General features: G+C 37.7%; 5 protein-coding genes across 8 annotated transcripts in view; all 5 read left to right on the forward strand.

Moving 5' to 3' along the window:
• The window catches only part of LOC107784291 (uncharacterized), a 3,981-nt gene extending 3,690 nt beyond the window's left edge, over nucleotides 1–291 (forward strand). For both annotated transcript variants that reach the window (XM_016605397.2, XM_016605398.2), the window contains exon 5: nucleotides 1–291. This exon is cut by the window's left edge and continues 99 nt beyond it. In XM_016605397.2, the coding sequence (XP_016460883.1) occupies nucleotides 1–84 (84 nt within the window). In that variant the 3' untranslated portion in view covers nucleotides 85–291.
• Nucleotides 292–11,804: 11,513 nt separating this feature from the next.
• LOC107784292 (uncharacterized protein YNL011C) lies at nucleotides 11,805–24,474 on the forward strand. Of its 3 annotated transcripts, none has more exons than XM_016605401.2 (14): nucleotides 11,805–12,189; nucleotides 14,250–14,366; nucleotides 14,759–14,891; nucleotides 15,597–15,693; nucleotides 16,684–16,727; nucleotides 16,849–17,005; nucleotides 18,411–18,482; nucleotides 19,338–19,421; nucleotides 20,305–20,406; nucleotides 20,840–20,887; nucleotides 21,069–21,194; nucleotides 22,813–22,959; nucleotides 23,499–23,591; nucleotides 23,813–23,837. In XM_016605401.2, the coding sequence occupies exons 1-12, from the start codon at nucleotides 11,973–11,975 to the stop codon at nucleotides 22,936–22,938; spliced, it is 1,323 nt and encodes a 440-aa protein (XP_016460887.2). In that variant the 5' UTR covers nucleotides 11,805–11,972; the 3' UTR covers nucleotides 22,939–22,959; nucleotides 23,499–23,591; nucleotides 23,813–23,837. The 3 variants fall into 3 exon arrangements, with proteins under 3 accessions (XP_016460887.2, XP_016460886.2, XP_016460885.2); XM_016605399.2 differs by lacking the exon at nucleotides 22,813–22,959 and adding an exon at nucleotides 24,121–24,474 and having other exon boundaries at nucleotides 11,809–12,189; nucleotides 23,813–24,014; XM_016605400.2 differs by lacking the exon at nucleotides 23,813–23,837 and having other exon boundaries at nucleotides 22,813–22,983.
• Nucleotides 24,475–26,189: 1,715 nt separating this feature from the next.
• Nucleotides 26,190–27,571, forward strand: LOC107784289 (senescence-specific cysteine protease SAG39-like). Its single transcript, XM_016605395.2, has 2 exons — nucleotides 26,190–26,708; nucleotides 26,797–27,571. Exons 1-2 carry the CDS (start codon nucleotides 26,276–26,278, stop codon nucleotides 27,384–27,386), a joined length of 1,023 nt encoding a protein of 340 aa, XP_016460881.2. The 5' UTR covers nucleotides 26,190–26,275; the 3' UTR covers nucleotides 27,387–27,571.
• A 5,592-nt stretch (nucleotides 27,572–33,163) lies between these two features.
• On the forward strand, nucleotides 33,164–35,088 carry LOC107784290 (senescence-specific cysteine protease SAG39-like). The gene is made up of 2 exons (XM_075250243.1): nucleotides 33,164–33,714; nucleotides 34,312–35,088. Exons 1-2 carry the CDS (start codon nucleotides 33,267–33,269, stop codon nucleotides 34,878–34,880), a joined length of 1,017 nt encoding a protein of 338 aa, XP_075106344.1. The 5' UTR covers nucleotides 33,164–33,266; the 3' UTR covers nucleotides 34,881–35,088.
• A 36,873-nt stretch (nucleotides 35,089–71,961) lies between these two features.
• Nucleotides 71,962–72,089, forward strand: part of LOC142178095 (uncharacterized) — a 699-nt gene continuing 571 nt past the window's right edge. The window contains exon 1 of the mRNA XM_075247422.1: nucleotides 71,962–72,089. This exon is cut by the window's right edge and continues 47 nt beyond it. Coding sequence (XP_075103523.1) covers nucleotides 71,962–72,089 — 128 coding nt within the window.

Genomic DNA, 72,089 nt, shown 5'->3' on the forward strand with positions numbered 1-72,089 from the left:
GAGAGTAAGCCAAAATATTCTCCAATTCAGAAGCTTGAATTGTCAGAAGAAGTCTTTTGCGACTCAGATTGGGAGATAATCTAGACAATCATCCAGATAAATAAGCTTCAAATGTAACTTCAGTAACAGTTTACAGAGATTTAGTAAATAAGCTCCGAACGAAGCTCTGGTAACTCTTAACCAAGATTAATCTGCCTTTTCTTTTCTTTTCAGATTTCTCATTGACTACAGTTTTGGAGATGGATGCTTTTTTATTTATTTATTTATTAGTAGTAATTTTGGCCTGAGTTATTATATCTGTTAGTTATGGTAAATTTTGAGTCATTGTGATAAGGAATGGAACATACTCTTCATATTTTACGTGAAAAATGTTACTTGATCAATAAATTATTCAATCCAGTGAATTTAATGTTGTACCATATAACTTCATTATTAGACTGTTTTGATATCTACTAGCAGAAGAAAAGTCTTAATCAAACGTGTCACTAAGGTTAAGTATATGAAAAAAAAAATACTACTTTTTAGTGTTTCCGCGAGCATTCTAATTGAAAATAGAACAAAAAAAGAAAGAACGGTTATAAATAGAATTTTATTTAAGGTGAATCTCTATATTTTAGAGAGATTGTATGGATTTTACTTGGTGGCTAAGTCACTTTTTCTCTATAAATAGAGGGGTTCTATTCCATTGTAAATCATCTCAAATCAATAAGAATTTTCTTTTCCTCCTTTTCTCTGTAACACTCTTCTTCTTCTTTTATTGTTTTGTAACACATTATCAGCACGAGACTAACCAATTCAGTAGAAGCCTTGGGATTGAGCATAATGATTGTTAATTGTTCCATGAACTTCCTTCGTGATTAAATTCTGGATTTAAAGTAAGTATTTTACTTTATTTTTCTCTTTTAAATTCTTGACATTCTATAATTTGATTTTAAATACAAGCAAAGACAATAAATTTTGATTGTAACTCTAATGGAGTTTGTAAGAAATTCTAACCACCCAAAGTGGTAAAATTTCTATGTCTTGCCATCATCAAATTCATGTATGGTCGGGGGCAAAGAATTGGAAATCCGTCTCATTGAATTTGCTTCATTCTCATTCCCTTAAGAGAATGAAAGAAGACAAAATTATTACTATGAATGTATCAATGGATATAAACATGGCAATAGATAAAATTATAATCGTCAACATTATGGTGATGAGAACAATAAGGATTCTGAAAACAATCATTCACTTTATGAAAGTAATATTCGTCATTGATTTGACACGAGATTTTATAAAGCACGTATAAATGATTATGGTCCATTGATGATGTGAATTTAACAGCATGTGATTTACGAATACATATTCATTCTTGAAAGAATATGAATGTGCTAGTGATAGTAAATATACCACACTCACCTCTAGAAATAGGTTTGATATGAAATAAGAAATAATTTCATTATTATGGTATGCATGGTCATTGATCACGTACCTATTGTGATTATGCCAAAATATTATGAAAATGTGATTATTACAGGGGAAAAGTAATAGAAGCAACATATCTTGCCTATAATGATTTTGACCAACACCATAATGATATAACTTTCTCCTTGAAAGAGATATTCACCATATGGATGTTGATGAATATGTAGTAGTACAAAATTAATTGAAAACTCTAAAAGAGCCAATTATACTACTTTAGAGAAATAAAATTGATTATCAATAAGGTATGATGTTGTAGTAAGTCTCAAAGAAACTTAAATGGGTTTCTAAAGTATTCGCGAAAACAGTTGGTTATATTGAGACTATAAATAAAGGAAAGATTTAATATCTTCTATTACTACAACTTATAGCGGGATAATATGTATGTGAAAAGTTACCCTCTTTGTTCTCCAATTTGTACTAAACAAATAAAAGAATACCACAATAAAGTGGATGTTTATTGATATAAAAGCCTCATATCATAATAAACTTGGAGTTTATTGATAATTGCACACATCATGGCGTAAATCTGAACTTTATCAATATTGATAATTTATTCAGTTGGCACAATTGGTTTAGCCATGTTAATTTAAGTATGATGTGTAAAAATAAAAGAGAATTCACATGGGTAAATATTAAAGAACTAGAAAGTTCTTTAAGGATTCTCTCTTATGTTGCTTGTTCTTATTAATTAATAGACCAACTAAAATTGGGATTGAATCCCATGAATGCTGGAAATATCTAAAGTGAATATCGGCCCATTCACTGCCATGTATACCACATAAGATGCATCTATTGGATGGTTACATGAGCGATTATTATTAATCGGCAACCTAGTCGGTGTTTGCGAGGTAACCTGCTCAGTAATTTAATTTCGAGCATAATTTCCATATTTTCTAGTCAAGACAGTTTATCTTGATAAGTTGGTTTACATCACAGCTAGTTTAGCAAAATAATTATTGAGTGCCTCCACTTAATAGCTAAACTATTGCTTATGCGAATAAAGTTATCTATATCACTTTGATATACGTTATATACGAAAGTATACTACATTCTCCCCTCACTGGTGGTTGAGGGTCAAGAACCAAATAATTCCATCTAATTATTATTGATGTACGATGTACATTTTGATTAGCACCATAACGCACAAAGATGATTTTCCAAAGTTGAGGAAGCAAGTTAGTTTTTCTAACATGAGGAGGAGACATGATAAACAGTTGAGAAAAAGTTACATGGAATGAATTATTATTTATACATCTAGATCCTCGAATAAAATAATATGAACTTCAAGTTCATAAAAAAATTATTCATTTGCAATATATTGCAAAGCATGCCAGACGCATTTGCTGACCCAAAGAAAGTAACTATATTTCAATGCAAATACTCCTATTAGAATAAGTCCTAGAAGGACAAAGTCTATGGTACACTTAAAGCGTATAGACAAATCGGTTTCAATTAAAATTCTTGATAGAGAAGATGATTAAATGATCATAATAAGGAGGCAAGTGATCTAGAAGATCACATGACATAATACTCCATAAAATCTCAAGAGAGATTCAGGTACCTGAAAATATGAATGAAAAGATCTCTATGTCATGTCTTTATGAAAAAATGTTGGAACCGATATAAAATGTTCGTTGACGACATCTATGATAGCTCTAAATATAGATGAGGATCTTAAGTTTGTCGAATACATACACAAAAATATTGGCCAAATGGAAGAGACAAAATTCGAATATAATTAGTTTCATATGAAAGACATGTAGTTTTGGACATATAATTCAAACACTTGAAAGTATAAAGTTAATGGTATGTGCAATTACCTTTATCTATCTTATATGTCTAGCATAACCTGAAAACTTGATGTAAAATTAAAGTCCATTTATATGACTTATATGACTTAACTTATGACAATCCCTAAAGGATTCAAATGGCTTAAAGCATATAGAATTCTTTGTCCTGAAGTACCATATCCTAAGTGTTATTTGCGCACATATATATCTTGCTATAACTATAAGCATGATAATGTGATAGCGAAGATTTTCAAGGTGCAACATATTCATTGGAGTTAATATGGATATTTTATTCATCAAATCTCGACCGACGTCAACCTTCAAGAAGCTAGCGCACAAGATTGGAATGTGAAGGCTCAAGGATGTGAATTGATGCTCTCATCAGGGGGAGTTAATACGCGTTGTACTCTTTTTCCCTTACAAGGTTTTGTCCCACTGGATTTTCCTTGCAAGGTTTTTAACGAGGCAACCAAAAGGCGTATTGTTAGATATGTGTACTCTTTTTTCTTTACTAGAAACTTTTTTCCACTGAGTTTTATTTTAGTCAAGGTTTTAACGAGGCACATTATCTATTGAATAGACATTCAAGGGGGAGTGTTATAAATAGAATTCTATTAAAAGTGAATGTCTATATTTTAGAGAGATTGTATGGATTTTACTTGGTGGCTAAGTCACTTTTTTCATATAAATAGAGGGATTCTATTCCATTGTAAAACATCACAAATCAATAAGAATTCTTTCTTCCTACTTTTCTCTGTAATACTCTTCTTCTTTTATTGTTTTATAACCAGAACTAAAATCATGAATTTTGGAAGAAGATTGATATCCTTAAATAAGAAAAGATCAGAAAAGATTTAATGGAACCTTGCAATATAAATTCAAGATTATTTTGTGAACTTATTTTACCCTTTTGACTTATGATGAGAGTTTATCTCAGAAAAGGGCAAACAAATTACGTCTAACTCAAATATCTCTTATATTCCATTTTGTGAACACCATATGACTATACAAAAATAAATCATTTCTTTTTTCAATTATTCTGCCTTAAAAATGAATTTTCTATTCAACTTAAGATTACAGATATTCTTTCTCTCTTATCCCAAACAATGTTTATTTTGCCATTTGAATTATCAGTTCCTAGTTCATGTAATTTTTAAAGTTATCCTATCTTCAATTCCAATTATTCTACCTTAAAGATGAGTTAACTAACATTTCTACCACCAAATTCTGTATGGAGGGTAGTATCTTTCAATTTATGATCACATGTGTCAAGTCCAACCTTGAAAATAGAGAATGAGAGTTTCCTTGAAAGGGATTCTTCCACGGTAAAGCAAATGATCTAACCAATTATTCTTCGGGTTGAGAGTTAAAATGGAGTCTTCATGAAGCAAATAATTTAACTAATTATTCCTTAAGTTGAAGGTTCTTTTGTTGTGAAATAAATAATATAATCACTCATTCTTTGTAAAAACCAATATGAAATCATTGGCAAGCCTTTATATAATAGTCATTCTTTATAACAATACTTTATAACAATTAAGTTTTTTTGGAATTATTTTTTCATATCATGTTATAAAATACGTTTATTTTAATTCAAAAGATATGGTAACTAACAAAACTATTACAAAGAGCTTCAACGGTAAAATAAAGGGAAAAAAGCATTATTGCCCCTGTACTTTTGAAATTCATGCACGTTCGCCCCCGTTACACTTTACGTTCAATCTCCACCTTATCGTTAATAAAGTTTATGCAATTACCCCTAGCCCTAATGCCCCGTCCAAGTGGCAGCTGACCCTATCTCTTTTTGCCAAGTCAGCTGCCAACTCAGCTGCTAATTGGGACTTCCACTAATTTATTAGCCCCAAACACAAACGCACTCTCAAATCTTATTGACCCGTAACCCGTAACCGAAAACCCACCAAATAAATAGATTTAACCTATCTGAAAATACCTTATTCACCTCATTTGCTCGAACCTTCTAGTACTTCAAAGAAAAAAGAGAAACCAAACCGGTCAGGATCCTTGCTTCCAGTGGCGATTTCAAGCAAGGTAAGAAATTTTTCTCCAAAATTTTTATTTTTCTATTAGTTTAATCTCTTATCTTGAGTTATCATAAAAAAAATTAGGAAGAAAGTTTTACTGTCTTTTCGAATCCCTTTTAGATTTGTTCTTTGTTGGTTATGGTTTTCACAAACCCTGCTCTTTTTCTATTATTTGAAGTTGATAGGTGTTTGTAGTTGTCATAGGGCTTCTAATTTTTTCTAATTTTGTATTTATAGAAGTTAGGGTTTACTGAATAGTTCTTTGTTGGTTAGGGTTTTCACTTCTCTTATTTTTTACGATAATTTCAAGCTGGTAGTGTGTGTTTTGCTTTTGTATTCACTTGCATGTGATTTTTACAGTAATAAACCCTAATTTTACTCTGTTTGTTTGCATGTGCCTCATCTGGTATTGAATAGCCTTTTGGTGGTTTAGGGTTTCAGTTTTAATATTTTGTGGTCCCAACTTCTTTTGTTTTTTTTGTAGAAAATAAGTGAATCGGAATTTTAATATTGAAGGGAGAGGGGCTGGGATACTTTATTCCATGTAATACTTTAATGTATGGTCCCCCATATCCATGACTGCATATATTAGTTTATTAATGTTGACTGAATTATTCAATTTGTGGCTGATTCTATTTTATTGTCTTTATGCCTTTATTTATATCTTTTTCCCAGTCCTAATTTTAATTGTCTTTATTCAGCAGTTTACTATCAATGGTCCTTCTGGATTTGGTCTTTCATCATGGTGGAAAGTGGGTCAAGAAACCACTCATAGTATACTCAAGAAAATTTCGGCACATTAAGAAAAGTTTTGACTCTGACTTGCTTTCCTATAATGATTTAATGGATGAATATGTTTCTATTTTGGGGTATATAGTAGTCCAACAACTAATAGTTAATGGTCCTTCTGGTTCATATTATGAAATAGAAGGTGATTATGACATTAGGACTTTACTGGACTTTGTGAATGACTAATTTAATGTTATTAACATATTTGTTGTAGAGGAATGTGAGCCAAGTATTAATGTACCTAATATAATCCATCACAATGAGCATGATGAACCTGATGAACTTGAAGTTGCCACTGATTGTGATGAAAGTGATACTTGTGATGAAAGTGAAAATGTTATTTCTTCTGGTTATGAGTGTGATACACTAGAAAAACTTTTTAATCAAAAGAAGAGAGACATTAATGATGAATTAACTGACTATAAAGAGTTGAATATGTCAATGACATTCAAAGATATTGCTGAAGCTAGGAAAGTTATAAATATGTATGCACTTGCAAATGGTTATGGGTTAGAGCAAGTTAAAAGTGACCCAACTAGGTTTAGGTACATTTATGAAGCTGGCTGCCCTTTTGTATGTCATATATCTAGGAATACTTTAGGGGGTGGGGCTGAATTTAGGACTTTACATTCTGAGCACACTTGTGAACCTGCATATGAGAATCATAGGGTTAATTCCAAGACCATTGCGGAATACTTCAAGAGAGGGTTACACAAAAATCCAACCATTAAGGTTAGAGAGATGAGGGCAATCTTGAAAGCTGCATTTAATGTAAATGTTAGTGAGTTAAAGTGTAAGAGGGCAAAAAGATTGATTTTGGAGAATCTGGAAGGTAGTTTTACTGATGAGTATAATAAGTTGGTTGCATATGTTAATGAATTGAAATTTAGTAATCCTGGAAGTGATGTAGTAGTTAACTTATCAAAGGATGCTCTTGCTGAAGGCAGGAGAAGGTTCCTAAGGATGTACATATATTTTCATGCAATGAAGATGGGGTTTAAGAGTGGATTGAGGCCCTTTATAGGGTTGGATGAAACTTTTTTGAAAGGGAAAGTTAAGGGTCAGCTCTTGGTGGCAGTTGGTCAAGACTCTGCAAACCACTTTTATCCATTAGCTTGGGCTATTATGATAAAGAAACAATAGTCACATGGAAGTGGTTTTCAACTCTTCTGCAAATGTCTTTGGATCTTAAGATAGTGAAGGAATCACTTTCATCTCAGATATGCAAAAGGTATAAACACTTTACTTCATTATTTTATTATTTTTCCAATCTGTATATATAGATTCTCATACTTCTTCTTTCCTTTATATGTTGGGGCTGATTGACTCACTCTCAGGAGTGCTTCCTGAGGCACATCACAGATTTTGTGTTAGACACATAGAAGCAAACTGGTGTAAGAAATGAGGATCTAGGGAATACAAAAAATATCTATGGTGGCCAGCTTGGAGTACCTATGAAGAGGATTTCCAAGATCAATTGAAGAGTATGAGCCAAGTGAATGATGATGGTAAATCCGCTGTTAAAGATTTATTAAAGTATCCACCTACCTGCTGGAGTAGGGCCTTCTTTGATACTATATGCAAGAACCAGTCAGTGGATAATAACTTGACCGAGTCCTTCAGTGCATGGATATTGCAAGCTAGACAGAAGCCAATTATAAAGATGTTAGAGGAGATCAGAATCAAAGTTATGAATATGTTGAATGATAATGAAGTTGAAGTGATGGGGTGGGGAAGGTGAGTACAGTCTTAAGACTCTAAATCTGTATAACCAATTCATGAGGATTGCACAAAAGTATCATGTGAATGGCAGTGCTGACCAAGGTTATGAGGTGACAGAAGGTAGTGATAGGCATATTGTCAATCTGGGAGCCAAAAAATACACTTGCAAGACATGAGACCTTTGTGGAATCCCATCTCCTCATGTAGTCTGTGCCCTGCTGTACAAGAAGCAAGATCCTTTGAGTGAGATTCACCGGTTTCTTTCAGAAGAGGCATATCTCCAGACTTATTCTCATAAGTTGCAACCTGTGAGAGGAGAAAAGTTCTGGAAGATAGAGCCCTCCCAGAATAAGGAACCACCTGAATTTGTAAGGCAAGTTGGCAGACCAAAAGTAAAAAGAACAAGAGAGGCAAATGAGTCAACCAACATGCAAGGGCAATGGTCTCAATCCAGAAAAGGAAGAGTCATGACATGTAATAACTGTGGAGAAGCTTTACATAATGCTAGGGGTTGTGCCAAGGTAATCTTATCTCTTGAACAATAAATTTGAACTTCTGATTTTTTCTACCTTGTTCTAACATATAATTGTGTTCTATTTGATAATAGCACTCTAAAGGAAAACAACCAATGGGTGGAAATTCAAGGAGAAAGCAGAAGAAAAAGCAAAGAACTTTGGTTGATGAACCTGATGCTGAACATCCTACATCACCAGCTATTGTAGATATCCCAACTGAAGATGACTTCTATTTATCAGCACCCCAGCCAAGTCAAAATAGTCAGTCCAGCAACTTTGTGTTTATGCCAACCCCTATTGTTCAACAACAGCTTCCAATGATCTAGATTTTAAGATCCCTAGCTTTGAACCTAAGCCTGATATAGTTGTAAGACCAAAGAGCATCTCAGAAGCAAGGACAAGACTCCAGTTGAGGCAACAAAGTGTACCAACTGCAACCAGGCAAATTGGATTTGTTGGTGATTCAAGTGGTGCAAGTCAGCCTTCAAAGCTTACTTTCTCAGCAAAAGGCCTAACATGGCTGAGAAAATCTGCCATCACTGAAAATCAGTTGAACAAACAAAAGTTGAACAAGTTGAAAGCAAGAAAGAGTAGTGGTAAGGAGCAAGGTAGTGGTAAGGAGCAAAAGTGATGGGACTTTGCTTCAAGTATTAAACATTTGTAAATTTTTGGATGTGTTGTAATTACTGCCATGTCAGTAAACTTTATATTTTGGTTGTGTTTGTTTAGTTGTGACAGTTGAATGCCATGATATAACTAGGTGTTAGACATCTTTTTGGGATTGTAATATGGTATCCAATTGTCTTATAAACTCACTTTATGAATGTTGATAGTTGGTGAATGTTATGAATGTTGACAGTTGGTGTTCAGATAATTATTGTCCATTTTGTTCCATTTTCAATTTTAGTTTTCTAGTTATCTAATTAGCAATTTTTACATCTAGATAATATGGTATCCAGTTTTCCAGTTTTCTAGTTGTCCATTGTGTAAGTGTTTCAGTTTCTGTACCAATAATATGGTATCCAGCAATTTTCAATTCTTACATCAAGTTATCTGCAACTTGGATTGCTGTTGTATTTTGTTTTCTTTTGTTTTTCAGTTTTACACTTGGGTGTAGTTATTCAACATGCCAAAATATAATCTTAAAGTTTATGTACACTAGATAATATACTATCATATCTTATAAAGAAAACAAACATGTTTAGGAATTGGAGTATACAATAAGGGAAAAAACTAACCAACAAATACTACTAGAACATCATAATCAAAGAACATACAAATACTAGTACAACATGGCTACACATATAAACTCAATATGAGCAACTTTGAATTTGCAAAATAGTCACTTCATCGTCGAGGCCGCAAAATAACCAATAAACAATCCCCAAAAAATCATAAGCAACATCCTTGTCTTTGCAAGTTTATCATCCAACTTGATGACTTTATCCACTTCATATTGGTGTATAGCCTTCATGGCAATTACTTCTTCATTCAATTTGTCCCTTTGCATCTTAATCTCCTCAATCGACTATGTTACATCTTTAATATTAGTTCAATCACTTCGCAGGACGATTTCATCTTCCTATTCCCAAAACCCACATGAATTAGGCTGTCAAACATAAATCAAAAAGAAGATTTATGTTTCAAAATTGAAGTAAAATTATTAAAAAAAAAGAAGAAGAAGAAGAAGAGAACTGAAAAATATGGTAACCTTAGGCCTCGGACATTTGTAGAATTTTCTTCCAGGGTTATATGGAGTAGACGAAGTGAAGTGTTTGGCTATAATGCCACAACGACACCTAATCTGTGATGAATAGATAGCTTGCGATATATAACAACCAAAGCTATGACGAGAATGAAATAAAGAGAAACTTTTGGGAAGATTTCAGTCGCACCCTAAGTTCTTAGCAATGGAGTTTATTTTGGGGGAGAAGAAGAAGATGCTAGGTATGAGTCAAATTGGTTGGACTGAAATTGAGTTTTCCGGGACTAAATAGTCGTTGGGTTTGAGGCTAATAAATTAGTGAAAGTCCCAATTGGCAGCTAAGTTGGCAGCTGACTTGGAAAAAAGAGATGGGTCAGCTTCCACTTGGACGACGCGTTAGAGTTAAGGTTAATTGCATAAACTTTATTAACGGTAGGGTGGGGATTGAACGTAAAGTGTAACAGAGGACGTTCATGAATTTTAAAAGTACTGGAGCAATAATGATCTTTTTCCCTAGGCAAAATGGCTTCCTGGTCACTTAAACTTATCGGATGTTTTTAAGCCGATACATAAACTTTCTATTTTCCCATTTGAACACTTGAACTCATTTTTTCTGTGACTAATAAACACATTTGATAAGAGATCATGTGTGCGTGCATTAAATATACACATACGTGTCAATCCAGTCAGCAAATGACCAATGGATGTCTTACATGTCAAGGGCGCGAAAACCCTAACCCCGGTCTCCTCTTTCATTCCATAGACCGACCCCCCCTCATTTTAACCTCTCTCTAACAAAACCCTCCCCTGTTCATTTAAGAATTTTGATGATCGGAGAAGGTGAAAAGAATCTGAAAAGTGAGGGGAACATATGTAAGGCCCTTCTCGCCATCGATGAACTCTCCATAAGTTCGGAAAATCTCGTCGAGAATGGCACTGATCTGCTCATCACTGAGTATGACCCTAGGGTTTACAGCAACCACCAAAGCTGCCATTTCCTCGCGGTTAAGACCCTCATCGCCATTTGCATCAAAATTCTAGAAGATTCTTTTCACCTTCCCCGATCGCTATATTCCAGAATCTTTCACATTCTTTTCACCTTCTCCAACATTCAAAAAGGACTTGTTTATGGTGGTGGATATGGCGTGAGGTTAGTCGTGTTGGATGAACTTTCAAAATCGATCATAATCACTTACCCCCTTCCAAAATCAATCATAATCACTTCTCTCATTTTTTTTGTTTTCGTTTATTATTTGTTAATCTTGTTCTGATCGAGCTTCATTTGGTCCAAGTGATATAAAACTTAGCTTCAACTCTATAATGACAAAATATACAACTTTCCACCATTTTCATGGTTTGAAAATATAAAAAAAGAAATTAAAAATGGAGCTTCAAATTTTACAAGAAGGAGGAATGAAGCTTCAAATTTTTAAAAATAGAGGAAAGGTGCATTTTAGAAGGAATGAATAAGAAGATAATTAAATACAACCCATGTTGTACTGTTGGGCGTTGGGAACTTTCACGCTCCTGTGCGTCGTGTTCCTCACGCGGCCTGCTGATTAGGACCAACTAACGCTATATGAGCATGGTCAATGATCAAATATATTTATTAGTTACGAAAAAAATGAGTTTGAGTGTTCAAATAAAAAAGTTAAAAGTTTATGTATAGACTTTTAAAATCCCGTAAAGTTTTAAGTGGCTAGAAAGCCTTTCCTCCTTTTCCGTGCAAGTAAAACAACTAGCCTCTATACAACTTACGTGGCAAAAGAGGAAAAAAGAAAACAAAAGAAGAAAAGAAAGAGAAAAACGAGAGGAGGCAGTAAAGAGAATTGTCTCATTTAAGGAGAGTCCGTCCATTTATGGCCGGTGATGTGCATGTGTGTGAATTGGAGATTGCATTAGCAAAAGCTAAGGAAACTTGGGTTGTTTCGTTTATGGTATTATGACAATTCCCACGAGTATGGCGGACAGTTATTTGGGACCCTTCAACCTCAAGCCCAAGCCCCCTTCTTTATTTAACTTCCCTTTCACATTTTCCCCATTTTCAACATCTCTATCTTTCTCCCTTATGGCTCGTCACTGTCTTTGCTCCTCCTCTAGCCCCACTAGTGTTTCCTCCACTGGGTCCCATCATCAACCTTCACTTCTTGTTTTCTCTGGTACGTTTATTATAATATCCCCCAACTTCCCTTTTTTCTTGTTCCATTTTTGTTGGAAAGATTGTCGATTTACGTGCTTAATTGACTAATGGGTATGTACATGTTGAATCTTGAAAGCACCCAGAAACCAAAAAGTTACTTGTTTCTTGTTACTGTTTTGGGTCCTTGAGCCCGGGGCACCTGGCATAGAGCAGAGTTGTTTAAGCGTTAGATTCAAAGTGAGAATCTTTTATGTTGTTTCTTGCGATTTCAATTTATTTCTCTCATACATTTGGTTACCAGTGCCAAATGTGGGTAGTAGGCAATGTTTATGATTGACATTTGTTTTGAATTTTATCTGGTTAATCTGCAATTCCAACTATAATAATTGGTTCATTCTCAGTTTAGCATTTATTTTCCGCATTATTTCGTTTACAGTTTATTTTTTATTTTGAAAATAATTTTATATTGGAATAGGCAGCATACAATAGAGCATCAATAAGGGTACTTTGGTGGGTGTTGGAGAAGAAACGAATTTATATTAAATATATAAATGCCATAAACGTTATGTATGAAGGATATGTCACTAGTGTGATAATAATTGTAGGAGACACAAAGGAGTCTCCCATAACCGTGGGTTTAAACTTGAGATCGACATTGACCCCGTACTTGTTCACCCTTATGGATGAGCTAACGAACACCGTACAAGATCACGTCCCATGGTATATGATATTGTTGACAATATTATGCTAATTGTCTAATTGATGAAACCAATGAGATTTTCAATGAAAAGTTTGAATTGTGGTGAAACACTCTAGAGAGTAAGGGTTTTAGGATAAGTAGAAGTATATATGCATTAGAAATTTCATCAGCATAAGAAGAGTGAAGTTGAGGTGAAATTATACGGGATTGCGGTGCCTAAACGCAAACAATTAAGCTATCTAAGCTCAATGTAGTAATGGTATAATAGATAAAGATTTTACACATAGTTCAAAATAGGATGGTTCAAATGAAGTGCTACAGAAGCGTTATGTGATAACACGATACATACCAAAGTGAAATGCGAGTTCTAAAAAACAGCTATAAGATCAGCAACATTATGTGAGAGTATATATTGGATCACTAAAGTCCAGCATATTTCACAAGATAAGTGTCATATAGATACGGATAGTAAAATGGATGTGTGATCTTACAATATTAGACAAGATAAAGAATGACCACATTCAACTGAAGGTGCATGTAGGATATATTAAGAATAAAATGAGAGAAGGTCGCTTGAGATATGGTTTGGTCATGTACTGTGTTGACCTCCAGATGCATCGACCTGTAGTTGTAAAACCATGGTGAGTGAAAGTGCTTACAATAAAGTATACCTAAAACACATGTAAGAAATTTTCTCAAAAGACTTACGAGCTCTTGGATTCCGTGCATGCCTAATGAAAAGTAGGGCAAAATGGAAAAAAAATATTTATGTAGGCGATAAAAATATTTTTGGAAACAACCTCTCTATCCTCACAAGGTGGGGGTAAGGTCTGGGTACACGCTACCCTCCCCAGACCACACAATGTGGGATAATACTGGGTATGTTGTTGTTGTTGATATGAATTAATTGGAAATTTGTTTTAGTCATGTAAGATGTTTTTTTTTAAAAGGTAACATATTTGTATTGACTATAAAAGTGGTTACACTAAATCAGTGTAACCATCCGATAATTACAAAGAGAGTACCAGAAGAGAGAACTAATTTTTGTAAGACTCATAATTGGTCTAAAACATCAAAAATACGTTTACTCTCTTCTAATTACTCATGTAAGATGTTTTCTATAGCTATGTATTCTAGGAGTCTTTTAATCCTATCATATATTTATATGCCAGTAGAAAACATAGAGAACTTCTAGTACTTTTTATTTTTATTTTATTTTGTCTAATATTGGTACTGAGATGAGCTTAAATGAAGCGACATGGATAATGAGGATTAATATAGACAACCCAAACTTGCTTGAGATCGAGTCTTAGTTGTTGTTGTATTATATATCAAGATTCTTGATGACTTTGCATTCTGAGAACTTGGTACTGCTACAGGTGGAACTGCATTTAATGGTGTGGTTGAAGAGCTGAAGAAACTAACTACTCGTGTAGCTCATGTGCTCCCTGTTTCTGATGATGGAGGCAGTACTGCTGAAATTGTTCGTGTTCTTGGTATGGTTAAAAGTTCCAATCCTTTCTATTCTTTATCCTTAACCTTTTAGGCCTCTCTATCTGTTTACTAAACTTGTGCGTCTGAAAATTAGTGTTAGCAGTATTTTTAAGACATGACATTCCCATTTGATAAATATTTCGGGCTATGATAGTTTACATTTCAAGAGGTATGATGACGTAATCTTCTACAGAAGAAGCAGCAACACTCTTTCCGACTATATCTAGTAATGTTTTAGGCCTTTCTAAGAAACAAAGAGAAAGTGAAGTTTCTTCAGAAAGACTACAGTTTATGTTAATGAGTTTGTTCCCATGTTAAGTTCTTGCATCATTCTTACGCATGTTTTTCTGGCAAAATGAATGAATGATAAACAAAGTTGACAGTCAATATTTAGGTGGTCCTGCTGTTGGAGATATACGATCAAGATGTTTGAGATTGTCAGACCAAAGTACCTCAGAGGCTCGTGCAGTCCGAATATTGCTTGGTCATCGTTTACCTCTTGATCCACAGAGAGCCAAATCAGAATGGTAGTTACTCTTGGATTCTTCTCCAAGAAATATTTGAAGCAAAAATGCTGCTGTCATTTTCATTGTGGAATTTCTGGCCCTTTTTATCCATGCTAAGTGGGTAAAATGTTATCGACACAGATTTAGATGGTTATATAGACTAACTGCTATGTGATGGTAATGGGTTCCTTGGGCTTATCTTGATTTTTCTTATATCGTGGCTAAACCCAGGTGGAACTATAACTACAAAATTCTTCAAAGAGGTGTGGCAAAGGACAGAGCTTTAGGAAAGAATAAAAATGTTGAATTAATCTCTGTGCAGATCTGGTTATCTGGGCTGTATCTGTTTACCCGAACACTAGCAATGGCTGTAAACTTGGAGGATGTAGAAGAAACCCATAAACTTGTCAGATAAGACTGCATAAAAGTAACCTAGAAGAAATAAAAAATTCATTATATTAAGAATTAATTCTCACATATTTGATTGGAAAAAGTACAAGCTTAAGAAACTACCTAGGTCTACTTGGAAAAGTAGCACTCACATAAAATTGAAGATATATACTAGAATAATGGCATCTTAAAGCAAAAAACAAAAGAAATAAGGAAAGAAAAGAAGGAAATAAACAGAAAAAAAGAAAAGTGATTTTTTTGGAGAACCTTTTCATCTTTTATCCGGTTCTACTGAATTCTGTATACCCATTTGTACTTGTTAATTGATCATGACAGGTACGATATTGTGGAGGGCAGCCATGATCTATGGCAAGGTGTCTCAAAACCATATAGGGAAACTATAAGAGCTTTCTTGGCTTACTTCCAGGATCAGGTTGGCCAATTAGGCACTACTATATTTCCAACTGCTTCAATGCTATCTTATCCTTTCCCTTTAAAAAAGCTAGAGATTATCTTTTTAAGATGCTGAATTGGCTTGAAAATTAACTTGCAGAATTTTGTTGAGGATATCGTCTTCTGTAGATGTTCCCGACTTTGCTCTCAACATTATTATGCTATTTAATTTGTCTTCTTTGTTGATGTGAAATCTTATTTCGGGATTATATACGTTTCTGTATACATGTGATATAATATTTTTTTATCTGTTTAGAGTGGAAGCAGTTACATCTAAGGGCACAAGTTGCCAAATTTGGGTAGAATAAGGAGTTCAAGCCTGTAATGGGATGGATGACTATATCTGACATTAGTGGCAGTTTTAAGCACTGAAATTTAACCCATTTCCCAAACTACCATGCTACAATTCCGTTATACAAAAGCAGTTCCGGTTCTTGTTTATTATTCTATTATCAAGAAAAGGTTCCCAATAGCTTCATTATGCCTAAATAACACCTAGTACTGTTCGTAATCTGAACTTCTTTGTTGTTAGTAGGTTAGATAGACCTTCAGTTTATTTTGCCCCCTTCCGATCAATGATTCATGATAGGGGACTGGGGTGACCCTAATTTAATCAAACTCTGGTTATGGCGTTCACCAACTGACCACTCGGCAATGACGGTTAATTTGCAGCTTGTGTGTATAAATATTCACCTCTTGAGCACTTGTACAGTATCAATCGAATCATTAATTTTCCATCAAATTCTATCGTTGTACCAACATTCCATGGTGTTGAAATCCTATAATATGGTTTAAACTTCAGAAGCTATTTACTGATTGTTGTCATACATAAAGATGGAACTTCCACTGGAAATATAAATACTTTATTCTTACCCCTTAATTGTCTCTTCTTTCTGTCTTCTTAAATGATTGATTATAGAAGTTGTTGGACTTGCTATTGAGAACCAGCTGTTGCTCTTTCTGTTTTCAGATTCTCCGGCGTTCAGATGAGTTATTCTGTTTCAGCAATGGAAGGTATCTTGCTAGTTGTCTGTTTATCTTACTATTTCCTTTAATCATTGTTCTGAGTGGTTTATTTTCATCGATACTTGTAGTAGTGACTGAAGTTGGTAACTAGACCTTATGACACTTGCAGTATAGGGAACTTTTTCTTTGCTGGAGCACGCTTATTCTTCCAGTCTTTAGATGCAGCAATCTTTTTGTTTTCACGGGTTTCAGAAATTCCAGCAGAAAGTTTGGTCCTTCCTGTGATATCTACAAATGAAAGGCTTACCCTGGGATGTGAGTTATTGGTATGATCTCTATGTTCTCTAAAACTAGTATCTAATCGCTCCTTCCTATGCCTTGACTCCTTAATTATTCTGTCTGCTACCTTCAATCCTTCATCACCAGAGCCTTTTGTTTTATTTATTTATTTATTTATTTATTTTTCAGGTTGTATTGTTGGACTTCCTTATTTATTATAGACTAAACATCTATAAAGAGGCACAAGGAATCCAGTTCCACTTAGCATCTAATGCAAATGAATATGAACGTGTGCCTTTGAATTTCATTAAGTCCATTACTTGCATCGATGTCTCTCCTGTGCTGGGAATATCTTGGTCAGTTTGTGAGGAGAGCATCATGCACTTCTTTAAACTATTATTCGTTTTTTTTCTTTCAAATGGATGTTTTATGGTGAAGGGAAAAATAATTTTTGATAGGTGTGGCTAAAGAGATGAAAATGAGTGTTTTGCAAGAAGAAAATCATAAATCCATAAAACTAGGGACTTATCGGGAAAGAAAAGGATAAAGAGATAGATGATATAGCCAGAAAGAGGAATTTTTGTTTGCCTTTTTCTTTTTCAAGTCTATTTTTCAACTGTGTTATGCCCGACTGATATTTTTTCAGGCAATTCATAATATCAGTTTTCTACTTCCAATTGGTCATATTTGCCTGAAAAATCATTTGGGTGTCTATTTCCTTTTTTTTTTTAAACTCTATTCTAGGGTGTGAAGTTAACAAGCAGCTGTAGTCCTTTATGGATATGAATAGTTTAGGGGTGGGGTGTGTGGGTTCATAGGAGGCTAGAAGGCTATTACAAGTACAAAGTTTCACATTGATCCCGTAAATCCAAGGTTTCAATGAAGATATAGGTCAATAGTACCCATTGCTGACTCATTCTTCAACAAATTGCCGCAGGAATAGGCAACAATATGAAAATCGGATCTAATCAGCTCAAGTGTATAGACAAAGTAAAAGATTAACAGGTCCATGTTTGTGCTTGCTAATATTAGGGAACTAAGGAACCTATGTCATCTTCTTTTGGATCTGCTTGATCAATTACATCGCTGCTTATAATCCACACATAAGGTAGTAATCATGAGAAGTATTCATAATTTGACTCAAAAGTCATTTTAAACAATGATGTCAAACAGCAGTTCTAAATACTACCCAAGAATAGCACCTTTTAATTTATCTCAGAAGTGATGAAGTTGAATTTCTTTAAGAATTGAGGATGAGATGATCCTTCTAACAAATAAGACTTTGAACAGAAAGTGACAAATTTAAAATCTGTTTCCTATGCTCACTGCTCGTTAAGCCACTAGTATGAATCTCCTTTGATCAGATGGGGGAGTTTCAAATAATGTAGTTAATGGCTGCTGTCTTGCAACTACAATTTAAAGTTTTCCTTGTTGCACGTAACTGATGTGTAGGATGGAACTGTTATACGCGGACAGAATGAAATATCTCACCCAACCCATGGATCCATGCAACCTATAGACAAGGTATAAACACAATTTTTAATCTTGATTTTTACTGTTCTTTGTTTCTTTTTAAAATTTTCTCAAAACAGATACTTCTTGCAAGGTTTATCATTGTATTTAATACATAAATTATAACCACGATAAATGCCATCTTCCTAAAAGGAGCTGCTATGGTCCCTGCTGAATTGGGATGTTTTTGTCAAACCTTGTTATCATAATTTATTCTCAAATCAGAAACACTTGATATATTTTGATAACCTATCTGGGACTTACTTTTTGATTCATTTGATAGGTGCAATGATAAGAACAATTCATTATCTGTTTGTATGTTGTAGATAATTTTACTGCTTAAAGTATGACATGGCCCTTTTTAAGGAGACTTGTTTACTGGGGTTTAGATACTCTTGAATGATGAACTCCATATCTGTGAGACTGCTAAATAACTTGTATTATACTTTCTTGATCCACTAAAGAAAGAGATTGAAATATGAGATGCTTAGTTTTGGATATGTTTCATAGATATTGGCACTTGGGAGTCTGTATAGAAGGGCCTTCGTGTAGTGATTTCAAAAGGATTTTGTGAATTTGTACTTTGGCCTGGAGCAATTAGTGAGTACCCTGCATATAGCTCCTAGGGACTAGTGGTTCATGTTGAGATATAGTCCAAAGACCTAACATTGTCATGGTCCTTACCTTTGCTAGATATTTCAGTTTTATACCTCTGTTGAATAGTTTAATATGTGCCACACAATATGGAAAGTGTTGGATATACAATAAATCTTGGCTACTTGTTATTTCATTTTTTGCTAAAGTTGTTGCAGTAGGTTGGTCTTGTCCTACTCAAACCAAGTTCACTTTTTGAACCTTGTTGGACAGGAGGCATCTTCAGCCCCAGCACTTCCTTCTAGAATCAAGCGGATATTCTACATGTCCAGTGAAGGAAGCAACTTATTGCATGAGGTAAATATGGTTATTGTTCTTGTCAATGAAAAGAAAGACGACACTTGAACTCTGTACCATAATCTGCTTTGTCGTTTTTTTTTTAAATTTTATAAAAGGATATATACTTTCTGATAGGTTCTTAAAGCTAAACCCTCGTTTTCAAACTGTTGTTGCCCGAGGAAGGAGAAAAAATATATTTTTCAATCATTTGTCTCCAATGGTTGTCCAATCTTAACTTTGGATGTTAGGAACATCATACTATATGCTCTTTGGATTGTGGAAGTTCAATTCCTCATTCACCTTGTTGAAAGCTTTATGTAACCAAAAAAAAGTGTTGCTTTTTCTTTATCTTGCTAAAAATTTGAAAAAAATTGGAACAAAAATCTTGGAAACTTGGAAATGAGATTTACTGCATTCCTAATGTCGTGTACGAGGAATTAATGAATTCTTTTATTATTTTAAAAGGTCAAATGATGAATACAATGAAATAACATAAATTTAAAAATTAATTTTTATTTTTTGATAAAGATGGTAGTTTTTGGTGGTAAATAAAAGGTCTCTGTCGGAGAACTAAAAAATAATTGTAAATTGGGAAATTGAAATAAAAACTTGGAAACTTGGAAGGAGACTTACTGACATTCCTAATATCACCATACAAGGAAATATTTTGTAGCATTTGAAAAGGTCAAATGACGAATACAAAGAAATGATTTTTTCCAAAATAATTGTAATTACAATTTTATCTAACATTGAATGTAATAACAAAGCATAAAAAAAGTCTGTCAACATTTTATGTTGGAGCTTTGTGCTTTTGTAACAGTATTGATTCATGGAAAGCTTGTTTATCTGTTGATGATCTACTGAGTGCTGATATTCATTGGTTCTTTTGCCCTTTGAACAGGTCTTCCCCAATGTAAATCCCACTGCCTTGGAACAGTTGAGAAGTGTCGACTGTATTATATTTGCCATGGGATCCCTCTTTACTTCCATCTGCCCCTCTTTGGTAGAGTACCATGCAACATAAGTTGTTCTTCCACACTACAGTTTGATATGTAGAGCACAGGCATGAAATGCATTGGATGGTGCACTGTTACAACCCAGGATTTGTTTGTTTTCCTTTTTTTGTTTTGTTTTTAGTTAGTCCCCCCCCTCCCCCCCCATATTCAAGGTGATTGTAACTATATTCGTACTGTTCATATATCATTCTTAAAGCATGTGCAAGAATCTGGTTTTATCGAGTCTAATTATGCTTGTACAACAAGAAATAAGTACGTCTAAGATAGACCTAATATTGGAAACTAATTTGTTTCTCAAGTGGAGTTCATCTTCTCAAGCATGACATTGTCATCACTACTATAATAAGCATTCTTCTTCTCCAAATTTTTAAAAAAAGAAGAAAGCAAACAATTTACTTAGTGATTTTGCTCCATTTGAAGGTTTTACTTGGAGTGGGAGAAACCATCTCTTCGCGGACTTGTCCCAAGGTAATTTAGGTGATGCAAATGATAACTGTATTGCTGCTTGCTGAGAGAAACTTTATTTTCTATGTCAATGATTTCCTCATTCGGTAGATGCTTTTCTCTTATCAATGTTATTAATCTATGGTTTTCCTTCCCCAACAATTCATCTTATTCTTGTTCTTTTGCTTCTGCCTCCTAATCCCAGGTACTTCTTTTGAATGGCACTCATGATCGAGAAACTAGTGGCTTTGATGCTTCTTGCTTTGTGACTGCCATTACTGATGCCTTAAATCGAACTTATGGAAATCCTCACAATTGTCTTAAAAATCCTGTAAGTAGCTTATTGTTCAAGTGAATGACTAACTGATATGGATTTTCATTTAATTGTGTTATTTCACTTAGCCCTTTTCTGTGGAACATGCATTTTTTAGTTGAATTCTTTTCACATCATCGCCAAGATGCAACTTTAGGAAAGTGATGTCAAATTTTGGTTTACTCAAAAGGTTCCTGAGTATGGTTGTAGGATCTTGCATGTGGCATTGTTTAATCCATGTCTTCCTTTCTTTTTCTTTCCCAATTCAGAGAGTGTGGTGGGGAGTGGGGACTCTCCAGATATCCCCTTAGTTGTTTCCATGACTCAGAAGATATTCTTTCTTGGAAACCAGTAAGGGGAATATTCTTAGTGTACCTTGTTCAGGTCGTTGATACCAGTGTTGTGAAGAGCGTGAAGCGAGGAAAAGCGACAAGCCCCTTTTCGCTTAAAGCGTGAAGCGAGAAGCGAAGCGCTCGTTTTTTTGAAGTGAAGCGGAATTTTAAAAAAACATATTAAAATAAATACTGAAACGAAAAAATGGCAATAAGTAAGAAAAAAATTGGACAGCATTTCGCTGCAATTTTAATGACTGAAACGAAAATAAGAAGAAAAGGAAGAGAATGAGAAAAAGAACTGAAGTGAAAAAATTTTTTGGCAGCATTTCGCTGCTATTTTAAGACTGGGCTTGAACTTGATGAACTTGAACTTGAAAAGTGCGAAAAATGGGAACCCTAGTCGCTGCTTTGCTCTGCTGCTCGATGATGTTTCGAAAAAAGACACAGTTTTTTTATTTTTAACGTTGCCAGTCACTTAAAATGCTGAAGCGCTCGCTACTGTCGTTTCTCGATTCAGTCGTGCTCCTCGCTTCAGTCGCGCTTCTCGCTTTTTAGCAGAAGCGCATGCTTCAACTCACCTGCTACACTTCACAACATAGAAGCGACCATGTGCCCACCTCGCTTCGCTTCGTGCTTTAAGTGCTGAAGCGAGCGCTTTTCACAACACTGGTTGATACTGATATTCTTCTTTTTAGGTTGCATCTAGTGGTGAGAGACTGAGAGCACAGTAGGGAGGGGTTTATTTTGAATAATCAGAGCCTTAATTTGTAAGGAAAACAAGAAAACTCCCATCTAGTGGTTCTTGGAAAAAAAAATTTAAGTCCAGAAGGCAAAGTATCATTAACCATTCGGTGAATGAATAATGAATTAGATAGTTGAATTTAGTAGTGCTGCTATTTATAAGAACTCTAAGAACGCTAATCTAAAGCACTCTAGGATCTCTTGTTTTTTTCGATTAAAAGAAAATAAGAAATTCCTAAAGCAACTCGGAATGAGTGACTTATGGATCAACAAAATAATAAACAACAACAATAAGAAGTTGCATTCCAATAGACCTCTTTTTACTTGGGAAACTAAGTAAATTTAATGTAGCGTAAGGTTCTTCATAGGCTGTCAACTGAATTCAGAATCTTTTTTTGAATTTTCATCAACCTGCTTCCAGTGAAAAAAAAGACTCACTTTTATTGGAAGTAGGCTTCGTTTTTCTGTCTGTTTCAAATTCTTAGAGAAAGTTCTTCTCAAATCTTCTAAAGTTTCTTAGCCACCAGCTTGACACTTGTTCAACTTTTCATTTGTATCAGACTGCAATTTTAATGCTACTAGGCATTAGCTGCCTTTTTCCTGGTCCTGCTTATGAGACATCGCAAACTTTGGAATTGACTGGAGCATATATCTTCAAACAAAATGATGGAGCTAATGAATCTTAAGATCTGAGAATATTTGCCTAGGTATATACAGTGTAGTTTTCCGAGGTACCCCCTAGTTCCTCCCCTGGGTATCTCCCACACTATTCCTGCTGCATCTCGTAAGTTAATTTTTGAGTCATTTGCTACTCCCTTTATCCCAATTGATTGTACCAGATGCCTTTACGGTTCCTAATATGAGAACTAAAAACATCAGTTGTTTAGCATTAATGGGTGGAACATCTGGGGCACAAGTTTTTCCTAAATTGTTAAGAATAGAAAGAGAGATATTAACTTGAGGAAAATGACCCAAGATACCTGGCATAGATATTTCGTTGTAAAGTGTCCTTGAGAGTATAAATTATTTCATGGCCAAACAATGAAAAAGTGGATATTCCATCTGTTGCAATTCCGTCAAAATCATTTGGTTCTCGCTGTAGATTTAATTTGTTTTTAGTTCATTTGTAAACTAGCTGAATGGCAACACATAACACTAGATATCATGTACTTGCACAAACAATACTCTGAATCTTTGTCATGAAAATCAAAATTCTATTTTTATATGGTTTAATTTTTCTTTTCAGCCAAACAAATATATCAACACCCTTCTGGTGCCAAAAAATGGCCAAATACATGTGGATATAGAACGCCTGGCTTCTCAGGGAATTTTCAATGTGGTATGTTCCTGTTTCATGTTTATTAGAAATGCTACTTGGTTAATCAATAATGTACTTGCATCAGTTTCTTTTGTTCATGCGCTTTCTCATTGTAATTTCAAAAATAAGTTCTCATTTGAAATCTGCAAACAGTCGGCATCATGGAATGTAGTTAGACCCACATAAGTGATTGGTTTGCTGGTGATCCTCTTCATTTTAGGTGACAAATTGAGTTCTTGTAGGTCACTGTGGATTCCATCCATGATCCAAAAGGGGGTGTGCTTTTCGATCCCAAATCATTGATTCAAGCGCTTTCTAATCTGTTGATGGACACGTGAGCCTGAATGCTATTGTGGCTCTTTAAACCTTAATTTATCAGAAACTGAGAAGCTGGTGGCACACTAGTGTTTTGAAGTTTCTCCATTTTTTGCGCAACTTGCAAGGGTATGATTCAGCTCTGCAAGAATAAATTCCCAATATGAAGCCTGGTAATCTTGTTTCATTCATCCATCTATTGATTTTCTGAATAATTTTAATGCTGATATGGCAGGATGTGAAGATAAACAGGCTCTTCCGAGACACTTGGTATAACAATTCAAGCAGTTCTGCGTTTATATCAACGCCCTGAAGTCTGTAGGAGGATGGTAAGGCTTGCATAGTTTCAGAAGCTGTAGAATGTGAAGTAGGAATTTCTTTGATTTTTTCCAGCTCTTAATGGGAATAGATAGCATAGCTCGCAATTGAGCTGAAACACATGTGATGTTCCAAATTTTATATGAATTTGGACTTGCACAGAATGGAATTGGTGCCAACCACAACTAGTTCGGGCTTGAGGCTAGCTGTTGTACATACTGAAATTCTGTGCATATCAAGGGCCTTGTTTAAAATGAAAATGTTCACTCTATATGAGTAGCGTATGATGTATGTCTTTATGTTCGAGTGCTCCTAGTTTCTTCCTCCCCCTTCTCCCTTTGGTACAATTTTGCGCATTTCCATATGGGACCAAGTGAATACTAAATGCATGAGTGATTAATTGACTCCCTACTGGAGAGCTCATATAAGTTGGGTAACTATTTGAGGTGTTACCAAGTTCTAGATGATAAATAATTTTGAAATTTGACTAACTAACCAGATACACAAATAGTTGTCCTCTGTTTTCCAGTGCTACAGATTCTAGGATATGGTACCAAGGTTGTGGATGCCATGTTTCTTTGATTCCAGAATCAACTGTCTCTTCGTCTTTCCTCCAGTTATCATCCCATCCGTAGTTCCTGGATAATATGCCTCTGATGTTTATTCATGTAAAAACTGCAATCTCAGGCTGTAATAGAAGCAACAGGGTCTTTGGTTTTGATAACGGTCTGGTGGAAAACGAATAAGCTAATTTATTGGAGTATTATCACTTTTAGCCCGCGTCAGAAACTATTTATATCTGGTAGCCAAAAAAGTGTATAAAATTTGTATAATTTTTGTATATAACATACAGAATGTATATATATATATATATACAAAAAATATACAAAATTTATACATTTTTCGGCTATTATTTTTACAGCGACTATACAGGTGTCATTTTTCCTAAGTTTGTTTTTACATAACAAAATCTTGAGTTCTTTGCTTCCTAAGACTTTGTGGTGAAAGTTGGGGATATACCAAGTACTACTATTAGGTTGTGTTGTTCGACATTTATATGTTTATGCTTCACTGACTATCAACATCTCAACAATTTGATATTTTTGCACTATTGCTCTTTCTGTATCTTTCATTCTCCAGATATAATGATAAAAAGTTCTGTAACAAAACTAGTTCCCATATTTCTTGAATTGTTTACTCAAGAAAATAACGTAATCTTATAAAACAAAGATGACATGCAATTGGAAATTAGTAAGATAAGGTCTAGCCCGGTTTGTGTTACCTTGGTCCTATGCCTTTGGAAATTATCCGCACAGCTATGAGATTATATGCCCTCGTGAGACTTTGCAGGCAGCTGTACCATGAATCCTCTACGTGAGGCTGCCATAGGCTTTGTGAGGCGCAGATGAGTGATTATATAGCCAAGGCATATGGGTAACAATACCGGTGCTATTGTCCCCCTTATTTGTACTATTCCTAATTGTTGTATTTTCTTTTCTTTTTATTAATAAAAAACTAGCCCTAGACGCTTGCCTAGAGGATTGCGGAAAAAAAAAAAAAAAGATGACATGCCATTCATCAAGATGTTTTCTTTCCTGTTGCGTAAGGGGCAAACTGCTGTTATAGCCTTTCTCTTTGTTTTTTTCTGTTTTTTTCCCCGTTTTTTGGGTTCCTTTTCCTATCACATTTAAGGTCAAAACAGAAGTGAATGTTATTTGCAGATAGGACAGCATAGTGATCAAATTTTCCATCGCTAAATCAGAAAACTTTGCCAATAAATGTTCCAAATTATGGAACGAAAAATTGTCAGATAGTTGCATATGAAAGGTTTATTGTAAGATATCTATTTGAGGACATCAAACAGCGTGTCTGATCCATCATTGTTATCGCAATCAGTCTGTCATACATAACCCGCCGGGCTAAGTCATTCAATTAAAAATGATAAAAATTTGAGTTACCTATATATATAACCATAATGTTAGTACTATAAATAGCGTAGTCACTCTAAGCATTTCATCCACAACATTCAAAAAGAGACATTAGATTCAACAGAAAAATTCAGCTACTGAAAGATGGCTTTGATATGCAATTGGAAGCTTGCTTTTGTAGCTCTACTAGTGTTAGGAATGTGGGCTTCTCAAACCACATCTCGTGACTTGAACGAAGCATCAATGGTCCAGAAACACGAGTACTGGATGGCTCGCTTTGGACGTGTGTACAGAGATGATGCAGAGAAGGCAAAGAGGTTAAAAATATTCAAGAACAACGTTGATTACATTGAGTCAGTCAACAAGGCAGGAATCAGGCCTTATAAGTTGGGCATCAACGAATTTGCAGATTTAACAAATGAGGAATTTAGAGCGACTCACAACGGATACAAAATGTCTTCTCATCAGAAGTCATCAAAAACCATATCATTCAGGTATGAAAATGTGACTGCTCCCGCCACCATAGATTGGAGAACGAAGGGCGCTGTTACTGGAGTTAAGGACCAAGGGCAGTGTGGTAAGTCAAGTAATTTGGTCATGTAAATAATAACATTTTCTTTAATGTATATGCTACAGAAGAAAATCTTATTAAGCTGATAATGTAGGATGTTGTTGGGCATTTTCTGCTGTTGCTGCTACTGAGGGGATCAACAAGATCAAAACAGGTAAGTTAATATCTTTATCTGAGCAAGAACTCGTGGATTGCGATACAAGTTCTGATATGGGATGTGAGGGAGGTCTTATGGATGATGCTTTTACGTTCATCATCAAGAACCATGGACTTACTACCGAATCAAATTATCCATACGAGGGGACCGATGGCACTTGCAAAACTAGAAAGGAATCCAACCATGTTGCCAAGATTACTGGCTATGAAGATGTTCCAGCCAACAGTGAATCTGCTCTGTTGAGTGCAGTTGCTAACCAACCTGTATCCGTTGCCATTGATGCTAGTGGATCAGATTTTCAGTTCTACTCTAGCGGTGTTTTTACTGGAGAATGTGGAACTGAGTTAGATCATGGTGTTACAGCAATCGGATATGGGAAAACTAGTGACGGGACAAAGTATTGGTTAGTGAAGAACTCGTGGGGGACTAGTTGGGGAGAGAACGGTTATATTAGAATGCAAAGAGATATTGATGCTGCAGAAGGAACTTGTGGAATTGCTATGCAAGCTTCTTATCCAACTGCTTAAATAGCTGAGAAGCTTTGGTGCATGGGAATTTGTTGTTATCACCTTGTTCATATTTTATGTGGTGTGTCTACTGTGTATATATGCTACAAACTCCTTGTATGTACATAAGTGTTAAACAAAACTTTCTATGTGAAAAGATTGGTAATGTGAGTGAATGATAAAAAAAATGCTTCCCTTATTAAAGACTTAGATTCCATAAACACGAGATTCCACTATTCAATCTTTGATTCTTAGGTTTCTCTGTCGTAGATTCCACAAGTTCTTTTAACCCGTTTCTATCAAAATAAGTAATTTTTGTATGAACCCAAAAACCAACTAGCAGTAAGTAATGTCGGAGAAACATTAGAGGAGAGAACAATTTGTTTTTGAGAAAACTCTAATTCCCAACTTGTTTGCCTCAAAATGACAAGCACAACGAGGTATATATAATTGTCAAGAGAGACTTCTACACTAACTTGTAGGCTCTAGTTAATTGAATTTTAGAAATGATCTAAATATCTATCATGATAATGCTTAAGTTAATCTAGAAGAATCAAAATCCTGCATTTGCAAGTACTCGTCATAGACAAACACAAAAGAGAAGGTCCAATCCAAATATTAAGCAACTAATTGGATAGCAGTGTCTAATTATTGTGATATAAAATAGCGCATGTATTAGTCACATGCCTAGCTATTAGTTCTGTTATGTGACAGCTGTTAGTGAGCTGTCCAGTAGTTAGTTGGTTAAGTTAAATTAGTTAGCTAGCTAGGTGTATAAATGTACCGACTCTATCTTCAATAGAACAATGAATTCATTTCCTCTTTCAGCCAACTCCCACTCTAAACTTCCGCCATTGTTGCACCTTCAGAATCTCTTTCATTTTAGCATGGTATCAGAGTGGGAGATACTGGAATCTCACACTGTGACACTCTCAAACTGATTGCTGGCCTAAATATATCAATTTCGTTAAATCAATTACTGCTATTGACACGATAATGGGAGAAAATATAATTGACCACACATATCCCCTGTTTATGGGTCCTTCCTTCGAGCCCTGTATCGATTCCGATAAAGCTCATTGGGTCAGAAAACTATAGTTTATGGAGCAGGTCAATGAGGATTGCAATTTTGGGGAAGGGGAAGCTAGGGTTTGTGACCGGCACATGCAAAAAGGAATCCTACAAGACAACTGATTTACAGGAACAATATGAGACCTGATTGTTATTATTTTGTCATGGATCATGAACAATGTATGTGAGTGTAATACCCCAGACTTTAGACATAGTCCCATATCGGCAAAACATAAGATGGATGCCGGGTATATAAGTTAACAAACCTTAGACCCTAGTGACACATTTTAAACCTGCGAGGGCCTAGGACCTGTGCGGACAATATCACTAGTGGCCTAGGCCGTTACAGATTGTATCAGAGCCACTCTTATGTCAATCGATAGTTGGTCAGATTTTGTCCCAAAGAACAAGCAGGGTACAAGGAACTCTGACAACTGGAGAAATTCTGGTAATGGGTATTCAAATCATGGTGGAGGAGGGCCAGATAACTAGAAGAAAGAATCTTTAGAAGTTGTGAACCAAGCAGATGTTGGATCATGCTCTCAAGTAGCTGGACATGAATAGACAACAACTAAGAATAAGGGATACTACTTCACTGATGCACAGTATAATCAAATTCTGAATTTACAAAACAAAGATTCTAGTGAACATCATGCTAATATGGCAGGTAATGTCACTTGCTTAATGTCCGATTCCAACCAGAAAGAAGAGGAATGGATTGTTGACTCAGGAGCAACTCATTATATTGCCTTTAAATTAGAGCTGTTAACTAATACTAGAGCTACAGACAAATCTAACCATGATAGAGTACATTTGTATGTAGGAGGAAGGGTTGATATCACACATACTGGTAGTGCACATTTGTTGGATAAAGAAACAGTGAGAAATGTCCTTTTTGTACCTCATTTTAGGTTTAACCTATTATTAGTCTCAAAGCTAACAAGAGCACTGTCTTGCAATGTCAACTTCTTCCCTGATTTTTGTGTATTTCAGGACCTCTGCAATGGCAGAGTCAATGAGATTATTAAAGAGAGAGGTGGCTTATATGTGCTTAGAGATAGAAGATTAACTAACAAGCGAAGGCTATTTGTGCAATGAGCAGATTGTATGGAGGAACCAGTAGCACATGGCACATGAGACTGAGACACCCTTCACTATCAACTATGAAGAATATAAAGGAGTTACATAGCTATGTTAGTAGTATAGTAGAGAATAATTGCTTTGTTTGCCCCTTAGCAAAACAGACTAGGTTGCAATTCCCACTTAGTAATTCTAGAGCTGATGGATTATTTCATCTTGTACACATGGATCTTTGGGGCCCATATAAAGTTCCTACATTTGATAACAAGTATTACTTCCTAGTCTATGTGGATGATCTTCTTATCACAGGAAGCAGTACAAGCTTGATTAAATATGCCAAGGATATCTTACATCAGAAGTTCAAAGTCAAGGACTTAGGAGAACTTAAGTAATTCCCAATTGAAGTGCTAAGATCCGAGCGTGGCATTTTGTTGAACCAGAGGAAGTATGCGCTCCAACTCATTTAAGAGATGGGGTTAAGTGGGGCTAAGCCTGATTGCACACCCTTGGAGGCCAATGCAAAACTCACTTCACTGGAGTATGATCAGGCAAATGCAATCAAGGATGATCCCCTACTACAGGACATCTGTGCTTATCAAAGGCTGGTTGGCAAGCTATTATATGTCACCATTACAAGACCTGGCATCAATTATGCTGTGCAAACCTTAAGTGACTTCATGCAAAGGCCAAAGAAGTCTCATTGAGATGCTGCAGTAAGAGTTGTAAGGTACTTGAAAGGTGCACCAGGACAAGGAATCTTATTGGCTTCTGATCACAAATGAGAGTTAATATACTGGCGGTGTGATTCAGACTAGGAAGCATGCCCCAACACAAGGAGGTCAGTTACTAGTTATGCGATAAAGTTTAGGAGTTCTTTGGTGTCTTGAAAATCAAAGAAACAATAAACTATGTCGAGGAGCTCAGCTGAAGCAGAGTACAGAAGCATGGCTGCTGCAACTGCTGAGATTATATGGTTACTTGGTTTGTTTAAAGAGTTGGGTGTGAAGATTACACAACCAGTGACAATCCTTAGTGACAGTAAATTTTCTATTCAGATTGCAGCAAATCCCAATGTACATGAACAAACAAAACACATAAAAATCAACTGCCATTTCATTAGTGACAAGATCAAAGAAGGGGTAGTTCAAGCAATTCATGTGAATACAAAGGAGCAATAGACTAATTTGCTGACCAAAGTCTTAGGAACTGCTCAACATGTGCATTTACTCGACAAGCTTGGAGTGCTTAACATTTTACACCCTCCAGCTTGAGGGGGCATATTGTGATATAGTAAAATAGCACATGTATTAGTCACGTGTTAGTTCTGTTATGTGACAATTGTTAGTGAGCTGTCCAACAGTTGGTTAGTTAAGTTAAATTAGTTAGTTATCTAGGTGTATAAATGTACCGAATGTATCTTTAATAGAATAGTGAGTTCATTTCCTCTTTCAACTAACTCTCTCTCTAAACTTCCGCCATTGTTGCACCTTCAGAATCTCTTGCATTTAGCACTAATACATACATAATCTCGTTCTAGTTTTAAATTTATCCAACTTTCAAAGATAAAATTTATAGCTTTTCTTTAATACTTTAGTAAACGTCTTATTTAGCATCGAATTAATTGTACAATATAATATGAATGTTTTTTTTATGTGGTTTTGATTGATCAGCATCAATGTGTAGCTTATAAATATAGATATGGTCCCAAGACTAATGCTGAGTCTTAACAAAAAAATACAACTACTTGAATTAATTTGACATGATAGAAAAATCGAAAGGAATGCCGACTAGTATTACAATTTACGCAAGAAAACGAGCTATATGCCTAAGAATCAAAGGTTGAATATTCGGCAAGCTATATATCATAATATCCGCAATCCATGTCTAGTAACTGGCAAGAAGTAAGAGTATATTTCAGCAAGAAATTAAATTGATTGATGAGTGTTTAGACGGTTAATTAGTTCTTTCACTCAACAGTGGCCATATGTTTCTATATTATGAGATGATGATATATGTGTCTTAAAACATCCCTACCTAGTTTGTCACTATTTACTGATGAAATTTTGTAAAGACTAAGTATGAACACCATTAGGCAGTTCTAATCAAGAATATACCATGTGCTAATTCGTGGTAGGTTCTGAACTCTCAAGAGTGGAAATCCAATATTGAATAGTGGTGTTTCATTTTAGTCGTGTCACGATCTCTTCTAACTTATTTTCCTGAAATACATTTATGTGTCAATGTACTTGAAAATATTTTGAAAGAAATAAGACTCCTTCCAACCAATAGATACTATAGTTTATCTAATTTGAAAAAGACAAAGGGGGAAGGAAAAAATAATCTCATCTTGCACCGGCTTAACAGGCGGAGGAAATTTGCGGAGACTCCATTTGCACAAAATTTACTAACACTAGAAAGTGGGGAGTAATTTCTCTTTTTTAGAACAAAACCACCAAAAGTTCAAAAGCATAAAGGCTTATACTATGTAGAGAGTAAAAATGAGTCTTTGAGAATACGAATAAACTTAGCTTGCCGTGGGCCAGTCAGCATAGACTTGAAGTTGACAGAACCTCAGAACAACAACATTTGCGTCCAATTACCTAGGAAGACCAATGTACTACTCTAATAGAGTGCCGTTGGGCAAACGACGAAGACTTCAGATTGATTTGCCATCAACGAAAGGACTGGCGCTAGGAAAATGCAAGTAAAACATTTAATTAGCATTAGTACCTTTTCTGGGCATCCTCATAAATAATTACCTGGTTATGAAAATTATTTTGATCAGTATGGCTGTGGAAATTTCCCTTGAGCTGGGAAATTATGTACTCTATTCGTTGGGGTCGAAATAACAGTGCATCGTGCAAAAGTTATCAAACAAACTTTGGCGACGATAAATCATTAGACAAAGAGATATAAAAAGATATAAGTTTGGTCAATTGACCTACGTTAATCTACTAATATAAAGAAAAAATTTACCGAGCGAATAAATTCTCCCCCAATCAAGACTCTCTAAAAAACTATATTGTAGATGCTAGCATTGTTTTTGTTGTTTCAAGGAGAGATTCTCAATTTATAAAAGTGCAAAGTTCTCCTTGAAAAAAAATTCTAGTATCAAATGTTGAATAGATTTATATTTTTAAGTAAAAATAAAATTAATTACTGTAAATAATTTTCCGTCCTTCAAGAAATGATAAAACTCAAACGCTGTAAGAAAATCAGCGCAAAACCAAACACTATTTGTCCCATTTTGTGACACAGTTACTATTTGAAAAATCAAATGAGTTTTTCTTTGACCATAAATTTTCATATGCCTTTAAATAACTTGCACCATTATGTCAAGACTCAAGAGTATGGGATCCCAACTTTTGCTATACTGATTGTGCAATTAGTTCATTAGTTTCTCGATACTATAATCGAAATTTCCTGAAAAAGCATAAGATCAGTGCAATCCAGAAATGAATAATCCGAAAAAGGAATTACTCGGCAGATACATAACTTCAGATTTTCCATCAATAAATCCAAATGGTCAAGTCAAAACTACTTTTCCAAGACGGAATTATTTTAATTTCCAGTTGTTAACTAAAAGGAGGTTATATTACTGGCAGTCTAGAATAGTTATTGTGATATAATTTCTCATCTACGCCTCTATATATACGCTATGCTACCAAAGACATTTAATGCAATCCTTAAACAACTTACAACAATATTCTTTGTGATCAAACCATATTTCTCCCTCTCTTATACTTAACCATGGCTATGAAAATCAATTTGATCAGTGTTGTAATATTGTTCTTTGTAGTTGGCATGTACAAGTCTCATGCAACGGCTCGCAACCTGCAGCCAGAATTATCTGTGTCAGAGAGACACGAGCTGTGGATGGCACGTCATGGACGAGTTTACAAGGATGAAGCAGAAAAAGGAAAACGACTCATGATATTTAAAGAAAACATGCAATTCATTGAGTCAATCAATAGGGCAGGGAATCTGTCTTATAAGTTGGGCATCAATGAATTTGCCGATATTACTTCAGATGAGTTTTTTGCCAGGTACACTGGATTAAACATGCCTTCACACCTCCCATCTTCTCCGGTATCGTCGATGGAATTCAAGATTAATGATCTAACTGATGACATGCCGTCGAACTTGGATTGGAGAGAGAAAGGAGCTGTCACTGAAGTGAAGTACCAAGGTCTTTGTGGTAAGATAAAACATCACATGATTTTAACGCACCATGTCCTTAGTGACGGATTTACACTAGATAGAAATTACTACGTACATCTAACTTGTATTATATATGTGTGCATGAGTGCGGGAAAAAGAAAAAAACCTACTCCCTCCGTTTCATATTAGATGAGGTACTTTCCTTTTTAGTCTGTTTCAAAACAAATGACACATTTCTAAATTTGGAAATAATTTAACTTTAAACTCTTCATTTTATCCATTTACCCTTAATGAGAAGCTTTTATAGCCACACAAATATATGTCATGGCCCCACAAACCTTTTACCCCTTAAGCTTTTAATACCACAAGTTTCAAAAGTCTTCTTCTTTTTTCTTAAACTTTGTGCCGAGTCAAACTACCTCAGCTAATATAAAACGGAGGGAGTACTACTATACTACATATATGAAAGATCAGAACCCATCGACTCTAAATTCTGGATTCTTACTGCATGTCCTTGCAACTAGTTATTTATTACCCTTTCCTTTATAAGTATTTCTTTTTTTAATAAAATGTTGATGCACCTTTCTATGTCTTGATATTATGCTAATACGTACTACTAATTTTCTACGTATAGGATGTTGCTGGGCATTCTCTGCAGTTGGAGCACTAGAGGGAGCATACCAAATTGCAACAGGCCAAAAGGTGGAACTTTCTGAGCAAGAACTTCTCGATTGCACCACCAATAACAATGGCTGCAAAGGAGGATTTATGACCAATGCATTTGAATTCATCATTGAAAATGGTGGAATTTCCACTGAATCAGACTACCCTTATGAAACGCAACAAGACACATGCAGAAGCCAAGAGCTCACACCAGCAGTTAAAATAAGTAGCTATCAAGTTGTGCCTGAAAGTGAAACAGCATTATTGCAAGCCGTAACTCAACAACCAGTGTCAATTGGAATTTCTGCTAGCCAAGAGTTCCAATTCTACCAAGGAGGAACTTATCATGGAAGTTGTGCATATCAAATTAACCATGCTGTTACAGCCATAGGATATGGAACTGATGAACAAGGTCAAAATTATTGGTTATTCAAGAATTCATGGGGAACATCTTGGGGTGAGAATGGATTCATGAAAATTATAAGAGGTACTGGAGGTCATTGTGACATCACCAAGTTGTCTTCTTATCCAGTCATTTAATTTATCCTACGGAAGTATTCCATATTTTAGTATGTTGTGGTAAGAATTAAAAGAAAATATTGGTCGTGCATGCATGCAAAAGTGATTTGCATGCAGTATCTGGGTCTTTTGTATTGGAACTTTCATTTATGGAAATATACAAGTGTATTGATTATATCATATAAAGCACAAAATGTAATATTGTGGGGTTAGTTGTTGTTGACTAATAAATTACTCCCTCAGTAATTTATGTGAACCTGTTTGACTGAGTACGGAGTTTAAGAAAAAATGAAGATTTTTGGAATTTGCGATCCCAAACAAGTCAAAAAGGGGTCCAGAATATTTGTGTGACTACAAAAGCTTTTCATTAAGGGTAGAATTATAAGTTTAAGCTAAATTATTACCAAATTTAGAAAGAGGTCATTCTTTTTGGAACAGACCAAAAAGAAAATAGGTTTACATGAACTGGAGTACTATTTTAATTTTCTTAGTTGAAGCTGGAAGTTTAGAATTTTACGCAAGTATTATGTAGTCACTTATCCAAATTTAGTAAGCAATTGACCAGAACTTCTCTATACATGAGTACTTACCATTCAATTTTGTCTTTTTAAAAAAAAATTTCCTTCTCTGTCAATCAGAAACAATAGCTACTCCAAGTAGAGGGGAAAGAGGTGTGATCACACTTAGGATTAAAGATTCACTCAGATTAAAAAACATGCTATCTCAAAGGAGAATTTAGTACAAGTCTTCAAAAGTTTTACAATCAGTAATCTGTCGAAGAAAGTAAATGAATATTCAAGAATTTTTGACACCTCAATTTTCTTAAAGCTTGATATTATTGGCCATCCTCCAATATTTATATTGGTATACAGGTAAAATCAAGGATACAGTTATCCTCAATTTCCCGTGGTGAAACGAGGAACGACGTTCCTTGTTACTGGCTCGGATAAGCCCGAAGATAACCGCAGATCAGAACCAAGAACGGAAAAATGGTATAACGGTTATCGAGCACCGCGAAATCCGGAGGGAATCAAGCTCGAGTGAGATGAAGAATCGAGGGTAAAGGAAAGGCGATTGAAGGAGACAAACGAGAAGCCGAAATATCCGCCATTAACTGGATATTGCAGCGCGGATCACGCCCAATATTGGTTGCTGATTTTATTTTTGTGGGAAAGAAGGAAGGAAAAGATTTTAGCTTCAATTAAACTTATACTAGGGTTAAATCTCCTCTCTATATAATGAGGAGGAGCCCTTCATTTTTCGGACTGACTTTTTAACGCATAACAAGGCAATTAATTTTACTTTAGCTCTCAGCAATCGTTTTAAGCGTTCTTCAGTTATTTACTCATTTATTCGGATTTGCGCTCTATCTCGAGGGCTCAATCGAGACCAATCGTTGGCATTTAAGTTAAACGCAAGGCTTAACTACTGCGTCACTTTGGTTTGATCATTCCAACTTATTTCAATTCAACTATTTACTGTTCATGATCATTTGTGTTAAATTAAACCACATATTTTTTAAACCGAGTACAAATTTAATTGTTATCCATTTTAAAAGGTAAACAGTTTGGCGTCCACCGTGGAGCTAAGGATAATAGTGGTGATTTAATACGAATCTTGATAACACGCTATTTTACACTTGTTCTTTGAAGTTTGATTCCAGGATTATCCAATATGCCAGACTCTCAAACTGCTCACTTAAGTGTTGACGCCGAATCAGGTCATCACGGTGAAAATAACAATGGGGTGTCGAGCAATAACATATCCCTTGTCAACCCTAATGGCGTACTAATCGCTGATCTGGTCGATGCCAACTCACAGGTTGCCGTCAACACTAACCTACCGACATCCTAATAACAACATTCACGACACACCTCGGTCATCAATTCGTGAAGCACCTGAAGGGGAAGGCAATGGAGTTAGCCTACGTTTGATTTTTGAGATGGTTCAAGCCCAACAAGTTGCCATAGCACATATGCAGAATCAAAATCACGCACACAACACGGTTGAAACCAAACGGGTTGAAGAAAATACCGGGAGGGAAGAACGGGTTGTCACTGAGCCCAACCGGTCCAGATCCGGGGAAACTTCCGAGATGATAAAAATGCTCGAGGCATTGACAAAATGAGTAGAATCCGGCGAAAAGAGGATAGATGCAAACGAGATATGTCCTGGAACAGTTGGTTCATTGGTTATTTTTCCCTTTGAACAGGTATTCCCCACTATAAATCCCACTGTCTTGGAATAATTGAGAAGTGTCGACTGTATTATATTTGCCATGAGATCCCTCTTTACTTCCATCTGCCCCTCTTTGTTAGAGTACCATGCAACATAAGTTGTTCTTCCACACTACAGTTTGATATGTAGAGCACATGAATGCAATGCATTGCTACAACCCAGGATTTGTTGTTTTCTACAAAAAAAATATTATTTCTTATTGTAACTAAATTCATACTGTTCATCTCTCATTCTTAAAGTATGTGCAAGTGTCTGGTTATATTGAGTATAGTTCTGCTTGTACAACAAGAAATAAGTAGGTCTAAGATAGACCTAATGATGTTTTATACTTCAATACCACATAAGATGGGGTGATTTGTGTGATGTCCAATTTTTCGCTTAAACTTATTATGGAAGGATCATGTTCTTCTATGTGTTCCTTATACTACTGTTGCGGAATAATAAATGGAGAAAGTAAAGAACACAAGTATTTTTACGTGAAAAACACCCGGCTCAAAAGGTGAAAAAACTACGACCTACTACTCAGTAGGATTTTCCCAACACTTCAGAAATCACTGAGCCAAAACAACATTTACAAAACTCTTTGTAAACCTAAGGATTACCTCTAATCCAGTTGTAGCACACAACCTCCAACTTTTGCGACAAGTTCAAGTTAACTCTAACTTGAATACTCTGAGTACATATTACAATTGCCTCTAGATAAAGCTGAAAAGTACAATATGAAAATACCTACTACAATTGAACTAGAATAAAATATAGACACTTGAAACTGGTTCTTCTATCTGGTTCACGTAGCTTCAGGTTTGCACACTTGAATCACACACGAACTACTTGCAAAATTGCCTTGCTATTTTGCTCTCAATTCACGTTTAACTTCCGTGTTTTGTGCAACACTTGTAAAAGAGAACAACACTGATATTTATAGAGTTAGTAAATAAAGATTAACTAGAATTCTGATGCTACTCTTCCTTGGTGGAAGAGTTCTAGTTGATTTCAACTTCTAACTCCTTCCCTATCTTGGATAGTGTTCTCTTTGATTAAGGAGTCCTACTCCTTATTAATTATGCAACCTTTTCGATCAGGAGATATCAAATACATCAATTTAAGCTTATCTCCTTCACGTGCATCCCACATGCTTGAATCTTCCCGTTTCTATCCAAATAAGGGATGGACCTGGTTCATGCCCGAGTTCCTTTGTAGTCTTCAGAACTAACCTTTACTTGGGCTAACAAATTTCCACTTTTTGATGATGACAAACTCTGTGCTTTTCATAAGCTTAGGCCCTATTTTAACTCACCTTAACATCAACACAATGTTAGAAATATTTTTCCTTTTTATCACTTATCATCAAGGACCAGGTACATTAGGTTATAAACATCACTATTCAGAGAATAAAGCATAACTTCTTTTCCCCCTTTTGGCATCAGCAAAAAGTTGCATAAAAATGTGAGATAACCAGATTTTAAAGCTTACTCATGACCACTGGGGTTACTTCAAATGCAAACATGGATGAATCATCATAGATAAAGATAAGAATTTCAACCATCAAAGAAATATAAACAAACAGTTAGAGCAAACTATGAGGTAGGGGTTGAGTTATTTGCTTGGAGAAGTTTCAGCATGTCTTGAAGAATTCCATCATTCTTCTCCTTTTCCCTTGCAAGTTCAGGTTTGAGAACATCTCTCTCATATTCTAACTCAACCAATTGTGTCTTCAGCCTTGCTATCCCAGCATCCTTTGCCTCACTCTCATGTACCAAGACTCTGACTTTGCTATTGATTGGTGTCTTTTTAGATAAACCAGGTTCATTAGGAGTGACATTAACTTCATAATCGCAAGCCAATAGAGTATTAACCCCAAAATGATTCTTGCTTGTACTAACCTCCAAATTCTTCATAGGTACCTTGAAATATGCAAGCACAGTTGTGAGAATGAAGCCATAGGGAATGTATGAGTTTTGGTGCCATTGATAACCCTATCAGTAGGTCCGCAAGGGTTTCCTGTTCAGATGGAACAGGTTCATCTATATTTTTCCCAAGTTGAACCAACCCCCCAGCAGCTTTGCCAGACCCACTTCCCCTATTTTGCTCTCACTCTCTTCTATTTCAGTAAATTCCTCTCCCCAAACAACCATTGCACTAGTTTCTTTTGTAAGACCAATAGGAGTGGGTGAAGAATGTTCCCTCACAGAACTCCTAGCGCCCTTGCTCTCTTTTTCTTTTCCTTTTTTATTTTTACCACCAACCTATCCAGATTTTGTAGTCTCAACACCTGCGATAGATCCTACCAGTACAAATCTATTCTCCAAATTTGCAGCAACTTCAGAAATTATCTCAGGAGTAACTTTAGAATCAGAAGATACCTGTTCAGTTTTGGAAGAACTACTTTCTTCCCCCTTAGTAGCAGACTTAAATGAATCTTCAAATTTCTGGGATTCTTTTTCCCTACCTCCTTTCAATTGCTTGTTTATTTCTTGATCTGCTATGCTTCAACGACAATCTTACGAGCCATCATTTTTACTCTACTTTTCTTAGAGATTGGTGTGGTTGAAGGAGAGGTAGAAGGTGTGGAAGTAGTTTCCTGTGGTGGTGATGAAGGATTTTCAGAGGTATTCGACATATCTGGGCTGGGTATTGTAACGACCCGACCGATTGTTTCATGTGTTACCGCACGTTTCCTCAATTTCTACTTCTTATTATCTTGTTAAGTTGTATTATGTGTTATCGGGTTGATTGATTCGGGTTCAGAGAGGTTTTGCTAAGGTTTTAGACACTTAGTCTCTTTTGAGTAAGCTTAAGTTGGAAAAGTCAACCGGATATTGACTTATGTGAAAAAGGGTGTATACGGTGAAATCAGAGGAGTCTATTTCTCGCCACTAAGGTGCATTCGAGGGGTCATATCAGTATCTCAAGGCCGCAAGACTACGATCGAGCTCCCTCCGCCGAGGTTCGCCCGCGACCCAACAAAGGTCCCGAGGATGGGGAATTCCCGAGGCATGCAGCTAGCATCAGTAGGGTCTAGCATAGTGCCTAGCCATCCCATCCCCGTATCTTTGCATTTAATGCACTCTGTACTATATTGTATTCCCTCTCCTATATAAAGGGAATCCATGCCACTTTGTAAAGGACTAATGTTGCTCCATCTATTTCTCCACAAGATCAATAATCTCTCTCTCTCTCTCTCTCTCTCCTCTCTAACTTACTCGTTCCTACTAACTCGAGGTCACTCTTAGCATTTATTGCTGTCATAGTTGTTCTTCATTCATTGCATGGTACTGGCCATAAAGATCCTTGTTTGATCATATCTCAACTGTTATCCCATCCTCGACTACCCCCGATAGCTCGAGCTCGAGCCAGATATCGACCTCGAGGTTCTTCATCGACCAGTCCGAGGCTCGGGCTGCAAGAATCTTAGTCTGATTATTGCCCCATTTTAGCTTGTATTTCTTCATTAAATTTCGTACTCTTAGAATCAACTGCTCTAACAACTAGCATAAAAATAGATCACGTATTTTTAGAATCCCATTTACAAATTCAATTATTGTTACCATTTTCATGGTCAACAGTTTGGCGCCCGCCGTGGGGCTAAAAATAATAATGATTATTTTCTTGCTGGTTTCATTCCACAAATGCAAGTTATCTTTTACACTTTTTCTTGTCCAAGATCTTTTGATTTCAGGTCAAAATGTTTGGCTCGGTAAACAGTGTCGAGAACAACAACCTCGAAAACCACGGAGAAAACGGCATGGCTGTTCCGGCTGCCGGGATGCAGCCACAGAATCCCGATAACACGCCCGGATCGATTCTGGCGGACGCGGACTCACATGACGCACAACAGGTCGATGAAACCTCACACACCGACCGAAGCATACAATATGGCGACCAACTGGAAGCCCAAAAAATCCCTTCTCGGGAAGCATAGGAAGTTAGTCTTCACGATATTTTTGAAATATTGCAGGCACAACAGTTGGATATCGCTAAGTTACAAAGCCATGCAAAGACTCCCAGCATAGTAGCGCCCGAAACTACTCCCCCAGCCGAACGGGTACCAGAGAGGTCAAGCAACGATGGATCAATAGTCGATCCCACCATCGTGAAAATGTTAGAGGATCTCACCAAAAGGATCGAGTTAGGTGAGAAAATGATAGCAGCCAATGATAAAAAGGTCGAAACTTATAACTTTAGAGTTTACCAAATCCCGGGTGCACCCCCGGTCCTGAAAGGTGTAGATTCGAAGAAGTTCGAGCAACGGCCGTTCCTAGAAGAAGAGGCTCCAAAACCCATTCCAAAGAAGTTCAAAATGCCAGAACTCCAAAAATACAACGGGACCTCGGATCCTAATGAACACATCTCTGCCTATACGTGCACGGTGAAGGGCAACGACATAAAAAATGATGAGATCGAGTCAGTCCTACTGAAGAAGTTTGGAGAAATGCTCTCGAAAGGGGCCATTATGTGGTACCACAACCTAGCTCCCTACTCTATAGATTCATTGGCCATGCTAGCAGACTCCTTCGTAAGGGCGCACGCTGGTGACATCAAGGTAGCAACAAGGCAGTCCGACGTATTCATGATTAAGAAGAGGGAGAACGAAATGCTGCGAGAATTCGTGTCTCGTTTTTAGACAGAACGAATGGAGCTACCCACAATCTCCGATGACTGGGCAGTGCAGGCCTTCACTCAAGGTCTAAATGAACGAAGCTCAGTGGCATCAAGGTAGCTAAAGGAAAATTTGATCGAGCATCTCGCCGTAACCTGGTCGGACATTCACAACTAATACCAGTCAAATATCAGGGTCGAGGAACACCAGTTGGGAGCCCCTTCGGGCTCGGTATACCCGAGCAGGCTCTTGGTGAAGGAGATAAGATCGAATAAAGAGAGGTACCAGCCATACCCAGATAATAGGAGAAATGCTCCAAAGCGCAATCTGCCCCATTACAACCGATTGGTAAACCAAGGACAGAACCCTAGGGGACCCCTCAACAGAGGTGGCTTCGACGGGTATGTAGGACCAACAGGGGCGCCCCGCCTATCAAAGTACAACTTCAACATCGATGTGTCGGACATCATGTTCGCCATTAGCAAAATCAGGGACGCTAGATGGCCCAGACCAGTACACTCGGATCCTTCCCAAAAGAACTACAATTTGATGTGCGAGTTTCAGAACTCGCATGGCATCGAACCGAGGATTGTAGGCAACTCCGAGAGGAAGTGGCCCAACTGCTCGATAACGGGCACCTTTGGGAATTTCTCAGCAGCCGGGCTAAAAGTCAATCCCGAGAAAAAAGAAACGTTCAAAAGGAACAAAACAGACGATCCCCAACACGTCATCCACATGATTTTTTAATGGTCGCCCCAGACGCATTCAAATAGAGGACCACCTATCAACCACCAAACAAGCAACAAAACTCAAAAGCACAATCGCCACCAAGGTATAATCACCCCTCCCTCTTTCTATCTTCTATTTCATGATAACTCTTGCGAAGGACAGCGACCAAGGTCATCGGGACACCACTCCGGCTCGAAGACCTTGAGGTTTCAAAATGTTCTTTGCACTCTTTTCCTTTGATCAATTTTTTTTATCCCGAAACGGGGTTTTACCGGCATGGGTTTTTAACGAGGAAATGTCCAAGCACTTCCCAAGAAGGATTCAATAAGCCTACGGGACTTTCTTTGCAACCAGCCCCGCTCCAAGAAATGACGAATGATACTACAATAGGAAATGATATGCCGGACTAAACAGTCCAAGGAGCCGCGCCTGCGCGGGCCGAGATCACAACAACGAAATAGCATGTATTCACGCCAAACAATAAAGAAAATCTTTCAGCATCTCGTACTCCAAAGAAGTAAAATTCAGCATGCTCACGGCAGGGGTCCCTCCACCAAATGCATCCCGAAATACTCAGAGACTTAGCATCAACAATTTGGCACCCACATGACCCAACTTCAGAATTCCGGGCTCATAAAGCCCCAACAAGGTAACTCCGAGCTCACGAATAACGGCCTTCAAGTCTAAGAAAACTCGATGACTCGGAGACTGTCACCAATCGTCGTACACTGGAAAACCCAAGGCCGTAAGACCCCGAGCGGGCAGACTCGGCACAACCCGAAAGGGCATACCCTCAGTGTAGATACCTAAACTATCACTCGGGATCAAAAATGGCTCCGGCCAAACACATATGACTACGGCCAAAATGGCTGCTCCAGCCAAATTAACGCGACTCAGGGACACCCGACTGTCGCTAACAAAATTGCAGACCATTACTTCGAATATACTTCAAAAAGAATCGGTTAAAACAGGTTTCCCTCAATAGGAAAACAAGCTTCGACCATGTCAGCTCCAAATCACAAGGCTTCGAGCTACTCAGCCTATGAGCTAGGAACCTTCCGAGGTGCTCGAACATCACCGATAATGACTTGAAATTGAGGTTCTTCCCGAACCGACAACGGGTCAGGCAAAATAATTTCAAAAAGACCTTAACGAGAGGAAAACAAAGCCTACAAAATGCCCACGGGCAAAAGCGTAAGAGCAATTTTTGCCAGCCAAACGAGCCTCCGGGCCGCACACTAAAAGGTCTCAACGACCAAATAGTGTAAGAGCCACTATCACCAACTTGAAAATTGAAAACTTGAGGATTAAAATGAGCTCGAGTCGTAACCCGATTCGTAGACTGGATCTAAAATAGTTAACTATACATGCCTAAGGGCCACATGCATAAAAGGTTGCTTCGGCCCCAAGCGTAAGAGCCATTGTCGCCAGCCCATGCAAACATAAAACTCGAGGGTAAAGTGAGCTCTAGTCGAATCCCGACTCGGAGACTGGACCTAAAGATAGTTAAAGTGCGCATACCTAAGGGCAAAAAATAAAATCCACTTTCGTCGGCCTTGTAAACATCAGGGACATATTGCAGGTTCGGAGGTTCCTGTCAGTCCAAAGGTTGAATCGACCCGATTGAAATCCTGACAAATAGGAGTACAAAAGATACAAATTGCGGGTTCCCCCTCTTATTTTTACATATTGGCAGTGAAGCACAATCTCAACCTACGACATATTATCAAAGCTATATACACAAGGAAGAAGGCAGGGAATAGACATTCCTCCTTTCGGCAACTATGGCTGGTGGCCTCCTCCTCATCATCCTCAGCATCGGATAAAAGGAACTTGGCATCGTACTCCTCTCCATTGGCTTGCTCGATTTCCCCCGAGAGATCGAAGCCCCTGGCATGAATCTCCTCAAGGATTTCCCTCTGAGATCTGTACCTCACATATTCCTTGCTATTTCTTGCACGATCGAGGGCCCTCTTCAGCTCAGCTTTAGCAATAGTAGCGCTCCTTCAATAGGCCGCCACTTTTTGTCCTTCCCTGGTATTGCTCATCACAACCTCGGGACGGTCATTCACCACCTCGATTTTCGCCCTCGAAAGCTCGGATGAAAGCCTTGGGATCATTTTCACCCGAGAAGAATCATTCGTATGGACGGTCTGGATTTGTGCCTCAAGAGTAGAAGCCCTGGCCTGAGCCCTCTCTTTTGCCACAAAATGGGCACTCACATGCGCCTGCAGCTTAGTGAATTCGTGTTTGACTCGGCCAACCTCGCCCCAGAGTTGTCCCAGCTCATCTGCCTTGTCCTTCAATTGAAATAGCAAAACGTCAATACACCAAGATAGAAAGGGAGCACAAGCTAGCATGAAATACAAGGTACCTATTTCTCTAGGAGGACCTCCCGGGCCCGGCTCTAGTCCACCTCATGTCGTAAAGAAACGAGCTCGCTTTCCTTTGCTACACAAAGAAGATTGAGGGATTTCTCCCTATCCAGAGCCTCCCACAACGGGGCCTCGCAATGAAGCAGCTTGGCTTTAAGCTTGTAGAAGGCCTATGAAAGAAAGCCAGGTAAAGATAAAGATGAAGAGCGCGGGGCCAGAATATTCTTACAGTAGTCGAAACTCACCATCAGGCCAAAACGCTGAGCCTCGCCGAAGGTCGAAACAACGTTTGATGACGTGCCACTCCAGGAAGATTGCCGATCGACTGAATCACTTCTCCTTAACCGCTGCGAAGAAGTCACCTCACTACAAGACTTTTCGCACCCCAGAACATCTTTCCTTTTATTGGCACTCCTTGATCTCGAGGGCAGCAACCTCTCCTCTTCCCCCGGGGGACACGAACTCACCTCGAAAGGACTCCCGACACCTGTGATAGATAAATTAAATATGTCAGCAAGAAATACGCCATTTCTTAGGAGTTAGAGCGCCGGGCACCTACCATGATGCTTCGCCTCCCACCTCCTTTTTAATAGATCTTGCCACCGGCGCCTATCATAAATCGAGCAAGCTGTCAGCTTACGAGACCACTCGGCTAAATCAAGGACCTCTCTGGGCAACCAATGAGTTTATACAAATAAAGAACAAAAAGATATCATTACGGAGCCAGCCTCAGGTTGAAACGAAGCCAGCTCATATGAAGCACTTACGTGTGAAATTCCATTTATCAGGAAATGGAAAAAATTCTCTAGGGATAACAATGGTCGTTTGGATCCGAACGAACCGATTCATCCATCCACGGTCCTCATTCTCCTCACTGACAATCGCAGGAGCTCGAGTAGATCGACGCTGAAGAGCAATCAGGCCCTGGTAGTGCAATGGCCGATACAACCTCACGAGGTGGTTGAGGGTAAATTCTATCCCGGCCTTGTCGGTAAAATATCTCGTCGCCTGTACTATTCTCCAAAGAGAGGGATGAACCTGCACCAATGTTACTTGATATCTTTGATAGAAATCAAGCACGACCCGATCCGGGGAACCCCGCATAAAAACATGAGTGTATATGCTCAAAACTCCCTCAACATATGTCATGGCACTCTCCTCGGGGGAAGGTACTTGCAAAATCGCGCCTTCCCCCCATCCGCAATCTTTTATGATCACCTCGAGGTTTTACTCCCTCACTGATGAAATGATCCTTGAAACATGCTCTCGATGGCCCAGAACATTGGGAAGCTTCCCCGGCGTAACAGCCCTCCTCGAGGTGAAGCACCCCGGGCCTCACTCTCCCGACATCAGAGGTGAGCCGCTGACAACGACCGAATGTGGAACGCATGAGAGACTTCCCTCCACCCGATGATCAGACGCCAAAGCAGCGACCATGGCTACGACATATTAGGGGGGAAAAAGGCAAGGATCCGAGCAAAAGTTTTTTCTGAAACAAGGAAGCGGAAGGGCTAGCACAAAATGCCAAGCTCTGTAGAAGAGATAGCCTTATCAAGAACAAAAAATTCGCCACTTAAGAGACAGATGAACAAATATGTAGGGGCAAATCAGCAACTGCCCGCTTACCCAAGAAGGCCAAATAAATTCTAGCCACGTTAACGTCACCCTCTCCTAGGGAAACATACTGATAGAATCGCTCTGAGGCCCCTATACCATATTGAGCAAATGCTGCTACCCCGCAGAATTCGAGAAACTGCAGGGCCTTGGGGGCTCCTCGATATTGCCGGCACCGACCCAATAGAAGTTATCGATTTAACCCCGAGGCATGGCCTGATTTAAGGGTCTTGGTGCTCCAAGAATGAATTTTGAAAGGCTAACGTGCAAGGAAAAGGGCTGACAGAATGAAAACTCCTTTTCTACATTGTCAAAAAGAAAAACATCTTTACACTGTCCATTCCCCGGAGGGCAACATACATAGGGAAGGGGAAAGTATACAAAAATGACTCGGAGACTACTCCTCGTCACTATCATCTTCGCCCTTATCAGGGGCAATCAAAAGCGCTAGTTTTTCCTCCACTGCACGGGCCTCCTTAAGGTCAGCTGACAGGTCGATACCTCTGGCCCCGAGTTCCTCCAGGGTCTCTCTCCTCGCCTCCGCCTTAGCATGCTCAATATACTGGGTCAGTTTCTGCTCTGCTGCTACGGATATGTCATGAGCTACCCTATGCACTGTTGCAACATCCTCCTGATAAGTAACAATATTTTTCTCAACCTTGGACTTAGCCGCAGCCAAAGCAGCAATCTCCCTACGATCACCCTTGAGAAGATCTCGGGATGCCGCGAACTCCCTGGCTGCTATTTCATTTGGCTCTATCAACCCGGAGATCTTCGCATTCAATTGATTAATCTGTGAGCCACTCTGCTCGACCTACATGAGAAGGGTAATACAATGAATATATGATTATGGAACGTATGTGGATACGAGATAAAATTCGGGCACGAGCAAGGCAAAGTACCAGAGCAGCGAGATCGGCCTTTTCTCGGGGCACCGTTCCCAAAGCGGCCCGAAGTTCTCCCATCTCTTTATCTCCCCGGACAGAGCGAGCCTATGAATCATGTAGCTTCAAAGTAACTTTCTCAGACTCCTTCTCTTGATTAGAAAGCTCCCCGTGGAGCTAGAGGAAGGCATGATCGTACATCTCCTTACACTGTGGCATAGCAGAAAAGTTAGAAAGATGAAGAATGATGCTCGAGGATGAAAGAAATGCACGAGAAATGGATATCACCTACTGCATGGACTTCTTTACCGCTTTTACGGCACCTAGTAATATCGAGATCAGCTTTATCAATAACACCATCAAAGATGGTAGCAATAAAGTCTCCCCCTTTGAGAGGAGTCCCCTCTGTGGCGCCGATCATCCCGTGGGCATCCCGCAGTTCCCCTGACGAGACCGGAAAGCTCGAAATAAAGTCGCTCAGGTCTCCAATTTCTCCAAGTGGCAACCCACGTTTCCTGGAAGGCTCTGAACCCCGACCCTTCAATATCAATGCTAGTGGCCCCCCTGGCGAAAGCTGCATCAAATTCGGCTGCGCGATTCGAAGCTACATCAACATCCTCTTCAAGGACCCCCGACCCACGAGCCCGACCGGAGCTAGCCGTTTCGGACTCAGCAGCCTCCGACCGAGGCCCCTGCAAGTCTCTCGCACTCGATCTCGTTCTCCTCCTTAGAGGGCTTCCATCATCATCCTCTCCTTCGGTATCAGGATTTGACTTTGAGGTTGAAGCAGCAGTCCCGACAGCGGCTCGATGCTCTAGTGACCTAGTTTTCTTTGCAGTAGGACGGACAACAACTGCCTTGCTTTTTCTTTTTTTGCTCGTGTCGGGGTCCAAGGCCCCTGCTTCTCCACTAGGGGGCGGCCTTATCGGCATATTCTCGCACCTGCACCAGCGAAGTAACCGCAATACGCTTTCACTTAGGGCTCAAAATGAAACACAAAATACGAAGCATAGGCGGTAAAGGATCCTCACCATGATTCTTGGCCACCCAACGCTTCTTAGCCAGGCCGGTCCAAGACCAAACATGATATGGGAAATTCTCGTTCAACCTCCCGATCCATCCCGACAAATCTGGGACCACCTCCGGGTGCCAAGCGGCGGCTGCAGGGAGCACAAAGAGATTATTATTTCAAAAGGAAGAATAGTTGAAAAGCAGTTAAGGGGAAAATTGCTTACGTCAAGTATTCCACCTCTCCGAAAAGGGCATCCTCTGGGCCGGGATGATATCTGAGGTCCTTACTCGGATAAACCTGCTCATCCATCCTCAATCCTTGCCCTCGTCGACGCTCGTGGAAAAATATTTTTTGGACCAATGGCAGAGCCTGATTAAGCCTCGATACAATCAAGGGTTGTACATCCTGACCAAATGATTGAGGGTAAAGATCTCACCCTCAACCCATTCGGTGAAATAACGAAGCATCAACAATATCCTCCAAAAATAAGGGTAGATTTGACCAAGCGTCACTTGGTATCGGTCGCAGAAATAAAGGATAACCGGGTCTATCTCCAGGGGAGGGGACTCGACAGATTTATCAGGTCCCAGGGTGAATGGGTAGGTGTGTACGTGAAGGAAGCCAACCTTAAAGTCAGTTATATTATGGTCGCGATCAAGAATCTCCACCTCCACTGCCTCGTTCCATCGACAGTCCTTCCTTACCTTGCTAATATCGATCACGATGCTAACATATCGGGACACATGCTCGCATAGGCCCAGTGTAGATGAAGTGGCATTGACATTAAAATCCTCTGACACATCGAGATCAGTATGGGGTACATTGTTCCAATGAGGGAACCGCTCTGGTTTCTTCCTTAGGCGATCAGGATGATGATGCAGTGTCATTTCGTTGGGGAACCGTCCTAGAGGTCCTAGCCATGTCAATGGTTAAAATCCTTCTATGAAAAAATAAAGGGGTGTCCAACACAAAAATTCTGACTCGTGAGCTTGGAAGTGGGGTGAAAGTGGAAAGTGTCAGGTAACTGATGCATTTATAGGAGTTGTTGGGAAGCGGAAGGGATGAGCCAATGGCAGTTCTTGGGTTTCTCGATTACCGCATCTGATGGCGGCCTTGCACAGTTATCTGGAACATGACATTTAATGCTCTTACAGGGTTGACGTTACGGTAATGATGACCTCGAGATGACGGTTCAAAATCGTTTCCTATTACTTCATTATAGGAAACGCGGAGACTATCTATATACGGTGAAATCAGATGAGTCTATTTCTCGCCACTAAGGTGCATTCAGGGGGGTCATATCAGTATCTCGAGGCTGCAGGACTACGATCGAGATCCCTCCCCTGAGGTTCGCCCGCGACCCAACAAAGGTCCTGAGGATGGGGAATTCTTGAGGCAAGTAGCTAGCATCAGCAGGGTCTAGCATCGTGCCTAGCCATCCCATCCCCGTATCTTTACATTTAATGCACTCTATACTATATTGTATTCCCTCTCATATATAAAGGGAATCCATACCACTTTGTAAAGGTCTGATGCTGCTCCATCTATTTCTCCATAAGATCAATAATCTCTCTCTCTCTCTCTCTCTTCTCTCTAACTTACTCGTTCCTACTAGCTCGAGCTCACTCTTAGCGTTTATTGCTTTCATACTTGTTCTCAACTATTATCCCATCCCCGACTGCCCCTGATAGCTCGAGCTTGAGCCAGATATCAACCTCGAGGTCCTTCTTCGACCAGTCTAAGGCTCGGGCTGCAAGTATCTCCGTCTGATTATTGCCCCGTTTTAGCTTGTATTTCTTCATTAAACTTCATACTCTTAGCATCAACTGCTCTAACAACTAGCATAAAATATATCACATATTTTTAGAATCCCATTTACAAATTCAATTGTTGTTACCATTTTGAAGGTAAACAAAGGGCTCGGATGTGAATTCTGATGGTTTGGATAGCTTCAGGAGATGATTCAGGACTTAGAAGTGTGATCGGAACGTGTTTTGGAGGTCCGGAGTAGATTTAGGCTTGAATTAGAGAAATTGGAATTTTGGCATTTTCCGGTTGATAGGTAAGATTTTGATATAGGGGCCGAAATAGAATTCCGGGAGTTGCAGTAGGCCTGTTGTGTCATTTGGTATGTGTGTCCAAAATTTTAGGTCATTCGGACGTGGTTTGATATACTTTTTGATCAAAAATGAAAATTTGGAGATTTTTTGAACCTTAGGCTTAAATCCGATGTTATTTGGTTGATTCTATGTTGTTTGAGGTGTTTTAAAGATTGGTATAAGTTTGGATAGTGGTATATTACTTGTTTGTGCTTTTGGTTGAGGTTCCGAGTGCCTCAGAGTGATTTCAGATAGTTGTTGGAAAGTTAGAAGTTGGGGATTTGCAGCTGAAGTTGAATTTGCTGTCATAACCACACATGCGGCTAGGGGACCGCAGGTGCGGGCTCGTTGAAGCGCCCAGTGGGTCATAGATGCGAAAATGGCCATAGGAGTTGGAACCGCAGAAGCGGCTATTTTGAGTGCACCTGCGGTATCGCAGGTGCGGATGTTCGATCGTAGGTGCGGTATTGGCGTTTTAAGTGGAAACCGCAGATGAGGTGCTTTGGCTGCAAATGAGTACCGCAGATGCGGTAAAGGGACTGCATGTGTGAGAAGCCTGGGTCAGAAAGTATATATTTCATCCTTCGCGATTTTCAGCTTTTTTTCACCATTTTTAAATCGATTTTGGAGCTTGTTGGGGGATTTTGAAGAGGGAATCCAAGGGAACTTCATTGAGGTAAGGTTTTTGGACATAAAACTCATTCCTATAGTGTTATTTCATTGATTAGACTTGAAATTTATGGAAATTATGGGTAAATATTGAAGAAACTAGGGCTTGAGATTGAAAACCTTTGATTAAGGATTTGAGGGGTCATTTTTTATAGGATTTTGGTATTCTTGGTATGTATGGACTCGTGGGAGGATAAAGAGTTTATTGATATAATTTTTATCAAATTTTGAGACGTGGTCCCAGGGGTAGGGTTTGGTTAATTTAGGGATTTGTGTTGTAATTTGATTATTTTCGTTCGGGCTTTGTTCCCTTAGCATATTTTGACGTCATGATTCTGATTTTGGATAGATTCGACGCGAGTTGAGGCCGAGGCAAGAGGAAAAGGCATCGCTGGCTAGAGTTTGGACCAGATAGAGGTAAGTAATTTTTGTAAATACTGTTATGAGGGTATAAAACCCCGGATTTCACATCGTACTATTAGAGGTGACATACACGCTAGATGACGAGCGTGGGGTCGTGCACCATTGGGGATTGTGACTTAGTCCGTCCCGTATGATTGTTTAATCACGTATTTGATTGAAAACTGTTTGCTATCATCATGTTTTGGGCTGAATGCCATATGTGGGCCTCGTGCCAACTGTTTGGACCATTAGGGGATTTTTACTACTATTCCTCACTGTTTTGACTTCGTATTTGTACTCAATCATGTTATATTCTAATATTTTTACAACTCAGCCACTTTTAGTCATTTTTTATATTTTAAATGATATTTTGGGTTGAACATCATGTTTTACTGTTGCCCGAGTGGCTTGTGAGATTCTGACTGAGTAAGGCCGAGGGCTTGTATTATGATGATACTATGGGATAGGGCTGCACGCTGCAGCAGTATTGTACTGATTCATGATTATGATGCCGAGGGTCTGAGTTGTTACGCCACGAGGTGGCTTGATATGAGGCCGAAAGCCTGTTTGATTATTCCACGAGATGGCTTGTTATTGTTCTTGGGCCGTAAGGGGCCCCTCCTAGAGTTTGTACACCCCAGTGAGCGCGGGTACCTAGTGTGATATGTGATATAGCTCGAGGGGCTGATTCTGTTGGTATTTTACCGAGGGGCTGATTTATGTTTCCTATCTTGTTTCCCTGTTTTCATTCACTCGTTTAAACTGCTAAAATAGGTTTTCTCTAAACTAAGGTGTTTTTACGAGCTTTCACTATTTTATTGTGTTTTTCTGGTTTTATACTGCCTCTTTGTAGCATTTTGCTATGTTTTACATGTTTTCTTATCGCTCAGCTGGCTTTACATTTATTACGTACTAAGTTGGCGTACTCACATTACTCCCTTCACCTTGTGTGCAGATTTAGGAGCCTCGGGTCACGCTAGCGAGGGCTGATTGCTTCCAACAGGCTGTTCGGAGTTCACTAGGTAGCTGCTCGACGTTCGCAGCCCAATGTTTCTCCCTTCTATCTTTACTTTCCCTTGTACTAGTTCTGTAATAGACTGTGTAGTCCTTTTTCATGCTCTTAGACGAATGTTTAGATGCTCATGACTGGTGACACCCCGATGTCAGGCTGTATTTATTTCTGCATTTATTCTATTTCACTCTAGTTTGGGATTTATCACTTATTAATGACTTAATTATGAATTATTATAACTGTTAATTGGTTTGGAGGTTTGTGTCGGCTGGCCTTGTTTCACGAGAGGCGCTATCATGATCGGGTCCAGTTTAGGGCTGTGACAGGTATGGAAGAGAAGAGAATTAGATTGTGTTTGGAAGATGAAAGAAGAATGAGAGTTTTTGACGGCTTGAGAGAGATGAAGTAAGGAATACACTAAAGCTGATCGATATACAAAGAATAATTGATGGGGTAACTACAAGTTTTCATACTCTTAGAAGTCTAATCAAACTAAAATTCAGTTTTGAAGAGACGTTAGAGTATATCCCTAGTATCTAGGTATTTCCATTCAGTTGGGACTCTTTTGAACAGAACTAGTTCACTTGTAACGGATATGTCCAAAAGGAGTTTGGGATTAAGTAGGAATCTGCTCATGATCCAAATATAATTATTTCAAATTATGTAGAGTGTAAAAAACATACCTATTTATCTTAATGAACCAGGTTCTTCACTGAAAATTCTCTTGTGTAAGTCTAAATTTGCCAAAACATAGAAAATATCATTAGAGATTAATGAGTCATTTTAGCACATGGCACAGGAGTATGCTATTGAAAGTATGAGACTGGGCAAGATTTAATCTAATTATATACAAAATTTACAGAACTTTCTAACCAATAATTTGTTTTTCTCAAATATAATGTTTTCATTTAACTTTGAACTGGTCCTTTTAGGTGGTCTTAATCATCCCTAATTCCAGATCATTGGGGTTGGAAAGGTGTCTAAGACTGATTCTCACTCTATTAAGAATGTCTACTTGATATATGGCCTAAAATACAGCCTAATCAGTGTATCACAATTGTGTGATAGAGGTAATTTGGTAGCATTCACCTCTACCAAATATTTTATGATAAATCTTACCACTAACAAGATTGTTTCGCAGGGAAAAAGAGTAAACAATATTTACATTGTAGATCTGTCCACACTTTCAGAAAATAAACTCACTTGCTTAAGTGTGTTGGATAATGATCCCCTTCTTTGGCACAAAGAACTTGGACATGCCAGTCTAAGTCAACTCAATAAACTAGTCTCCAAGGATATGACTACCTAACATTAAGTTCAAGGAAGACAAAGTTTGTGATGCTTGTGCAGGGGAGAAGCAGGTAAGATCCTCTTCCAAAAGTAAGAAAATGGTAAGTACCACCAGAATGATGGAACTGGTCCATATGTATCTTTGTGGACCAATGACAACTCTGAGCAGAGGTTATAAGAGATATGTTATGGTGCTTTTTGATGATTACTCTAGGTTTACTTGAACATTGTTTCTGACATCTAAAAATAAAGCATTCGACATGTTCACTTCCTTTGTTAGAAAAACTCAAAAAATAACTAGGTAATCAACTTGCATCAATTAGGTCTGATCATGGTACTGAATTTGAAAATGCTAAATTTGTTGAATTTTGTGATGTGCATGACATATATCATAACTTTTCTGCACCTAGGACTCCACAACAAAATGGTATAGTTGAAAGAAAGAATAGTACATTGGAATAAATGGCTAGGACTATGCTTCTTTCTAGAAAACTGCCTCATAGTTTCTGGGCAGAAGCTGTGAACACTGCATGTTACATCATAAATAGGTGCATGACCATACCTATTGTTGAGAAGACTCCCTATGAGTTACTTAAAGGGAGAGAGCCAAATATATCCCATCTTAGGGCATTTGGATGCAAGTGCTTTATGCACAATAATGGCAAAGACTCCCTGGGTAAGTATGATCCCAGAAGTGATGAGGGAGTATTCTTGAGATATTCTTTATATAGTAAAGCTTATAAGATCTATAATAAAAGAACTATGTGTGTAGAAGAAAGTGTACATGTGGGTTTTGATGAAACTAACATTCTTTCTGAGAGACAAGAACATGTAGATAAAGAAATTGGGCTGGTAATAAGTTTAAATGAAGTCACAGCTCAGACTGAAGCTGCACCAGAAAAAGGAACATGTTCTACTCAGGGAAACCTGATAGGGGGAACAGAACAAAGAGGAACTAAATCTCAAACCTCGATGGAACTTGTCCATGAACCTGTTCCACTGCAACAAAGCATTGAAATAACATCAAGGGAAAACCAGTTGGTTGTGCAATCTTAGAAGTATCAAAGTTCTCATCCCATAGATAATATAATCACTGACCCAACCTTTGGAATCAAAACCAGATCTTTATTAAAGAATCTTTGTGTTTTCTATGCCTTGTTATCTTTTATTCAACCTAAAAGTATTGCTGAGGCTTTGTAGGATGCAGATTGGGTAAATTCAATGCAAGATGAACTCAACCAATTCAAAAGGAGTCGAGTTTGGCATCTAATACCAAGACCCAAGGACATATCAATAACTGACACAAAATGGGTCTTCAAAAACAAAAGCCTTAAGTAGAGATCACTTTGAGAGGAACCCATTTCCAAAGGAGACATTACCTCCTTTGAGGTCCTTAAGTGAAATGAACTGTTTCTTGTTATCTATCATGTACTTTGAGCAGCCACTATCCATGTACCATATTTGGCTGCTCCCCTTCACTTGGATCCGCAAAAGAAAATTAGTGGTTAGTCTTAGGAACCCAAACTAGTTTGGGTCCCTTTCTATAGGCAAAAGGGTGAATCAAATTCTTTTTGGCCCATCCTGGAGGCCTACTTTTCCTAAAACAAATATTTTATTATTTTATCTAGCCTTTTCTTTTGCATTACATTTACTTTTGTAGTGACCAATCTTACCACAGTATGTGCAGATTCTGTTCTCAGGAAGTGTGAGGTACTTGTTTTTGGGATCCCACTTAGGTACAGGGGTCCCGTTGCCAAGTCCTCTCTTATTGCTACTATGGTGTTCATGTAGCCATGAAAGTGCATCGCAGGACCTATTCCATTTATAGGTTCTGTCTAACTCATGCTTAACCTTTCTTAGATCCTCCTTAAGGACTCTTATATGCTCATCTCTTTTGTACAACTCGTCTTTTATTTTTTCTAGGTTTTTTTCTAATGTGAGTTGTGTGTGATAAACTTTCTTTTTACCTGTTCCTAATTTCAGTTTTAAATTTTCAGATCTTAGATCAAGGACAGTGGTGTCAAGTTCATGAACCTGGTTCTTTAACTCAGAATTTTTACTATCACTTTCACTAGCCCTAAGTTGTAGATTTTTGCACTTAGCTTTCAAAATCACACACTCCTTAGACATCTATTCCTTTTCATTGTTTAGATCCTCAGATTCATCAATGAAATCTAGGAGTAACTCAGATAGCCTTTATTTAGACAAAAATTTAATTTTGTTTTTGAGATGAACTATACTTACCCCAGATTCCTCATCGGATTCTCCAATTTCCATAAGTGCTTGTTCATATCCATCTTCATCCCCTGAGTCCTCATCTAAGGTTTCTCCCTAGGAAGCAACCATAGCCTTTGTTGATCCTTTGTTCTTCTTAGGTTGAACCTATTCTTTCTTCCTATTCCTTTGTTAAGCTCTTTCCTTCTTCCATTCAATTTCCCATTGATGGCAATCTTTTATGTGGTAATCAATCTTCCTACACTTGTAACACCCCTCATTGGTTTGTTTTTTAGGAACCCTTGGTTTGCTTTAGCTTCCACTTCTTGAAAGACCCTTTCCTCTCATAAGGTACTTCTTGAAGTCTTTTTTGATCATGGTCATTTCATCCTCCTCTAGATCAGCACCTTTAGTGATTCTGAGTGCCAGGATCCTTTCCTTCTTGGGTGAATCCATCTTTATGGTTTTCCTTCTATGTTCATAGGCAGTGAGATTTCTAATTAGCTCATCCAACTTAAGAGTGGCAATATTCTTTGATTCCTAAATAGCAGTGGTTTAGTTTTCCCAAGAGACTGGTAGGACCCTTATCAAAATCTTCTCTACTTTGTCTTCTTCAAGAATAACCCTTCCAAGAGACTTAAGTTTATTTGTCAGTGTGGTGAACCTTGTATATATTTCCTGAATGGTTTCCCCTTTATTCATGGTGAAATTCTCATATTGAGAATACATCAGTGTTCCTCTGGACCTTTTCACTTGAGGTGTTCCTTCATGAGCCACTTGCAAAGTGTCACAGATTTCCTTAGCAGTGGTACAACTTTGAATTTTACTGTACTCATCTGGACCAAGTCTACACATAAGCCATTTCTTGGCTTTAGCATTCTTTTTCCATTTCCTCAAGTCCTCAGCATTGTAGTCAACTCTTGTTTTTGGCACATCTACTCCTTCAACATTCTTCTTCATGGTAGCCAAGGGACCATCAGTGACAATGTCCCATATATGATAGACTTCTCCGATGATGTGATCTCTCATCCTGTTTTTCCACCGAGAGTAGTACTGGCCATTAAAGAGTGGAGGCCTATTAGTTGATTTCCCTTCCCAGTTTCCAGGCGGTGCACTCATCTTGGTCTGTTCCTAAGGTGTTAGCCTCTTCAAGGATAACCTGCTCTAATACCAATTGATGTTTTATACTTCAATACCACAGAGGGGGGAGGGTTGATTTGTGTGGTGTCTAATTTTTTGCTTAAATTGATTATGGAAGGACCTGGTTCTTCTATGTGTTCCTTATACTACTGTTGCGGAATAATAAATACAGAAAGTAAAGAACACAAGTATTTTTATGTGGAAAATACCCGGTTCAAAAGGTATAAAAACATGACCTACTACTCAGCAGGATTTTTCCCAACACTTCACTAAATCAATGAGCCAAAACAACATTTACCAAACTCTTTATAAACCTAAGGATTACCTCTAATCTAGTTGTATCACACAACCTCTAACTGTTGTGACAACTTTAAGTTACCTCTAACTTGAATACTCTGAGTATCTATTACAATTGCATCTAGAATAAAGTTGAAAGGTACAATATGAAACACCTACTACAATTGAACTAGAATAAAAAACAGACACTTGGAATTGGTTCTTCTATCTGGTTCACGTAGCTTCAGGTTTGCACACTTGAATCACACATGAACTGCTTGCAAAATTGCCTTGCAATTTTGCTCTCAATTCGCATTTAACTTCTGCATTTGTGCAACACCTATAAAAGAGAACAACACTTATATTTTTATAGTTAGTAAATAAAGATTAACTAGAATTCTGCCGCTACTCTTCCTTGGTGGAAGAGTTCCAATTGATTTCAACTTCTAACTTTTTCCCTATCTTGGATGTTTTCTTTGATTAAGGAGTCCTTCTCCTTATCAATTATACAACCTATTCGATCAGGGGATATCAAATACACCAATTTAAGCTTATCTCCTTTACGGGCATCCCACATGCTCGAATCTGCCCATTTCGATCCACACAAGGGATGGACCTAGTTCATGTTTGAGTTCTTTTGTCAGTCTTCAAAACAAAGCTTTACTTGGGCTAACACCTAGTATTGAATACTATTAGCTTCAAGGTTTCACGTATTAATTTTGATGATAACAAACCAACATAATTATTAATCAAAGTATATTTATTTGTGGTAATCTTATTCTTCCACAGGTTTATTCAAGAAAGAAGATGCTTGTAAATATCCAAACAAATATGGGAATGAGAATGTCATGTGATGAATTTATCAAGGAATATTATTTTTAGAGATTTAATCTCCAAGCGTCATGGAAGGAATAATATTTGAAAGTCACATTTCAAATATTGAACGGTTTACTACAACATCAGAAGAAGACTCTACAGAAATTATGTAAGGAAGATACTATACGGAAAAGATACCAAAAGGCCAAGGAAGAATATATTCTCTATGGAAAGAAAATATATTATGGATATAGTACAGTCCATATTATGAAAAAAGATTATTTTTCAAGATCAAGAAAGAAATATTTCCAATATAATATGAGAAGAATATATTTTCCCATATAATAGGAGTTCAAAGATATTTTGAGATCTGTTCAAAAGAAAATTATTTCCAGAACTGTGGATATAATAAATGGTTACTGATATTTTTATACTGAAGAAACCCAAAATTATTCTTATATGAAGAAGAATTTGGTAAAGCTCTAGACAAATATGGAAAAGAAGATTTTGTGTTCTGAAGTCATGGGAGAATAAATGAAAGTGAGATATTTTATAAAAAGGAAGAACTTTTATTGAAAGAAAATGAGGAATGTTTTGTGAAAGAAATTTTAAGCAAGGGAACAGGATTATGCATTGAAAACTTGGAAGACATCATTAGAAGAATGTCCTAAGTTATAGGAAAAGGATCAAGGAAGATACCATAGCACCTATTCTCAGAAGGAAGGGAAATTATGTAATACTTGTCTCAGCTCCGTGAATCGTGAAAAGATGGATTGTTATGGAAAGTGATAAAATCACTTTCTTTAATTGTATGTGGGTTCGTCGAGTACAAACAAATAGGTCCAAGTTCAAACTGTGTATGGAAGAATGAAGACTTACAAAGAATCAAAGTTCTCCATGAATATTAGAAAAAATGGAAAGCTGAAGACTCAAAATATGAGATGCAAATCTATTCTATTTCGAGAAACAATATGAGATACAATGGAAGAATGAGAAGGGTGGAGACAAGCTGAAATACAAGGAAAGATTAATTAAGGAAGGAGTTGTAATCAAGATTCTTACACTAATCAATCAAGGCGTCAGACAAGGAAATAAAATCATTCAATGCAAGATTGGAAGGATACTCATCAATCTACCATATCTAAAGGAAAGTATCATCATCAAGCAAAATTCATCAACTGTCCAAGTTCAATAGATGGTGGGAGAAGATTGACCAAACAAGAAATCATTGTTGTAGCAAATTATGAAAACAAGTAAAGGAGCAATAATCAAATTCCCTTGGGTTATGCAATAGCCGGAGCAAGTTGAAAGGGCTATAAATGTATGAGATTAATGAAGGAAAAAAGCACGCAAACTTTTATACAATTGTCTACCCAACTACAAGTTCTTTATTCTATTCTTAACATGCATTGTAATTCACTATTAGTAGATTTAATGTGTACACAAAAGAGAGAAGAGAGACAGAAAAATATTGGAGTAGGCAGTGTGTCCTGAGAAGTAGTCTCATTGTTCGTTTCTTTGGTGTGCGAGTGAAAACTAAAGAGTCGTTGTTGGTGAGCGAGTGAAAACCAACCCTTATTCGTTGTTGGTGAACGAGCAAAACCAACCCTGTAAATATTAGTGGTGAACGTTGAAAATCACACAAGTTGTACTTAACCCAAATTACAAAGAGCTCAAGAGATAACATCCTTGCAACCTAAGCAGACTGAATTAGGATACCACATTGGTTCCGAACCAGTATAAAATTCCCAGTATCATTTATTTTATTGCTCTCATATTTTATTATATACCTTTACTATTTATTGTGAGTAGTAATTCTTTAAATTAAAATACTAACAGTTTTAGTGCAGGGTGTCTCCGCATTAGTTAACTAGGTCTACATAGTAGTCGCCTAGAAATTTAAAAAGGCTATAATTCACTCCTCTCTTGTACCTTCAGAAACTAATTTGTACCTTACGTGGAGTTCATCTTCTCAAGCATGACATTGTCATCACTACCATAATAAGCATCCTTCTTCTCCAATTGTAAAAAACAAAAAAGAAGAAGAAATCAAACAATTTACTTAGAGATTTTGCCCCATTTGATAGCTTTACTTGCAGTGGGGGATCAAAATATCTCTTCTTGAGGGACCTGTAATTAAGGGAAAACACATCTTTTTTTTTCTGTGGATTCAAAAACCCCTTTCACTGCACTTGCACCACCCGTCTTCAATGACGAAGGATACCATGTCTGGGCAGCAAGGATGGAGGCACATCTGGAGGCAAATGATCTCTAGGAAGCCATTGAAGAGGACTACGGCGTTCCTTCCTTTCATGCAAATCCAACTATGGCGCAGATAAAGAATCACAAGGAGAATAAAGCAAGAAAGTCAAAGGCTAGAGCTACGTTATTTGCTACAGTCTTACTAGAAATATTTGTCAAGATTATGACAATGAAATCGCATTTGGAAAATATCATTTTCCATCTAGGGCCAATAATAAGCACGAGGCAATGCTGAAGAAGAGCATGAATAATGATTTAGTCACTATTCATCGATCATAACTCTTTCATCCGGCGAGGGAACACTACAAAATTGGTCTTAAAAGAACACCATTCTCATCACAAACAACCTCCCTTTGTTTTTTCACTGATTTCTATATCAAGAAGCTACATATCTTAATTCTAGTTTTATTACTGTAGCAACACATCTCTCTTGGTGAATTATTTGGCAGATATTCGATCTAGATTTTGGCTACTATTAATGTAGCATCACATTTCTTCAGTGTTTTACAACTTTCACGCGAAAGTATCCAGATTTTATAGAACTCCTTGTAGTATTAGAATCGTCCTTAGTGTTCTGGGTTGATTTAGGGAAGACTGTCACGCAGTGCTGCCATGGCCAGTGGCCAGCCACCCTCTCACGTTGGGCCACCTCCACAACAACCCCCCAACATCACCCAGCCTTCTAATGGCACAAAACCTATGGACTATGCAAATGCTGTAAAACCTACGAACAACACTTTGACAATGCAAGAACGTGCAACAGTAGTTGAGCCAATTCCTCCAAGACAAGCCCATATATTTCAAGGACAACCAACTGTACGATTTTCTGAAGCAGAAGTTGAACGCATGAATTTAATGGAAGGTTTGCAACAGGTTGTTGTTTGCAAATTTTCATACAGATGGCCAGATATCAATGAAATACGTCGCATTGTTCCTTTACAGTGTGGTATCAAAGCTGAATGCAACATTGGATATCGACGTAATAGGCACATTTTAATTCGTTTTTCATTATGGCAAGATTATGTAGACTTATCGTCAAAAGGTGTGTATTATTTAAAGGATAAGCTTCGAAATGAATATCAATTAAGAACCTTGATTTATGATGCTAAATTTAAAGTTGACGAAGAGACTCCTAAGGTAATGGCGTGGATCTCATTCCCTAATCTGCTTCCTACTTATTTTGTAAGAGAATGCTTGTTCTCCCTAGCTTCTGCAGTCGGTAAACCCCTCCATTTGGACTTGGCTACTGTCAAGAAAACTAGACCTAGTTGTGCTCGCGTGAAAGTATTGGTGGACCTGCTAACAGACCTGCCTAAGAAGGTTCGATTAGACATTGTTAATGAGCCTACTGGAGATATTAGAACTGAGTGGGTGACTATCAAATATGACTATCTACCCAAGTATTGTAAGGAATGTAAGCTTCAGGGCCATGATGTGTTTGCTGGAAAATTCATCCTGAACTAATGGCCAGCAGAAATGATGAAAAGAAGGCTTCAACTGATGCTGTAGTGCAGCCCAACAAGGATAACAAAACAAACAATGCTCCAATAATGGTTCTTACAAGTGGGAAAGTTGTTGGCAATCAAGTTGTTCAATGGAAGGAGGTCAAAGATAGGAGAGTGCAAGCGAAAGAGAAGCAGGCAACAGATTTAGCAATTACTGGACAAGAAATCGTGGTTGTAACAATCAAAAAGGAATTCCACAGCAAGTTCTGACAACAAACAAGTTTGCATGTTTAGAAGTGGAAAACAGTGAAGAACTTTGTACAAATCAGCTCATTGACAGTGCTGTCCAAAAAAATGCCTCCAAGTCCATAATTCTTGTAACTGAAAATAATGCAGACCCCATTAATATTCATACAGTTGTGGAGAATGAGGCAGAATAGATGCAATTTGATTTTTCGACTAGACAAATGGTACAAAAGGTAACTTCACCTAGTTCATCTAGGAGACCATTAGCTATGTCAGAACCAAAGAAACTGAACCCTGCAACACCTACTTTCAATCCTACTTCAATAAGAAATCATGCAGCAAATAGGGAATCAACAGCAGATTGTGTACAATAAGATTTGGGGAATGAGCAACATTTTGACAATTACTCAACTGCCCAATGGGTGCAAGAAGCATTCAAAAATAATGTAGTTCAGGCCAATACCTCATGTCAAGACATTCCTTCACAGGACACCAAAGTTGAACAACATTTAGCAAACAATAAAGAGAATGACTTGATTGAAGATACAGATTTTGAGAAATTCAGGACCAATGAAAAAGATAAATGGGCAGGAGGGAGATTATGGATCAACCAAACAGAGGAAGTCTTAGCATATGGGCAGATTCCAGATACAATGCATAGTGAAAAAGAATTTGGAGGAAATGAAGTGGAAGATGAGAATCAAAGTGTTAATTGTAATGCCAATGCAATCAATATTCAAAGCATAAGTGAATGCACAAATGCAGCAGAAGAAAAGACAAAAGAGGGGAACATAAATATTATAGATCCAGGAGGGACTTTACATAATGATTTTAATAATGTCTTGAAAGAAGCTGAAAATGCAGACAAGAACCAACAGAAAAATTCAGACAAGAACCAAGAGAAGACAGTGCAAGTCTATGCAAAAAGTATTGTACCATTGAGCGCAGGGAAGGATGTAGCAGGAAGTGTTGTTCCATCGAACAATACACAGCTGTTGACCAATGAACATGAAGAAAAAACTGCTGAACTTACCAATCAGGAAAAAGATGCTGAACTTACCAATCAGGCATATGATGTTGTGACATCAAAAGAAGCAATAGAAACACATGACCAAGTTGGCCAAGCAGAACTTAAAGGTAGAGACATGGATGAGGAATCCACTACACAAAATTTCCTTAATGTTGCCAAGCAGGGTGATCTGTCGCTAAGGCTTATTGATAGAGTAAAATCTGCAACAAAAGGAAAAAAGAAACAGTCAAAACAGACATCTACTGTCCCAGCCAGTGGAGTACAAACAAGGAGAATACTGTCCAAACCCCAAAACATTTAATGGATGCAATTATATGGAATGTCAGGTCAGTAAATACAATGCAAGCATTTGAAAGGCTCATTACAATGCACAGAAAACATCACTTTGAGTTCATAGGAATCCTTGAGCCTATGCAACAGTCTCACAAAATGGAGAGGTATAGAGCAAGAATTGGTTTGGCACAGGCTATGGTGAATGTATCAAACAAGATTTGGGCTTTTATTGATGAAATATTTGAGGTTACTATTCTGTATAACATGACTCAACAACTGACTTTGAGATTAACGCACACTGAAACACATGTTGAGCTCATCCTTACACTAGTTTATGCCAAATGTGATCGCATTGAAAGAATTGAACTATGGGATTCTTTGTATGCAATGGCATCAGATATGACAGTACCATAGCTAGGTGGAGGCGACTTTAATGTGATATGGGATGAGGAAGAGAAATTTGGAGGCTTACCAGTTTCTCTCATTGAAGTAGATGACTTTAGGCACTGCATCAATACCTGCAACTTGACAGCTTTCGTATTTAAAGGAAGCATATTTACATGGTGGAATGGAAGATCAGAGGAAGACTGTATTTTTTAAAGATTGGACAAATGTTTTGGCAATCATGAATTGCAACAGACCTTTCCTGGATTGGAGGTAACTCACATGTCCAAAATTGGGTCTGATCATTGCCCAATGCTGCTGAAATGTGATATAGAAACTCCTCTAATTAAGAAGTCCTTCAAATTTCTTAACTTCTGGACTAAGCATGAAACCTTCAAAGATGTAGTAAAGGAGAATTAGAATGCTGATTTTAGTGGTAACCATTTCTGCATTTTTAACTACAAGTTAAAGAAGCTTAAGAAAGCACTATCTACCTGGAGCAGAGCTACATATGGGGATATATTCCAGAATATTGCAAGCCTGGAGGAGGTGGTCTTGGTTCATGAAAGGCAATTTGAAGTCAATCCTACATAGATGAACATACAAAGATTACAACAGGTACAAGCTGAAATGATTAAATATCTTGCATTAGAAGAAGAATTCAGAGCAAAAAGCTGGCATGTTATGGTTCAAAGATGTCGATAGAAATACTAAATTCTTCCATGCTCAAGTTAATGGGAGAAGGAAGAGACTGAAATTATTAAGGATCCAGAATAGCCTTGGTAACTGGATTGAAGAAGATCACTTAATAGCAGAAGAAGCACTAAAGTTCTACAAGGATCAATTTACTGAGAGTGAAGTTCCTAATGCTTTTGATATTCTAAATCTGTACCTTGAATGGTAGAGAGTGATCAACATGAAAGATTGATGGATTTGCCTTCCAATGAAGAAGTGAAGAAAGCAGTTATGGGGTTGAATGAGGACTCAGCAGGTGGACCGGATGGCTTCACTGGAGCCTTTTACCAAACATGCTAGGAAATCATTGAAGAAGATGTAGTAGGCATGGTCAAGCCTTTCTTTTGCGGTCAACAATTGCCAAAGAATGTGACACACACAAACTTGGTTTTATTACCAAAGAAAAAAAGAAGTTATGACCTTTGCAGACATGAGACCAATCAGTCTCAGCAACTCTGTTAACAAGATTTTCTCGAGGGTTATTCATGAAAGATTGGTTGAATTTTTACCAAACTTAATCTCACAGGAACATGCAGGTTTTATGAAGGGAAGAAGTATAGTTGAGAATGTACTATTAACTCATGAAATCATTACAGATATCAGGTTGAGAACAAAAGTAGGCCCAAATGTTGTGATTAAGCTCGACATGACAAAAGCTTATGTTAGGCTATCATGGCTATTCCTGACCAAAATGCTAAGGAAGATGGGATTTCCTGAAGCGTTTATTGGATTGATCGTTGATTTTATTGGGAATAATTGGTACTCTATTCTTATAAATGGGCAGCTAAATGGATTCTTCAAATCTTCGAGAGGAGTTAAGCAGGGTGACCCTTAGCCACCAACCCTATTCATTCTAGCAGCAGAAGTAATGTCTCGGGGATTGAATTCACTACATACTAACCTGTATTTCTGTGGATTTGGAATGCCAAAATGGAGCCCAAAAATAAATCATCTCTCATACGTTGATGATACAATCATTTTCTCCTCATCTGATGAAAATTCACTGAGACTTGTCATGGAGGTTTTGCAAGCATATGAATCATCGTCTAGTCAACTAGTGAACAAAGCCAAATCTGCCATATACCTGCATCATTTAACGGATAATGAAGTGATTAACAAGGTTGAAAGGATTACAAGTATAGGAAGACAATGTTTCCCTATGACCTATCTTGGCTGCCCTATTTTTTATGCAAGAAGAAGGAGTGACTATTACAAGAGATTAATCACTAAGGTCATGGACAAATTGCAGTCGTGGAAAGGCAAACTCCTATCTGTAGGAGGCAGAGTTGTATTAATCGCAAATGTCATGCAGAGTATCCCAATTCATATGATGTCAGTAGTTAATCCACCAATTTATGTGATCAATAAATTACAGAGCATTTTTGCCAAATTCTTCTGGAGCAGCAATGTGGGAGGCAACTCTAGACATTGGTCATCGTGGACTAACCTTTGTATGCCTTATGAAGAGGGAGACATAGGCTTCAGGTCCCTACACGATGTATCCAAGGCACTATTCTGTAAATTGTGGTGGAATTTCAGGAGAAAGCCCAGTTTATGGAGTGCATTTATTAGTCAAAAGTACTGCAAGAAACTAAATTCAGTAATTGTACCTTGGAAGCGTGGATCCCACGTGTGGAGAAAAATGCTAGAATGTAGGGACTTGATTGAGCATCAAATCTATTGGAAACCAAGAATGGGATCAGCTCAATTCTGGTTCGATAATTGGACTGAGCTGGGAGCCTTATATTTCCAAGTGCCTGCAGAGTTTGGTATCGATGAGGATATTCAAAATGTCAATGATCTGGTTGAAAATGGTATGTGGAACTTGGAAAAAATATTTCAAACTCTACCTGAAGATTTGGCAAACCACATTGTGCATAATATTAGACCACCAAACGAATGTGTAGAGTTAGATACACCATTCTGGATGCTTGAAATAAGAGGTCATTTTTCAGTGAAGTCTGCATGGGATTACCTGCGAAGAAGAGACAACCCAAGATTAGGTTACAGGATGATATGGGTCAAAGGCTTACCTTTCAAGATATCCTTCTTCCTGTGGAAGGTATGGAAAGCCAAACTGCCACTTGATGATTTCTTGCGTAAAATAGGATACTCCATACCATCAAAATGTTGGTGCTGTGCTGATCCTAAGGAGGAGTCATTAGTACATTTGTTCTTCACATCCAATGCAACTAGGAGTGTTTGGAATTACTTTCTGAGGAGAGCAGGAATTGCATTAGAAGGGTTATCATTACAACAAGCAATTACAAAGTGTTGGACATCACCAGTTGTTCCCAAATTGAATCCAGTCTTACAAGCTTTACCTACATGCATTGCATGGGAACTTTGGAAGAGAAGAAACAGTTTCAAATATAGAGAAGAAGTGTCAGTGAGCAGAGTTATTTACCGGATGTCATCTACTATGAAAGCTCTAGTCCAACTAAAAAAGCATGGACTGCATGTGCCTAAAAAGTGGCTAGACTTACTGACAATGATGGAGCAATACGCACCTCGATTGAAATATGAAAAGGTGTTATGGGAATTTCCTCCAAGAGGGTGGATCAAAGTAAATACGGATGGAGCATGTAGAGGGAACCCAGGGAAGAGTTTAATTGGTTTATGCATAAGGGATGAGGTAGGTGATTTGATATATGCAGAAGGAAGGGAGATTTCTGAAGGAACCAATAATGAATCAGAAGCAGTAGCTATTGTGGAGGCATTGAAGAAGTGCAAAAATCTTAATTATTTTCATATATGGTTGCAGATAGATTCCTTGCTATTAAAGAACATTATAGAGGAATGATGGAAGCCTCCTTGGTGTATTAATGATCATGTTGAGGAGATTTTAAGATTTAAGGAACAAAGTATCATCAAGGTCACACACATATTCAGAGAAGGGAATACATTAGCAGACCACCTTGCCAATTATGCTCTTGATGAAGGAAATATTGAATGTCATGGTTTCTGGGATATGGACTCAAAAGGAAGGAGGATTATTAACGAAGATAAGATGCAATGTCCTTACATAAGAGTGAAGGTTGCAAGAAACTAGGAGGAAAAGAGGATTCAATTTTCTACCAGACTCGAATCATTCTTGAGGAGAGGTGGGTTAGCAATTTTAACGCTAACATTGTTTACTTTGGTGCAGGTACTTCATTGATGCTAAAATATTATCTTATAGTAGAATCTCAAGTGGTGATATTAATGCTTTGTATTCAATCCACTGAGAGGACATTAAAGTTGAGCTTTGGCATATTTTCAACATCTCTTCGTGGCAACTCAAGTGTAAAGCAACTCCACAAACATGGAGGGCACGTGAAATTGATGAAAAGGTGAGCATGGGCATTAGGCACCCAAGGTGGTTTCAAGGCACGCTGAAAAAGGATCTACAAAGAACCTTTGAAGACTGTGCAATCGTGCACCTTTTGGCAAGCCTGGTTGAAGGCTACACAGTGAGGCATGGAGGTATCATGCAACGGTTAAAAGTTTTAGAGCAAATGCTGAGCATAAAAGACATAGGCGTGCCATTGTGTGTTCCCCAATTTTATTGGAAAAAGGTGTTGGACAGTAATGAAAAATTCAGTTGCTCAACCATTATTTTGGGACACTCACATTCTATTATTTTAATGCACGCATGCTCATTGGGACTGATTCCACGGGAATCTGCATTGGTAACCATGCGTCTTGGACCTCAAAATGTGGAAGTGTTGATTACCATGGCAGATGCACGCTGGTTGTGGACATAGTTTTTCTTGTCGAGACAACTGCGGAGAAACACTAAGCAAAATGCTATAATGCACGCACATGGGATGAACATGGGCTACCATATTTAAATATGGCATGTTGCGTTATGCTGGACAAGCATTTTGGATTTTAATCCACGCATGATTAAGCTGGAAACAAGTCATTACAGCCTTTTGAATTCTTAAATGCACAAATGCTTTCACATGGATTTTGCACGCTCATCAGGGATGGAAATATGATGCACAGATCAAGGAGATGCAATGATACTATGCACACCTGGCTCAAGGGTGAGTGCAACTATCTAGGACCAATACAAATACATGGGAAAAATTTAATCAAAGGTGGGTCTGCATGGAAATCACGTGATAATAATGCAACAATGACGAAGATTAAATGCAACAAAGAAGGCTATAAATGGATCCATGCAAGGCAACACGTGTACAGTAGCAACGATACAATTAAAGTGGCTATGTGCTCGCATGGGCTAGTTGTTTATGCAAGTTTTAGTGATCATTTTGTGATATCAATTTTGAGTAAATTACTCAATTTTGATAATAGGTTAAACGTAATATGCAAGGATTATTTGTTACATTTCTTAGATTATTTGCACACTTTGTATTTAAATTATTATAAATAAAAACTAGCCCTAGGCCATGCCTAGTGGATTGCTTAAATAAAATTGCATTTGAGGTGTGGAGTTTCCTGAAGAAAGAATATGAAGGATATGAAAGGATCACGTGAATGCGTATTCTCAACCTTATTAGAGAATTTGAACTTCAAAAGATGAAGGATTCAGATACAGTTAAATAGTATTCTTACAGATCACTCATATTGTCAACAAAGTAAGATTACTTGGCTCTGAATTTTTTAATTCTAGATTGGTTCAAAATATTCTTGTAACAATCCCTGAAATATTTGAAGCGACCATTTCCTTGCTGGAAAATACTAAGGATCTGCCAAAAATTAGCTTGGCAAAATTACTGAATGCTTTGCAGGAACAAGAACATAGAAGGCTTATGAGGTCTGAAGGGTCTGTTGAGGGTGCACTACCTACAAAATTTTAGTCAAGTCAGGGAGAAATAGAAAGAAAAAGAAGCACAACCTAAACAAGAAGGAAAACTCAGGTGCTGATTTTCTTAAGAATAATCGGAGAACAAAAATGACTTTCCTTCTTGTAAGCATTGTGGAAAGAAAGGTCATCCACCATTTAGATGTTGGAGAAGACTAGATCAATAGTGTGAGAAATGTTAGCAGATGGGACATCATCAAAAGATTTGTAAGAACAATACTGAGCAGAAAAGTGTTGCACATGTAGATGAAGGTCAAGAAAAGGAAGATCAACTACTTATTGCATCGTGTTTTGCAAGCAATGTTTCAAGCGAGTCTTGGCTGATCGATAGCAGATGGACAAATCACATGACTTCCGATAAAGAACTCTTCAAGGAATTGGCAATGGCAGCCATATACCAGCAAAAAGGATAGGAACCATTGTGGTTGAGACAGAATTAGGCACTAAAACAATATATGTTGTTCTTTATATACCTGATTTAAACCAAACTTGTTAAGCCTAGGTCAACTGGTAGAAAAAAGTTTAAAATTGTATTTTAAAGATAATTATTGCTTGATCAAAGATCTTTCGGGGCAAGACTTGTTTAAAGTCAAAATGAGCTAATTAGATCCTTTTGAGGAAGAGCAAATGGTGTATTCAACAAAAGAAAATGTTGTTGATTTATGGCATAAGAGACTAAGGTACTATCACTATCAAGGACTTTTCAAAATACAAAAACTGAAGATGGTTGAGAACCTATCCGACCTGGAAGTGAACTCTACCGAATATCGTGCCTGCCAATTTGGTAAACAACACAGAAAGCCACTTCCTAAATCAACTTGGAGAGCTTCACAAAAGTTGCAGCTAGTACACACTGATATTGCAAGACCACAAAGAATTCCATCATTACAAGGTAGCCTCTATTACGTTCTTTTTATAGATGATTTTTCAAGAATGTGCTGGATTTTATTCTTGAAATTCAAGTCAGAAGTTGCTGGTGTATTCTTGAAATTCATGAATTTGGTGGAATATCAAAGTGGTTGCAAGATTCAAGCTTTGAGGTCTGATAATAGAAAGGAATACACCTCAAAAAAATTTAATTCATTCTGTGAGGATGGTGGTATTGTGCATCAACTTACAACACCATACACTCTGGAATAAAATGGAGTTAGTGAAAGAAGAAATAGATTGATAATGGAAATAGCCAGATGTATGTTGCATGAGAAGGAATTGCCCAAAATCTTTTGGGCAGAGGCAGCGAATACTGCAGTTTTTCTACAAAATCGACTTTCAACGAATTGGCTTTGGAAAATAAAATACCATTTGAATCTTGGTATGGGTTCAAACCTTCACTAGGTTTTCTTAAAGTATTTGGTTGTGTGTGCTTTGCTTATGTTCCTCAAGTTAAGAATGACAAACTTGATAAGAAGGCAATTCCAGGCATCTTTATGGGTTACAACACTATTTCCAAAGCTTACAGAGTTTTCAAACCTCATACAAGGAAAATTTTGATAAGTAGAGATGTGCATTTCATGGAGGATGAACAATGAAACTGGAACGAAGGATAACCAATATCAATTTCAAAAGAAAGTACAAAGCTTCAATTGAAAGTAGATGAATTGGTGGATCATATTCCAGTAAGAGGCACTAGATCTCTTTCTGATGTCTACCAGAGATGCAATGTGGCAGTTCTTGAGCCAGTTGATTTTTTAGAAGCATAAAAAGATCCAAAATGGAGAGCTTCAATGAAGGATCAACTCATCATAATTGAGAAAAATCTTACTTGGAAACTTGTGAAAAGACCTAAAGACAGAAAAGGCATAGGAGTAAGATGGGTTTGTAGAACCAAGCATAATGCAAATGGCGCTATCAACAAGAACAAAGCTAGACTTATTGTGAAGGGTATGCCAAGTCTTTGGTATTGATTTTTCTAACACATTTGCTCCTATTGCCAGATTAGAAACCATCAGATTATTGTTGGCTATAGCTGCACAGAAGGGTTGGAAAGTGTTTCAGCGACGTTAAATCTACATTCTTGAGGAAGAAATTTATGTTGAGCAACCTGGAGGATTCATAGTCAGAGGGCATGAAGACGAAGTGTTCTAGATCAGGAAAGTTTTGTATGGACTAAAGCAGGCGACCAGAGCTTGGTACAATAGAATTGATGAGCATTTGTTGCAGCTGGGTTTTAGAAAAAGCCCAGTGAAACTACTCTCTACATTAAAGGTGATGAAATCAATTTTATTATTGTTTCAGTATATGTAGATGACCTGCTGGTTATAGGAAGCAATGACGAACTTGTTAAGAAGTTCAAAGAAGATCTGCATCATGCTTTCGAGATCGGATTTGGGAGAAATGGTCTATTTTCTGGGAATGGAAATCAAGCAAAAGGGGAATGAAGTGTTCATCTTCCAAAAAAAAGTATGCAAGAGAGATTTTGAAAGAGTTCAGAGTTGAAAATATCAAAGAAATAGCTACTCCAATTTATCATAAGGAGAAGTTGAGCAAAAGTGAGAGGCTGAAAAAGTGGATGAGACTCTTTACAGAAGTTTGGTTGGTTGTCTCATGTATCTTAAAGCAACTAGACCTGATATTTTATATGATGTAAGTCTTCTGTCTAGATTCACTAATTGTTCAACTGACACTTATTTTAGAGCAGCTAAAAGAGTGATGAGATATGTTAATGGAAGACT

This window comes from Nicotiana tabacum, chromosome 3 (assembly GCF_000715075.1).
Source record: "Nicotiana tabacum cultivar K326 chromosome 3, ASM71507v2, whole genome shotgun sequence".
Taxonomy (NCBI): domain Eukaryota; kingdom Viridiplantae; phylum Streptophyta; class Magnoliopsida; order Solanales; family Solanaceae; genus Nicotiana; species Nicotiana tabacum.

Bases quoted from the DNA above. Each gene is read 5' to 3' on its own strand.
- LOC107784292 (XM_016605399.2), top strand. From the start codon at position 11,973: ATGACAATTCCCACGAGTATGGCGGACAGTTATTTGGGACCCTTCAAC. The intron at 14,892-15,596 runs GTAGTTACTCTT...TGATCATGACAG, and splicing joins CAGAGAGCCAAATCAGAATG to GTACGATATTGTGGAGGGCA. The intron at 17,006-18,410 runs GTATGATCTCTA...ACTGATGTGTAG, and splicing joins CCCTGGGATGTGAGTTATTG to GATGGAACTGTTATACGCGG.
- LOC107784289 (XM_016605395.2), top strand. From the start codon at position 26,276: ATGGCTTTGATATGCAATTGGAAGCTTGCTTTTGTAGCTCTACTAGTG. The intron at 26,709-26,796 runs GTAAGTCAAGTA...CTGATAATGTAG, and splicing joins TAAGGACCAAGGGCAGTGTG to GATGTTGTTGGGCATTTTCT.
- LOC107784290 (XM_075250243.1), top strand. From the start codon at position 33,267: ATGGCTATGAAAATCAATTTGATCAGTGTTGTAATATTGTTCTTTGTA. The intron at 33,715-34,311 runs GTAAGATAAAAC...TTCTACGTATAG, and splicing joins GAAGTACCAAGGTCTTTGTG to GATGTTGCTGGGCATTCTCT.